This window comes from Archocentrus centrarchus, chromosome 6 (genome assembly GCF_007364275.1).
Source record: "Archocentrus centrarchus isolate MPI-CPG fArcCen1 chromosome 6, fArcCen1, whole genome shotgun sequence".
Taxonomy (NCBI): Eukaryota; Metazoa; Chordata; class Actinopteri; order Cichliformes; family Cichlidae; genus Archocentrus; species Archocentrus centrarchus.
In genome coordinates this window covers 31,451,960-31,518,849 of record NC_044351.1, presented here as the reverse complement: position 1 = coordinate 31,518,849, position 66,890 = coordinate 31,451,960, and the positions used below count along the sequence as shown (strand labels likewise).

The following is a 66,890-nucleotide window of genomic DNA, read 5'->3' as shown; positions in this document are numbered from 1 at the left end:
CCATGAGGTTCTGTCTTGGTGCTGCACACATATAACTGGCTGGGATTAAGATTAAGAGGTCGTGTTGCTTCTTTCATAGTAATCTGGACATAAGGGAGGCCACCACCACCACCACCACCACCCCCACAGTCAGCTACCATCAGGAGGGATGAAGGGTGGGAGGGGGGGTTATAGTAGTGTGAGGTGGGGGTGGGAGGGGCTGCTGCACAGGCTAGGATTACAGAGAAGGATTGGTTATATAAGTGTGTTGTCCCAGTAGGCAAGCTGCAGCAGGAGCACACAGAAGGCTGAGAGGCACTCAGACAGCAAGAAAAGTAAGAGAAAGAACAGACTTTTGTAAATATAATCCTATTGTCCTCGTGTGAACAGTGGCTGTAAACTTTTTACTGTAATCAAGCAGTGTGCAACAGCTTTTCTTTGTAAATACATAAAGTTCACCACCATATAATACAGAGCAGACCACACGCATTTAAATATCATCCCCTTACTTTGGACACATATATATTATATGCACATTTTAGTATCTCCTCTAAACAAAAAGGACAAAAGAGTATCTCTGCTTTTTTGTGCCAGTGTCAGCTGCTGCACAAACAGAATTCAAGAGAAAATACAGAGTACTGCAAAAAAAATAAAGAAGGTATGGCGTTTTGTAGGTTAAAGAGATCAAAAAGACAGTGGCATGCCAAATATTGTCTGAATTCTAGCAATGTGGACCAATTATGAGGATGTCACTGTTTTTATCATTTAGCAAAGAAAAAGAAAAACCCAATATACCCAGTTGTGAATGCACTGGAGACACTTATTGAGCCCTCTTCTTTATAATGATGAGAGGAATAGAGCAAGCAAATAAAAAGGAATGAAACCACAGAGAGCGCGCTAAGGAGAATGTGGGAGAGGGGCTGGGGAAGGAAAAGGAGAGGAAATGGGGCGATCCAAACCCATGAGAATGTTAAGCTGTGCTGGTATGCTAGAGGAATTTGAATTTCTTGGTCGGACATAGCAACACGCACAGTTTTTATTTTTTCCCTAGCAAAGTGAGAATGAAAAAAAGGGTGGAGGAAAGGCACTGAAATGAAAATGTGGAAGGAAGAGAGTGTTTGAAGAGGAGAGGGGAGGCAGAAAATAGAGTTCGAGAGAAAGGGAGGAAGGAAGTTGTGAGACAAGGATAATGGATGTACAGCAAATGGGAGAAGACTATAGAGACAGAGGATGGGATGGGGCGGGGGGTGTTAAAAGAAACGAGGGAGAGGAAATGGGTGACTGAGAGCTGGCAGAATCATCAGCACATTCCAGACATAATGCTGTTTGGCAGTAGATTGTTATGCTGAAATCAAAGCAAGCTAATAGCTGCGCATTGGCCGAGCTCCTCTCTGAGAACTTGTTTGCTGCTGAGCTTCTTGTGGAAAACCTCGACCAGGCGGTATGTCTGTGTAGGTTCTCGGTCATCCAGGTCATGCTAGTCTTTTTCAAGCTCCAGAGAACTGACCAGGCTGGATTTAAACCCCCATCTTCTAAACTCCAGCTCATGTTGACTGTGATGGGGGAGGTTGAAAGTGGAAATACTCTGCACAGACTGGACACATGGATGGTGTTTGAAGCATTGTCTTTTTGATGCCATTGCTACTGTTGTGCCACCCATGGTGCAAGAGCGCTTTTCTCTCGTGCTTGTCTGAAAATGTAATAGTTTGCAATATACTTGCTATGGCTGCTTGTGCAATGAAATCACTGAAAGGACATCTGGGGAAATACACTTATATGGATAATAAAATATGGATCGTAGCTCTGCTTTAATCTATTAATGTTGCAAATTGATCTTCAGTTTGAAGTTGGTCTATTAAACCCCCCCAAAATTGCCAAAGTTCAAAATATATCACAAGAAAAGGATGTTGCATGTGTAATGACAAGTGAACTGTGACAGAGTGAAAGTGGATACAAGCTGTCTTAAGCCAAGATGTCAAATTCAGTGTCATATCACTGAACATCATGAATTTCATCTCAACAGCTCACCAGCCGCTGCAGCCATAAATCTTGTGACCAGCAAATAGATTTGCAGTGGATTAATGTCATTATGTGATCATGAAATCTGGCTATTAAATTATTGTCTATGGGCAAAGATCAAAGCTCAGCTGGAGTACAAATAGCAGAGTCTTCATAACCATAACTACAGGGTTGCACACGACACACTGAAGAACAAGAAGAGAGGCAATTAAGGATACAGTCTGACTCAGAAAAACAAGGAAACAGTGGCACAGACAGGATTATGCATTTGAGTGACCTCATTAAGGATAGAAAAACCACAAGTCTATAATGGGAACCAGTATTTCCCCTTTTATTGTTCAAGAGTGACAGTATAAAGTGCAATCACAGTCTGCACCCACAGGCCTGGAAGTGTCCTATTTTTGTTAGTGGAGCATCTGATAATTTGCTAATTTGGTAATAAAATAAAATGTGCAAAATAAAAAAGAACAAATGGCATAAGGAAAGATTTTATTTGAGCCAAATGTAAATACCTTCTGAGTAGCTAAAAATAATAAAAAGACATAAGATTAAATGATCTTTTCTAAAAATTTTTATTGTTACTCTTTACAAAAGAAGTTTTTATAAACTTAGAGAAATAAAAAATAGGAAATGCAGTGTTAAGTTGTGGCTTTGACTCCTTCATTAAGAAGTCCAATTGGGAATCAGAGGATTATAGCTTCCAAAATTAAACAACCTTATTTACAATCGCAATAATAGATTTGTACAAAAATAGAATATTTTCTGTTGTCTTTCTACTTTCCAGTCAGTAAAGAGGGAGTTGGTGCTATGGCACTCTGCAGTTCCCTTAATTTTGCCATCAAGTTTTACAAGTGTTTGCTTCAGTTCATTGAGGTTTGTGAGCATTTGTTTATGCACAGCTCTCTTAAGCTCCTGCCACAGCGTTTCAGTCAGGTTGATGTCCGGACTTTGGCTTGGCCATTGCAGCACCTTCTGTTGTAGATTTGCTGCAGTGCTTGGGATCATTGTCCTGTTGCATGACCCAATTTCAGCCAAGCTTTAGCTGTTGGACAGATGGCCTCACATTTGACTCTCGAATACTTTGGTATACAGGGGAGTTCATGGTCGATGCAATGGCTGCAAGGTTCTCGAGTCCTGTGGCAGCTAAACAAGCCCGATCCATGTTTGACGATTGGTACAAGGTGCTTGCGCTGATATGCTGTGTTTGGTTTTCACCAAATGTGGTGCTGTACATTATGTCCAAATATCTCCACTGTAGTCGTGTCTGTCCAAAAGACATTCTTCCAGAAGTCTTCCGGTTTGTTTTTATATAAAATTTTGCAAATCAAAGCTGTGCTGCCATGTTATTTTTAGAGAGAAGAGGCTTTCTCCTGTCAACCCTTCCAAACAAGGCATACCTGTACAGCTGTTAAATTATTCTAATCTCACTGAACTTTAACATTTAACATTGTAACTGAGGCCTGTAGAGTCTGACATGTAGTGTTTTGTTTTGTTTTTGCAGTTTCTCTGAGCTTTGCAGTTTAACCTTGGGGTGAATTTGCTGGGACGCTCACCCCTGTGAAGATTGTGGCATTGCGTTAACACCTGAACTAATACTTTTATAGAGGCAGTCATACTTGGTCATGATCAGTTATTCAAGGTCATTTAATTACCAGCATCTGGTTTCTACTTACCTTCTTATTTCCTGTGGAGGTGCTAAGGGTGTTTTTTCACAGGACTGTGTGTTATAGCAGGCTACTATTGTCAGTGGGCTCCCATCAGCCATATTCAGCAACTAGCAGGCTACTTAGAAAGGAAAGAGAGGTCCAATATGAAACCACCTTCTAGAGTGTAGCATCTGTTGTGTGTCCAATTGCTAAAAATTCACTGGGGGATAAAAATATTTGTTGTTTCCTGTAATCTAGAGTTTTTCGACCTTAGGGTCAAAATCATCATGCATTACTGGGAAATTTGCAGGCCAGCAGCCAAATGGTTTACATGAAAAGACCTCTCACTGTAACAAGAGTCACCCCAAATTAGACTGGCCAGCCTGTGGGGAATTCTCCTGTTGCTTTTTTTTTTTTTTTGGCTAAAACAGGCCTTTATAATAGAAACCACCAGTGCTTTCCACTGCAGTCGAGGAATAATCTCCGGGCAGGCACACTGTCAGTGTTGGCAACTCACCTGAAAAGCAAGCCCCATGCATTTGCATAATGACAGCCATGTTACAAGAACTATGTGTGTTGCTTATGTAATGTGGCACCTGGCCTGTGCTCCATGAGTCTTACTTGTGTCTCTGGGAAGTGGGCCTGCCTAATTAATAAATAAAATAGGAGATACAGTGATAATGTGCATCTATGAGGAGCAGTGTTGGCTTTTAGTCAGTAGCCTGGACCGATCCATTCATCTTATTTTATGAATCTTATCTCAATGTGACAAAGCGTATTCATTTCTCTTTGTGTGTATATAAGCACAGGGGATTATTTTGGGTGAACAATGAAATCACATGCCTGGGGTTTTTTTACCCAAGATCACGTGTCTGCTCAGCCATGACCAGGACCAGGTTGAAACAAACCAAAAACATTTGCATGAAACCAGAGTGATGGAATGAGGTGTTCTGTACACAGTAAATATAACCTCCAACCTAATATGTGAGCGTGATCCTCAACATTTGCAGGGCCCTCCCTTTTCAGGCCCGGTTCATCAGAGCAGGGTGGAGCTGCTCCTACACGGATGTTAAAAGAAAAGGCTGAAAGTTTTCTTGCCTGAACAGGTGCAACAAACCTAACAGGAGAGTCAGGGACGTGCTACTATTAAAGAGGCACCGCCTTTTAAATATAGAAGGAAAAAGTGAATGAAAGTAGGAATGAATGAATGAAATGAAGCAGTATTTTTGTATAGTATTTTCTTCCTATAAATTCTTTACTTATTGTGTGAGAGGTCAAATTCCCTGTTAGACTTGTAATCTTGTATCGAGTTGGTAAAGAGATATAATAGGGTGTGTTTTGGTATTAATCTGAACTCTGCTTTTGATACAGTTTTAACTATACTGAGGGAACAGATCGAACAGATCGACTGAAATAGCTTGCAACCATCTTTCTTTTCCCTGGTTCAGGCTTTTTCTTTATTTCTATAATTTACCCTAATGAAGTAAACTATATTCCCAAAGTACTAGTCTGACTTCACACGCATATGAACTTGAGTGACATGACATCCCCTTCTTAATCCACAGGGTTTGATGTGAGTGTTTATGGGAATTTTTTTGATGTTCTTCCAAAAGCACATCTCAGCTCTAATTCATCCCAAAGGTCTTCTGTCAGTTTGAGGTCAGGAATCTGTGCAGGCCAGTCGAGTTTTTACTCATCAGACTGGCTCATCCATGTCTTTACGGACCTGCTTTGTGCACTGGTGTGCAGTCATGTTGGAACAGGAAGGGACCATCCCCAAACTGTCCCCACAAAGTTAGGAGCCTGAGATTGTCCAAAATCTCTTGGAAGCATTAAGAGTTCCTTTCACTGGAACTAAGGGGCTGAGCCCAACTCCTGAAAACACCCCCACACCACAACCCCCCCCCCCCCCCCCCCCCCCCCTCCTCCAAACTTTATACTTGAGACAATGCAGTCAGACAGGTACCGTTCCCCTGGCAACTGCCAAACCCAGACTTGTCCATTGGATTGCCAGACAGAGAAGTGTGATTCATCCCTCCAGTGAAGATGTCTCCACTGCTCTAGAGTCCAGTGGCGGCGTGCTTTACACCACTGCATCTGATACTTTGCATTAAACTTGGTGATGTGAGGCTTGGATGCAGCTGTTTGGCCATGGAAACCCATTAATGAAGCTCTCTACACAATGTTCTTGAGCTAATCTGAAGGCCACATGAAGTTTGGAGGTCTGAAGCAACTGACTCTGCAGAAAGTTGTTGACCTCTGTGCACTACGACCCTCAGCATCTCAGCATCGTTTCTTCAGGCATTCCTGAAGAAAATATGTTGATTGACGTGTTTTCAAAGCAAAATATGTACGTTCATACATTTGTGTCTTGCACCCAAATATATTTTTAATTAAGTGTTGGTCCTTTTTTGTAATAAATAAAACATATGCACACCAGCCACTCAATTAATGTCAATAGCAGGTGAAGCGCAGAACATTAATCATCATGTTACAGTGCAGTGCTGGAAAACCTTGGATTGTGGATCATGTGGATGAATGTTTGAGGATTAATATCTACCTGAACATTGTTGCACCTGCTATGGTAATGGCAGTAGGCCTCCCCAACAGGATCATGGACCCCCCACCACACTGCTAAGCATTCATGGGCCGCACTGGAACATGTCCCCACCCTGCAACCCGCAGGACCAAAGGATCTGGTGCCAGACACCAGAGGACATCCTGTATTCATGCCCCAGTCAGTCAGACCTGTATTGATGATTCAAGAGCGAGGCTATGCAAATGAGGCATTTGGTTTTAAAATTTGTGTGTGATTAGCATAATTACATCCAGCTTGGGCTTGGACAAACATGTTTCCATGAAAAATAATTTCACTGAAAAACAAAGCCTAAAGGAGGTGCTAAATTTGTGGCTTTTATTACAATGAACCAATATAGAGATATAAACAGATCGGTCTTCTGTGAGCTGGCTTCTCTCCCATGGCACAATGTTTCTGAAGGCACAAAAATGACAAAATGTTACACCAGTTCACAATATTGTTAAAATAAAAGAATCCAATAGTACAAATGGAGTGTTAAAAGCAATATAAAGCTTTTTAAGAATGATTTCAACAATCATTGCCTGGACACCCACGGATATGTTTGTCTCATCATCATAAAAGCACAATCATTAGAACAACAGGACATTAACAAAAGTGGAGGAAAGAAGAAACACAGTGACAAGAAGTGTTTTGGCCCCTCAGACAAAAGAGATGTTATCAGCATGATAAAGTTCAACATGTTACGCTTCCTCTGTTCAGGCACATTTATAGCTTAATGTACACTGACCTCTAGTGAGCAAGCTGCAGAAGTGAAGACGGGCACTTTTTAAACGCAGAAACACTGACTGGCCTTCACATTCCCCAGACCTGAATCCAGCTGAGAACATCTGGTTATGTATTGGAGCACCACCATCAAATAGCGCCACAAACTGTCCAATAGCTGACTGATGCTCTGATCCAGGTCTGGGAGGATAATCCCCAGGACACCATGCTGTGTCTCATCAGGAGCATGCCCAGACGTTGTCATTACATGTACATGGCGACCATAAGTTGGATCAGTCTTTTTTTAGCTTTGACCTTTGGTGTGATTTTGGATCCAACACTCAAGGGGTTGATGATTTTGGTTTCCAGTGACTGTTGTTACATCATTTTGTTGTTGTTCTATGATGATATATCAGAGGGACAGCTCAGGTTGAGTAGTTTGGAGACAAAGTTAGACAGATGCTAAGATGGTAATGCTTTGTGCAGAGAAAAAATAGTGGCTTTTTTTAAACTCCACCTGAGCACTCAAAGTGTAGACTGGAGAAACTGGGGTGCGTACCATCGACCTTCCAACTGTTAGAGAAACCACTTTACCTCCTGAGCCCCAGAGGCGACAAAGGATGGACAAAGGATGCTGAAGATGGAGCTGCCAGACAGGAGGAAAAGAGGAAGACTTCAGAGGAGATTCATGGAGTTAACGAGGACATACAGAGGGCTGGTGTGACGGAAGAGGATGCTAGGGATAAGCTGAGATGGAGGCAGATGATAGGCTGTGGCAACACCTAAAGGGAGCAGCTGAAAGAAAAACAATTACACCTCCATCATTACCCTGAACTACTGATACAAGGCAGGATGGATCTATGTCTTCATGCTGGCTGTGCCAAATTTTAACCCTATTGAACCCTAATGCTGCAGCAGAAATCAAGACTCATCAGACGAGGCGACATTTTTCCAATCTTCTAATCTCCAATTTTGGTGAGCCTGTGTGAATTGTAGCATCAGTTTCCTGTTCTTAGCTGACAGAAGCGGCACCCGGTGCGGTCTTCCACTGCTGTAGCCCGTCTGCTTCAAGGTTCTGCGTGTTGTGCATTCAGAGATGCTCTTCTGCATAACTTGGCTGTAATGAGTTGTTTTGTTATCAGTTTGAAGCAGTTTAGATAATCTCCTCTGGCCTCTGACATCAACAAGGGATTTTCACGCAGAGAACTCCCGCTCATTGGATATTTTCTCTTTCTTTTTCAGAGAAACCCGAGTGTATAAACCCTAGAGGTGGTTGTGTGGAAAAAATCCCAGCAGATCAGCAGTTTGGTACCAGGTACTTTTTTAGTACCCACTCAGCTGGGGCTCCAAGCGATCCAAAAATGTGATGTGTTGAAGAACAACGTGCCACTGATTGGCCAGGGAGTGTTGTCAATAGATTAGATTAGATAAAACTTTATTAATCCCTTTAGGAAGGTTCCATCACGGAAATCAAAGGAGTCATGAGAGCTACAGTGGTGTGAAAAAGTGTTTGCCCCCTGCCTCATTTCCTGTTTTTTTGCATGTTTGTCACACTTAAGTGTTTCGAAACATCAAACCAATTTAAACAATAGTCAAGGACAACACAAGTAAACACAAAATGCAAGTTGTAAATGAAGGTGTTTATTAGTAAAGGTGAAAAAAAATCCAAACCATCATAGCGCTGTGTGAAAAAGTGATTGCCCCCTAAACCTAATAACTGGTTGGGCCACCCTTAGCAGCAACAACTGCAACCAAGCGTTTGCGATAACTTGTAATGAGGCTTTTACAGCCTTCTGGAGGAATTTCGGCCCACTCATCTTTGCAGAATTGTCCTAATTCAGTTACATTAGAGGGTTTTCGAGCATGAACGGCCTTTTTAAGGTCATACCACAACATCTCAATAGGATTCAGGTCAGGACTTTGGCTAGGCCACTCCAAAGTCTTCATTTTGTTTTTCTTCAGCCATTCAGTGGTGGACTTGCTGGTGTGTTTAGGATCATTGTCCTGCTGCAGAACCCAAGCACGTTTAAGCTTGAGTACACGAACAGATGGTCTGACATTCTCCCTCAGGATCTCTTGGTAGACAGCAGAATTCATAGTTCCATTTATCACAGCAAGTCTTCCAGGTCCTGATGCAGCAAAACAGCCCCAGACCATCACACTACCACCACCATATTTTACTGTTGGTATAATGTTCTTTTTCTGAAATGCAGTGTTCCTTTTACGCCAGATGTAATGGGACACACACCTTCCAAAGAGTTCCACTTTTGTCTCATCGGTCCACAGAATGTTGTCCCAAAAGTCTTGGGGATCATCAAGATGCGTTTTGGAAAAATTGAGACGAGCTTTAATGTTCTTTTTGCTCAGCAGTGGTTTTCTTCTTGGAACTCTGCCATGCAGGCCATTTTTGCTCAGTCTTTTTCTGATGGTGGAGGCATGAACGCTGACCTTAACTGAGGCAAGTGAGGCCTGCAGTTCTTTGGACATTGTTGTGGGGTCTTTTGTGACCTCTTGGATGAGTCGTCGCTGCGCCCTTGGGGTAATTTTGGGCGGCCGGCCACTCCTGGGAAGGTTCACCACTGTTCCATGTCTTTGCCATTTGTGGATAATGGCTCTCACTGTGGTTCGCTGGATTCCCAAAGCTTTGGAAATGGCTTTATAACCCTTTCCAGACTGATAGATCTCAATTACTTTCTTTCTCAATTGCTCCTGAATTTCTTTGGATCTCAGCATGATGTGTAGCTTTCAAGGATCTTCTGGTGGACCTTACTGTGTCAGGCAGCTCCTATTTAAGTGATGTCTTGATTGGGAACAGGTGTGGCAATAATCAGGCCTAGGTGTGGCTAGGGAAATTGAACTCAGGTGTGAAAAACCACAGTTATAGTGTGTTTTAACAAGGGGGCAATCACTTTTTCACACAGGGCCATGATGGTTTGGATTTTTTTTCACCTTTACTAATAAACACCTTCATTTACAACTTGCATTTTGTGTTTACTTGTGTTGTCCTTGACTGTTGTTTAAATTGGTTTGATGTTCCGAAACACTTAAGTGTGACAAACATGCAAAAAAACGGGAAATGAGGCAGGGGGCAAACACTTTTTCACACCACTGTATTTTTAAAACTCAACAGCAAGAAACTGGAGGCATGCAAACCAACACCGTGGTTGAATGAGGAGGTGCAGATATTTCAGTGCTTGGTGGGAGATGAGACGAGAAATGAGAAAGTTTATCATGAGGTCTCCGAGCTAATGACTTTGCACAACACAGCAGTATAGACAAAAGCCAACACACTGAGTCGCATGCAAATTACGTCACGAGATCCGCGTTGCTACATTGACTCCACCCACACTGAGGGGGTCCTCAATTGTAATGGAAACAAAACAAAACTGTGGCGAGTCGTGCCGACCGGCGCCGAGTAGGTACTAATAGAAACACAGCACTAGTGTGTCCGAGCCTTCTGGTACTGAAGTACGGTATTTACAACATTAGCACATTTAAAGTAAGCAGTCAGTATGCTGTTAGCAAAGGGACAACAGACACAAGTGTTAATGTTTTCATTTAACCGCTGATGGGGGGGGAAAAACGGGGATAGGGTTTGTTCATTTTTACGGAGAATGCTGCATTTTATTCTTTTTCCACATACATAGAACCATATGTGCACTGTAGCCAAAAATGCGCATATTTACAAAAATGAAATATACACAAAAGAATTATAATACAAGAGAAAAGAAATCCTTCAGTAATCCTTACAATAACAACAGAGCAAGTACAAACAAAAGTTTCTGACACCTTGTAAAGTTTTTGTGCAGAGATTCTTTTCTTACAAGGAGATGAAAGTGTTTGTAAGTTACAAAAACTCAGATGCTCATTAAATATGCAAGCTGCAGCCCACATTCTCTGGGTGTGTGAGGGTGAAGTAAAAACACTGCAGGCCTTCTGAAAATCCACCAATGAAACCTTGTTTTACTCACTACACCACAACTGCCTTCACTGCCTGCTTCACATTTTTTTTCTTTTCTTCTGAGCAAACTTAGGATGGATAATTTTAAATGTAAATTAATTCTCAAAGGGTAAATCGAAACTGTTTTAGTGTTTGTTTCCATTCGAGGTCAGACAACTGACATGTGTCACCTAAAGACAGAGACTTACAGCCAGGAACAGGTCTGTCTGGGAAGAAATGTGACATTAAAGATGATCAGAGCAGCAAATTCAGGTTTGTTTCCGAGATCATTTATAAAGCACAGGTTTGAGAAAGAACACAAACCTACAAGAAAAGATGGGATTAGGGAGTTGCTGCAAGTGTAATATTCATTCATGGAAAAAAGGCAGCATTTCCAATGGGCGACACTTGAGAAAAAAACAAAAAAAACAACCTAAAACTAAATAAAAGAATTTTATATTGTTTTACCTTTGCAGGGGAAATCAGTGTATTAAAGCATCTAAAAAGTGGTAACATTTTGAGGAGGCAGAGCTGGTTTAATTAGTTAGATTACTTACAAGATCATTTTAATTGTTTGAATTCAGCTTGGATACACACACACACACAATGAACTGTATCTAAATTCAATAAAAGAAAACAGCATGTGATTGTTGCCCATTTACACAGCCTCAAAATGTTGGCCACAAGCATGCCTAAAGGCATTTCTTTAATGTACTCAGCTGCCAAAAGAGAAGCTTTGATGCAATTTCCTGCTTCTGAAATAAATTTAGGTTGAATTTCTGACCAACTACTGCTTTCTGGGATTTCTCTTCACTGTTATCGCTTTCACGCTACTGATCTCATCATGCTTCCGGAAATTCTGCCTTAAAACTGAACTCGAACAACTGCATGTTAATGTTGAATGACTCTGAACTGCACAAACTGTTCACTGATATTGGGCTCCATATCCTGGTACTGCCTGACAGTGTGTTATAAAAAAAAAAAAAGCTTTGCTGAAAGTTTAAAAACATGCAAAAACCTGCCAGTGTCACTCAAGTGTCAACAAAAAGCTGAGAAGAAGCTGAGTCTGTATTAAGAAGTCTGACAGAGAGCAAAGTTCAGGAGAGGAAACCAAGCCACTGTCCAATCAGAGTGGTTCACTGCTGTTACTCTCCCAGTGCTGGTCCCACATTCATGGAAAATCTGGACTCTTGTCAAGAAACCAAGAAATGATTTATTACCATTTCTACAGACTTCTTTTTTTTTTTTTTGCTTGACAAATATGGCAACTTGTTAACACTTTGGTTGCGTAAACACCAGTGCTGTCCACCTTAATCAACCTGAAAGTGAAGGAGGAAGGAGAGAAAAGAGATAAAACATCCCAAACAATACCTTTCAACAATAGCAGCTAGTTCGATGAACAGTCTCGATGTAAAATAACAATAATGATAAAAAAAAAAAAAAAAGTGTCCTCCAAGGTGGAAGAGATGGTAAAATAAATTATTTTTATGCTGACACATATATATCCTTGCGTGTGTATTTGCTGATTCTCATAATTGAAACAGTTTTTTTTTATCCAAGCAGCAACCCAGAAAGAGCGTTCAGGTCTCTCATGTATGGGTTGTCGCTGAGGATACGGTCAATCCGCTGCTTCTGGTCAGGGAAGATGTCGTACAGCTTTTTCTTCAGCTCCGACGTCTCTCCCGGTGACCGCTGGGGTGGGGGTGAGGGCGAGGGCGAGGGGGAACGACGAGGCGGATGCCATTCCGGGGGCCCGGAGTGGGGCCAGTGCGCAGTGGTGTGGGCCATCAGGGAGGTGGGATTCCGTGGAGCAGAGTGAAGAGCCTGGACATAAACTGGCTGCTGCTGCTGCGAAGGAGGTCGGAGGTCCGGGGGTCTCAGAGGGGGAGGCGTGCCTGGAGTCCTCCTGACAGGAAGAGAAACAGTGTGAAAAGAAGCAGCGGAGAACAGATACCCCAATAATGCCTCAACATCTGAAAGCCATCACATGTTTAGACACGTGCTCAGTTAAAAACACACCAGATGTCTTTACACAGGAAGACGTCAAGGTGAGGCCCGTTCTTTCCCAGAGGGTCATCAGGGATCATGAAGTGGTCCTCCACAAACGTAAACTGAAGCAACCTGCCAGGAAGGAGAGAAGTGGAAAAATAAATAAAACTGTACCGTCGAAGTCCCCGATAAATATTCATCATCTGTTCTAAAAGCCCAGGAGGCAGCTTTTAACACTTTGTTTTTAATATGCAAAGAAAATTCTTACTGTTAACATACTACACATGGAATTACTAATGATTTTTATACATAACTACATTTTATTGTTGGAATTTTAACATCGCTACAAAACACACCAAAAGCTGCAAACTTTCAGATAAGGTCATTAATACTGCAGGAAATCCGCATTAAGCAGAACTATGAATACAAAGGAAGTAAAACATTTAGTAATTGTTCATTTTACACATTGTGTATTTTGCGACTAATTTCCTCAAAGCTTCCTAGAAGTGACCAAATTATTTATCTGGAAATTACTAGAATTTTCCAAGGAAGGCCTACTGACTTTGGGAGAAATGGACAAAGTCTTAGTTGCTGCAGTTAAGTAACAAAATATTTTAGAGTTTGTTTTTTCAAATTAACAGGTCTGACAAAACACTAACAAAATATTTAGAAATATGTTTTGAGTCAGTGATATTTTGTAGCATATAGTATCTTTTATTTGTTTATTAAATCAGTTTTGGAAAAAAAAAAAAAAAAAAAAAAAGGAAATACCAATGCACAGTCAACATTAAAAAAATACTAAGCAGTTTGTGAGAATGTTGTCATGGAAATGTAAATGAAGAATTTCCCCCTGGTGAAGGCTGATCCAGTCCAGTTTAACAGAACAGCGAGACAAACAGCCTGAAATAAAGAGCGCTTGTGTACGGGGGAGTGCAGCTGCCCGTGTAAACAGTCACAGCCAGTAATTAACCCATGACAGCAGCGCTGGATGGCGTCAAAGCGTCTCACACAGCGGGGAAAACAGTGGTTTCCTGTACACAGGGGGTCTTTAGCTGAGACTACAACCAACAGAGGGCGACACCATCTCACAATCTCATACAGGAACACTTAAGTCTAACTTTACTCCTGTCACACTGGCTCTGGAGGTACATTGTATAACTAATGGAAATATTACCACTTTCAATCCAAACTTTTTTTGTGATTATTAATGCATATAAAGTTTAATTGGTATAATTTTATCTAAAAAGTTTGACTATTTATAAAATTTGCATTTATTTTAATTATAACCATAACTGTATATCGGCATGTATATTGCCTATGTGCACTGATAGTAATTTACCACTTTCTGTAACAATGTAGCATTATTAAATTCTAATAAGTCAGTAATAAAATGGACTTTTGTATGACTAATAATAAATTATAGATTTTACTACTGCTTTTTATTCATGTTAGGTATAAACATGCCGTACCAGTTCTGTTTCCTGGATGAACATTAATTTACTGTTTGTGCTCAGTTTCCTCTTCCTTTAAAGCATTTGGAGATTGATGGGAAATGTAAATAAACTGGCTTTAAATAGAACTTGAATCTCTAACAGTCGTCATCCGAGCCAGGGAGCTGCCTCGGCGGACTTTCCAGCGTGATGTTAGGTAATGGGATGTACGACCGAACGATTAACTCAGCCATGTGTACATAACATACACTCACCTCTCTTGAATGATCCTACGCCAGGTGTCCGAGGTGTCAACAAAATCCCTCAAATTGTCATTGGTTACAATGATCCCATCTGTTTTTTCTGCTAGGTGGAGCAGGAACCTGACGGAGAGAGAAAAAGGGAGTGGATGCTCAGGATTTTCCCTGCGTTCAAAGGTCAGAAGCTCACTGCCAGGTCTGACGATGTAGCCCACAGAGGGGAATACAATGGTGTAAAGACACCTGAAGTGCTGAGTCAGGATGAAACTAACTAAAATATTATATGTAGAGCCTGATGTGCTTTAGGGGTTTTATGTTGAGAAATCTGAGCTTCAAAGCATAATCCCCAGGTCATCATAAAGTCATTATGTATCTGCATCTATCCTCTAGTCATCAATCTTACTCATCTGTTGGGAAAATACAGTACAGATGGGGGTTAGAAGGGTGAGTCAAAGGGAGCACATGGATAGATGGAGATGAGCTCAGAATGGAAATAAAAACTGAGCTATTAGATCTTTATCCATCTACAGCTGAATTCCCCGTCTCTGTACCATTACACATTAACTATCCAACTCCTTAGAAATGATGTCTTCGGTGTGTACCTGTCGTCATGTGAGGATATCCTCTGGCCACAGACTTCTCTGGAGGGTGTGAAAGACAGCAGCCTCAGGTCTTCTAGCTGGTTTAAAAAATGTTGCTCTGTAAGAAAGCAACACCCGTTGCATTAGCAAAACCAATGATAACTAAACTGGTTTGTTTAGTTCCTGTTTGCTCAAAAAGACACGACTCTTGATGAACCGCAACGACCTGTAAGGCGAGAGCAAGTAGCGGCCGATCTAGCAGTGCTGCTGGTGATACAACCTTGATGTTGTGAAGTAACATTATGTCATTTACACAAAACTGAATGCGGGTTTGCTGCAGTATGTGGTTGCTGAGTTACAGCAGGTGTGTTTCTGCGAGTACTGATTCAGCAGAATTGTTTTTGCCTTTCAACTAAAGTAACAATCAAAATATTTGCCATCAGCTAAATGCAGCACAAAAAGTTTGATCAAAATCAGAATCCTTAAGCGTGAATTTTGGGCTGTATGCTGTTTGTGGTGATATGCATTTACTATCATCAGCAAGTGAACGAACTCTAAACAAATCCAATACTTTCAATTTAAACTGGACAGATGGGAACAAACAAAAACCTCTCTCTAAGACGCGTCTCCAAAACAGCCAAAAGCTAAAACAAAGAAAAACAGCTACTGTGTTAAAGTGCATGTGTATACAGTATGTATCTTAAGACTGGGCTGCATACACCTGAGACATACGCACCTGTTGTTAGTCGATCTCTCTTCTGACGCCACTGAGGGACAAATACGGTGATTTCCCTGTGGCCTCTCCTCCAAAACGTCTCCACTGCTAGTGCTATACCACGACAGGAGAAGAACCGATGAAGGCCATGACTGCAGAGGTGAAGACAAGAAGAAGGGCACAGTTAATTGAAGAACACAACTACTAAAACAACCATAAAAATGGATGTAACACACAGTGATAAAGCTCAGAGTGATTAAATAAAGACTGTCTGTGAGGAAGTGCCACATATTAAACCGTAAAATGCCTTTTTTTTTAGTCCCCCATCCACAAGCATTCAAACATTGATAGAACTGCAGATATTGATGGAAGTATAACATTTTAAAAAAAAAAAGGAAAAAACAAATGCCGTTTTGGCAACAGAAGTCACCAACAATCTGGCAATTATTTCATAAGTGGTCAACATGAAACAGCTTCCAAACACAAACATATGCATCATGCAAGTCGCATCATCAGCTGACCCAGATTGTTGTTGGTGACGTGCACGACCTCCGTGTGCGCACGTCACACAGCTGTAATACAACATCGGTCGCTAGGGCAGAAAACCGCAGAACTCCACTAACAGCAAACAGCAGCAGAGGCAAGAAACTCCCTGACAGCAGCAGACCTCACCAAGCAGGAAGTTGGCCTCTGTTGCTACAATCCACAGACCCAAAAATATTATCAGCAATGAAGGTAATTTTTTTTTTTTTTTTTTTTTTTAATATTTAGGCCTATATGGTACTTTGTTCAGAGCTCAGGTTTATGAGTCAAATCAAACTCTGCGTCATTTGGACACTTCAAAACCCGTCAATAACCACCACCTCAGGAGAAACAGCACAGACGTCAACTCTTCTAATAGTCGTGACCCTTCAGTGGATTTTTATGTTGGGGAAAATTTTCTTGTGCACATGATTATTTTCAGGGGAAATGTTGAATTCTGAGAGACAAATCAAAAACATACCAGCAGTACATAAGGTCTCTGTAATCACCGTTTGATATAAACAGACACATTTCCCATTTTCACTCAGAACTGAATGTCCAGCTAATATGCCTGTTAGTAAATGATTAAAAACTAGACTAGAGCTACAAATTTTTAATGGTGCTTTATGAATGAATGAAGCTTCTGTTCTCACCCCCCATCATGTGAATTCCTGTTTTGGCTGTTCTGGTTAAGTCTCTGTGTATTGAGTTACTATCTTGTTCAGAAGTCTGGCCTTCCATGAGCTACAGAAAAGCTGAGTGCTTGTTATGCTCCACAGACAGTGCACATTTATACAGCCGTTTTTAAACCTTAGAGGTTCTATAAAAAACACTTTACAATGTGACTCTCATTCACCCAATAGAAGCAACTGGAAGCTGCCTCCAAGTTGGCATCCCTACAAGTGGTAGACATCATAGTCTGCTATTTGAGCCATGGCTGCCCCAAAAACATTCACACAAGTATCAGGCAAAGTGACGCATGTCTGACTAAAACAGCAACAGAAAAAATCTAAATAATGAGCCAATTAGCTAAAGTTAATCTGTCTTTGATGTCCTTACACATAAGAATTGTGAAAGACAGTGGAAAGTTTTCATTATGAAATTTGATATTGCTGAGACTGAATTTATCTTATGATGGTGCTGACACCAAACTTTAAAAAAATACGCAGTGAAAAAGTACACGTTTCACAAAATCTCTCCAAGTACTTTCTGAACACGCAACTGATAACAAACTTGCCCTCTGTTACATCTCGCATACACAGACGTGCAAACTCAACGCAGAGAGCGGACACGGACGCTGCAGAACGAGATAAATTTCAGCTTGTGGTCCGAACTTAAAATACAAACTCAGGGGGAGTTCCACTGGCGGCTGGAAGAGAAAGTGAGGCCACAGCAGGAAGAGATTATGCAATCTTTAAAAAAAAAAAAAAAATATCACAGAGGAAACCTGACAAGGGAAAAGATCTGAAAGCTCATAGGTGTAACTTCACATAACCTTATAACCTCCTTCAGGGTCAGTGCCATCACACCCCAAAACTCCACTGTAAATTACAGCATTCATTTAAAGGCAGCTGTGGTCATTTTAACAAAAGATACAAGAAAATCCTTTTAAGTTGGATAAACTGTCAGACTTAAAACTCTGTGTCTCACATTGCTTTGCATATTAAATACAATAATGAACAATACTGAGTCAGTGCTGACTTGTGCTTTCTGTTTAGACATACTTCTGGTAAGAAGAAAGGAGGGTGGATGAAATAAAAACGTGAAAGGAAGTAGTTGCAAAAATGAGAGGGCAGCACAGGGTCATCCGGGATGAAGACCGTGACGCCAGCACAGGGCAAGGGAAAAGCTGTAATCTGTGATACACACAAACTATATCTCATCCAATAATCAGAAAGAAAAATACAGATTTTTACTAGAAAGGGCCTTTCTTCTCAAAAACACCTCCACAGTTTCGTCCCCCACATCAATATCATGCCGTTACACGTGCTTTCGCTCCACCGATCACTCTCTCACACACACACACACACACACACGCACACACGCACACACACACAAAAATATGATGACTAACAACAGTATGTGAACGCGTGGGCACGGTTTTGGTGCACCTACACAATAGTAGCAGCGACCTACGTACTCCAACAGATGGTTAGTATTGTATGAGACAGATAAGTGTGTTTGTGTGACCTTAACTGATGATGATGATGGTGATGGGAAGGTGGATAGCTTCGTTAGTAAAAAGGAAAAACGTGGTGCGAGCAATACAGGTACGGGAAGTGACACCAATCAAAACACATATTCTATTTGTCACCAAGTGAGTTATAGCATCCTGTCTTTATGCCCATTTTTAAGAAATGCTAATTTTATTTTAAAGAACTGCTGAACCTGCATTTATGACTGATACACTACATTCATCTTTAACCTCTTACTTTGTGTATTTTTAAGCCCGGTCTGCATTTAAACTGACTCGCTTCTCATGCATGGCTTTGCACCCGACGGTTGCAAGTGGACATAGCAGGCTCTTGTTGCATAAGTCATCATTTAATGTATTTACTACCCCCTCTTATGTCAGATCAACAGTATCCTTCGCTATTACTTGTAGTTGCTTTGATCACTTGACTCAAAGCTGAGCAACAAGTTGCTGAATTTGAGTGAATGGTTTCGGGTCACTACGTTGCTGCTTCTCTTCCTGTGCTGAAGCTCCTTCAAAAAGTGTCAGTGAGCCGCAGCCTACACCTGCACTGTGGCCTTTCACAGGCCCTGCTTCAAGCTCATATTTTGCATGCAACCTTACCAGCAGTAAACTTTCCACAACATTTCCAGTTGTTTTTTTGTTTTTTTTAATCTGTATTTCTGGTTTCATGGTACACTACACATCTGTGCCTTCACTGAAGGAAACTGAATCTAAAAAAAGACTAGAAGTGACAATAATATCCCCAGAGCTGAACCAGTGCGTGTCCTGCTGCAGACACTTTTCAAAAATAAATGCCAGCAAGTCCCACAAGGCTGTCACGGTACAAAAGTATACTGATGCGTTAACATTCGAGAAAGCACAAAATAAATTTGAGTTCCACTCACTCTGCAAATCAACCTTTGACACACTGACAGCTACAATTCGATTTATGTGCGATGAAGGCCAGAAGTGAAAGGATAACAGACGTATCATATAGTGGAATTGTGAAGCTAAATTTGATCGAGAGAGAGAGAAAAAAAAAAAAACACCCTCATGCGTGTAATGATCAGCACTGCTTGTACGTACTTGTGGCCAAGTGCAAACTGGGAGCCAAACCTCAACTGTTCAGTCTAAACCACAAGTGAAGGATCAACTTTGCTTCTTCTTTCAAAATGCACTCATGTGATAATGAAAGTTCTGACATAACTAAGCAGTTCTGTGAACAAATAACTACACTCTTACCCTCTTATTTCATATGAAAGCAGTAAGTAGCAGCCTCACTTGATTAAATATCATCAATAAGTGTGAACACTTCTATAAAAGCAGAGGTTTTGGGAGGTTCCTGCTCTGGAACGCTCCATCTCAGACTCTACAGGCTTCATTTACAATGTTAAATGTTAAAGTTCATGACAGCACAATTAGAAAAAGACTGAACAAGCACGGCTTGTTTGGAAGGGCTTCCAGGAGAAGGCCTCTGAATACAGCTTAGGTTTGCAAAGTTACATCTGATAAAACTACAAGACTTCAGGACCAATCTCTTTTGGACAGATGAGATCAAAGTTGAGTAGTTCAGCCATAATGCACAGCACAATGTTTGGAGAAAACCAAACACAGCATATCAGCATAAACACCTCATATGAACTGTCAACACAGCAGCTGAGGACTGATAATGTGGGTGCAACGGGACAATGATCTCAAGCACTCCAACAGAATGGCTGAAATAAGAAAAGAATCAAGGTGTTGCAATGGTCCAGTCACTGTGGCCATTTGTGGACGAACAAATGCCCACAGACCTCAGTGAGCTGAAGTAACTCTGTAAAGACGAATGGGCCAAAATTCCTCCACAAAAATGTGAGACTGACAGTCATACAGAAAACGATTACTTCAAGTTACTGGGGCTAAAGGCAGCTCTACGAGCTACTGAAACATTGTGGCAGTTTTTACAGTCCTGTGAAAAACTTATTTTACATGACTGTAAAAACTGTCAATACATTTTTTATAACCCACATGGAGATCAGGGACAGCATTTGGTGTACATATCAACATATAAACATCCAATTTGTTAAATAACCTTGACGATAAAATCTAGTTACATTTTACAGTACTCATATTTAGGCAATTATGTTACGTAGAGTATGCTGTGTGTCCCTTATAATGTTATTCTGACAGATGAGAGATCTTTTAAAAATAAATAAATAAATCAAGCCCAATCAAGTAAAGAGTTGTAATTTACATGTGTGCGTCTTTTCCTACATAGTTAATGTAATCTTCATTTGAAGGATTTTTCAGTCAAACTTAACCTCTTGACTGATTTCTGCACATTGAAATCTGTAATAAAAAGTAACTTTTTTTCTTTCCTGAGCCACAGCCACTCACTATGAGAATGTGAATATCCTTACTGGGTATGACAAGGACTTTCTATTTATAATACACTCATTTCAACATAGCTCCTGCTTATATTTGATCATCTGTGTATGCAGACTCACGCCATAGCCACGTTGCTGCCGTCTATGATTATGTGTCTGAGCCCCGAACCTCCCGGCTCATTCGGTAGCTTCAGTGTGTAGGGAGTCTTCAGTGACTGATGAAAACGAGCCAAACCAGTCACCGGTGGGGCTGGTGGGTCATTTGCAGGAGGCATCCGTGCCGCTCCCCCGTGGAACCCCATGTGGCCGATTGTCTGATAGGGAGAGGCTGACGGCCGGGTGATGGGCTGAGCTGACTGAGGAAGACAAGAAAAGGAAAGACAATGATGCGATTCATGTTAGAAATCCAACAGAGACACCTGTCTAAGCTCTTGCTGTGTATGAATGTGTTTAAAATAACTGCTCCTTCACAGCTTTGTCGTGTGTGTATGTGCACAAAGACAAATATAAAATGCTACCTCGACATTTCAAACATTCTGACAGATTAAGTGCCTTTCCGGAGGGATTTGTCTACAACTTGCAAATATAAATATTGTTTTGGCACAGGGAAACTCCTCTTTCATCAGATAAACAGGAAACGCACACACATTTTTGATTGGCGCAGGGACTCTGGAGTAATACCTACACTAGTGGTCGAAGAAAGGGAGGTAGTGGTGGCAGTCAGCCAATGAGGATTACTGCGCAGCGCTGTTACGCTCTCAACTTTCACAGATCCTCCCAAAGTCTGAGTCCCACCTCGGGACAGGTAGTCCCTCTGTAGGACGCCTCCCCCTCCCCGTGCCAAGTAGTCAGTTCTGGATCCTGACTGTGCGTCGAGGTGTGCCACCGTCATCATCCGAGACGTTCTGTCTGCTGTTTTGGTATCGGTGGGGATGATATCTTCGTCATCGTCAATGGTAATAACCTCATAGTTCCCTGCTCCCCCTTGAGCGCTAGAGCTCCTCTTGATAGTGATTGCCTGCAATGAGATTTAAATCAAGCTTTAGCATGTTTTATTATACAACGCCTTGTTATGAGTTAAAACACTGAACTGATGTATGTAAGGTAAGATAGGAGCAGTGGGTTGTGGAAGAGAAAGATACAGGAGATGTAAATGTGACATGCAAAGACAAGCAGCACATGGTATAACTAGACTGTTCTATCTCTATGGCTGCCTTGGTCACATGAAGAAGTAACGCTGAACGCTGAAGTTATTGTAAGTTGCTAAATACCTGCTGAGTGCTTGTCTCGCTGCTGCTGCACTGCCTCCGGTGCCCAAGCCCGTTGCTGCTGCTTCCATACTGGTTGGGCTTAATGTTCTCTTTAGACCTCCCTGGGTCCACTGACACTCTGCTCAGCTCATGCTCCTTTTCTCTGAAGCGGGTGACTGTAGAGATGGATGACGATGGGGCGGGAGCGTCTGGGGTACGCACAGAATTCAGTCTTCTTTCTTTTTCCGCTCCTTTCGAGCCCTCCTCACAACGCTTCGTTTCCTCCACAATTTTCTCCAGGACGAGGAAGGTATCTTCAGTCTGTCCTGTTGCCTTGACAACACGCTCCACCACTTCCTGCTGGTAACCCATGGTTCTGGGGAAAATAAGTTTTTATTTAACAAGTTTGATTTTGCAGCAAGAAAGATGTTAAATTACTGGTGGCTATAACTTATCCTCTTAACTTTCATGGCTGTGAAGCGCCCACACAATTTGTGTTAAATAGCCAAATCAACTCATGTAACATTACTGGTTTGAATCTATTAAAGTGATGGTATTCTGTCATTTGACAAAGCTCACTAATACAACCGCATACAGTTCAGACTTGTGCTAAGTTGTACTGTAATATGAAAATATTAGCAAGTCCAACCGAGCCAGCTAAGGAAAAGTGACTGGACTTCGCATTCAAATGACATCAAATTAATAGAAATGGAGGCATTTCTGAAACTGGGTTAGTAAGGTTTACTGTTTTTGTTACGATCTCACCACAAAGGGCCAGGAAACACTGCAGAGCGAAACACAAACTAAATTAAACAGGAAGTTAGCAACTCGCTTTGACTAACTTGGACCACTGAAACATCATATTAGTTTCATTTGAACAAATGATTACGGTCATGACAGCAAGACCAGCAGAATCAGTGACACAGTGTACGACTCTTACATGTACATAAGCAAATGTGAGCTTTGTTTTAAGACATCTGAAATATGTGGTCTATTTCAACTAATTATTATAATCCTTAGCACTAATTCTTCCAATTAGTGTCTTAATTTAGTCAATAAAACAAAAGTGAAATATGCTCATCACAATATCCTTAACTCCAGGGTGACTATACCAAATGTTGTGTCTGACCAACAGTCCAAAAACTGAGTAAAGTTTGATTTACTGCAATGTAAAACAAAGACAAACAGAAACTTATCACATTTTAAAAGTGGAATTGCCACATTTTGCAGCTTTAAACCACAAGGATGACCACAATAATTCAACAATTATTTCCAAACAGTTCTAATATAACTGAGGAATTCATTTGGAAGCATTTATTTGAACTAATATGACCTTTACCTGAAAAAATTGACCAGGCAGCGGAGGTTGGTTTCTGGGCTGACAGCCTCTCCGTCATCTGAGACACCCTCACCGCACTCCAGCATGTTAGGACCGGATACTGTGTTTGCTTTCGCTGTGGAGGAGAGGGATGCTGAAGCAGAGGGGGTTTTGGATCTACAGCTGCTACTGCCCCCCCGACCCTCCCTGTCCCTCTGTCGCTCCCTTTCTCTTGCTCTCTCCGGTGACTCCTCCCTCCGCTCCAGAGAGTACTGTCTCTTTGTGTCCCGAGTCTCGCTCCCAGATGAGCGCCGCTTGTGCGTGGGCCGAGTGCTGTTGAGCAGGACTGCCTCGGGCCCTAAACCGATTCCACCTCCCGCTTTACTCCCTCCACCAACAGATGACGCTGTGGTCCCTTTCTCTTCAAAACTAGTGTCCAGGATGCGGTTGGAGAGCTCCGTCACAGGGGTGCTACTCTGTGAGCGGTCCTGGTCAACCTCCGCCAGGCTTGGATGCAACATCTGAGAAGGGAAGCACAATGGTGGTTGCCTCAGCTAGGAAAGTACAAGTTCCCCCTCAAACCGGAATGCTCGCCATAGTCATGGTTCATATTGTACTTTCCTGCATGCCCTACGTGGTTCTTCTTCCCGATGCCATTAATGACTTCTCTTGTACTTACTGTATGACTTTCAAAAACATTCCACTCATTCTTCAACGTTTCTGTTGCTTCTTAAGTTAGTAAAACGTGGTTTCTAAATGCCTAAAAGCAAAACGAACCCTTTCAAAGTAAACTTGTAACACTTTTAAAATAGAATAGAATGCCTTTATTGTCATTATACAGGATGTACAATGAGATTGGAGAATGTTCAGAAAATGTTCAGAAATAAATAATTCACACTGAATTAACATTTCTGCAACTAAAACAAGCTTCATATCAAACATACATCTAAATAATCAGATCAAAGTCTTGGTGACAGACCCAAATTTGTAATTCTGTAGAATAATCACAACGGTTTAAGACCACCAGTTATATTCAGCTTTCAAAAAGTACCAGAAGGACTTATGCTTAAAGGGGGTCTATGGCACTCACTACCAGGTCCAAATTTTTGATCTTGTACTTTAGACCAACTTTCAAATTTCAAAGTGTTACTTATTTATAATGCACCGTCTTAAATCACTGTAGGTTCTATCCCTTTAAAACCACTCCACTTGAAAACACTTAAAATATAACACACCCACCCAGAATCAGGTACAGTGACTTTTTAAGCTAGCTGGCTGGCTAGCAGTATATTTAGCATCCGTGTTCGTAACTCTCCCCCTTCACACTCACAACAGAAGTGAGGAGCGAGGGGGCGTGACTGTGGGCGAATTTTAGCTCAACGCCTATTGTTTACCTACTTTCTAGGTAGAAAGAGGGGGAAATTCTTACTGCCTTGTAGAGCTGGGAGGCGGTCTTGTTACCGGGAGTTAGAATAATGCCAGGAGTGACTTCAGATAATAACAGCTCATACTTCACACCTCAAAGTTTCTAAAAACATCATAACACACTATAAAAATGTTTTTTCATGACACAGGACCTTTATAGCTTTCTTCTGATTGGCCACCCCCTTCCAATCTCTATTTTAAAATGAACCTGTACACTTTTGTTGCTGATTACACACCAACTTAATGAACCCAAAAATATATCTGTAGTCAAGCTGTGGTTAAACACACGAGCAGCACTGTTAGCTGGATTCTGAGCAATATCAGTCATCTAAGATGCATCAACATAACTGCTTAAAAATCTCACAGAACAGTTATAAATCATATAGTACATGTTACACGTGCAACTACCCTCAGCAGATGCAGTTTATTCTGTTTGAAATTTGCTGTTGTTTCCCAAAAAAAAACAACATTTACAGGTCACAGTGGTCATGTTGTAAGTCCTGCCAGAAAAATTTCACACTAACCAGAGAAGAGGCGTTTGTGTTTGAAGGACTGTGAACGAGTCCCAGTAACTCCTCCTTCAGGGCGCTGGGAAGCAGCAAGAGCTCCATAGTGTACTTATCATCCCTCTCCTCCACGAAGGACTTGAATGCTCGTTTCACTGTTGGCTCTCTGTCACTTGGTAGGCTTCGCTTCTCCTGGACAGAACACAAACATAACGACAGACTTGAGTGTGTGGCACCACATGTTGTCCTCCACGCAATCCTGGACTGCTTTGTTATCTTTTACATTTTTTGTAATGATTTCCATTATGAATTAGTCTTCCTTATGAGCTAAAACCAACAAATCTAGCTATATGTGCTTAAAGATTATGAATAAGTTGGGCATTAATTGGCTGTTGATTGATTAACGGATTTTACGACTATCAGTTTTGAAAGTTTGGACAGTACATTTATGTAAATCCCTCATCACTGGATTTACTTTAGGAAGATGTAACGACTATAGAATGAAACTATGTTTGATAACAAATCATGAGGACTCATACCTGGAATAATGCTACAAATTGCTGAACTCTGCTCTGAGCCATCACGACAGGCTCAGCCCGACCCAGCAGCCGCAGGCAGCCTGGCTTTTGCACCAGAACCTCAGCGCTTGTGTCCCGTATGAGCCTGTCCAAAAAAAGGCCCCGGGCGCCAGCAAAAATACAGTGCATGTCCACGGGGTATCGCTCTTCTTTCTGCAGTTCTGGGTCGCACAGTCCTCGAACATATTCCTGCATGACAATGAGAAGATAACATGTAACAGTATGTCAGGGAACAATAGCTGCAACTGTGAGTATTACATTATGATGGTTGCATATAGAAAAAACACAAAGTGAGAAAGAACAGGAAAGAAATGTTAAAATAAAAAAGGAATATATATAGCTATATATATCACATTTTAAATGTGTGTTTTTTGTTTTTTTTTTACACATGGTTAGTGTTCTCTCGTGCTTCAGATGCCCACACACCTCGCTGTAGGGTCATACACGTGATGAAACCAAACTCGACTCATTGATTTAGGGAATCTCCTGGCTGTGGCAAATGTTTGGATGAATCAGCTACAGGTGGGTGCGGTAACTTTCTTACAGATACTCTTTCACATGTCTTTAGTGTTACTTTGCCGATAAAAATGACTCAGCACGAGCAAAATGCGATGACTCGGCGATGATGTGGTGGGAGAGAAAGCAAGAATGTCAGACTTCAAAGCGCACAGGGCTGTAAATACAGCACCAGTCAAAAGTCTGGACACACTCACTGGTGCTGTATGTGGGCGTGGCTTCTTGAAATGAAACAACCAATAAAACGAGTTTCCTCTGGCCCTATGTACAAACCAAACAGGCTGTGATATCACTGCTGCTTATACTTTGGATTTTTTAATAACTAGAAATATTGATAAAGGAGGGTGTCACGGTACATGAGTATGCCTGTGCTGCATAAGCAAGCATGCATGTTTTCTTAAATGAACCATTAATTCAATCTTTCTCTGTTTCTGCAAATATTTTAGCACTCTGTGCCTAACATTGAACTAAGCAATAAAAGCTGCCTCTTCGGTGAGTCTCCAACTCCACCATCTTGGACTGCAGCTGGGGACAGAAGTCCTTGTTCTGCTGTGGCGTAGCCCTCCAGCAGTCCAAGACAGAGTTGGAGTATGTCAGACTATGGGACAAGGACTATCACAATAACAATCTGGCCAACAAGCGAGACGGTAGGGAATACACATGACAGGAAGGACCACGGCAAGCTCGTTAACAACTGAACTTTCAAAATAAACAAGGCTGTCCACTGGTAATTAAATCACAGATGGATTAAAAAAAAATTATTGTTCCTTATCAGAGACTTTATGGCTTCATTTATGAGCACCACTCATAAATGCAACCTGAAACTAACCTAATGTCCAATAAATGAATTTAATGCAACATTTATCAAATTGTACATCCAAGCCTAATACATCTCTTTTTGTTATTTATTCAATACTCTGTTGGTCTTGGAGGATATACACAAAGCCAATACTAACACAACAGTTTCACAGGGCAGGAAAATGTGACTATTACTACTAAAACTGCTTTCTACCAAGGAAAAAGTCCCAAACAAACACTGGGATAAACATTCCCATCTGCTCAACACAAAGATACAGAGATAATGTAACATCCACGCTTGTAAAAAACATTACATTATTCAAACAAGACATGTATGGCTCTAGTATGCCTAGTCAGAATCACATGTTAGGGCTATGGAAGGGAAACAAGAAATGCTGTCATGGGAAAAACAGCAGTGATTTCCCAAACCAGACGAAGGACCAGCATAACCTGATATAGTTATGCAGGAAGCCATTGTGACTTGCGTGTCATCTTTATCATGAGTTCAACAGACTGACAGTGAAATTACCATTTCCATGTTACATTTCTCGGTTGACTGGCAGAGCTTGGAGCAGCTGGTTATAGTGTGGCAAAGAGAAAGAGACCCATGACACAAGATACAGAAGTGTGAGTGATGCTCCTGTACGGGAAATCACACCCAAATGATCTGATTGAGATCAAGATTCAGATATTTACAGATCCTTTGGATGACTAATCATACCGTAAAACCTCTAGAAACACATCACATGACTTTTAAATTGATGGCTGTGTGACAAGATGACTTCAGTTTCAGGTAAAGTAAATCAGTCACAATGAGCACTGTCTCTCCAATGGTGCTGCCACACTGTCCTCCAACTTCAGATGTCATATGGCAATCTGGTGCGCCATAAAGGTTTTTGGCTCAGATGTATAGAGTATGCTAATATGTTGATGTTATTTCTTCAAAATGAACCAGTTATTTACTAAAATGGATCATGAACAGGATCATTACATGTGCATTACAGCTTACAGATCACAATGGCTCCACAAAGGCCAAAACATGTCACTGTACAACATGTACAGTATTTAAAAACTAGTTTTACTCTGTTATAAACAATAATTTTAACCAATTTTTTTTTGCATTTTATTTTGCTACTTTAGTGGTCTGCCTGATTGAAAATATCTTGACAAATAGCACACTTGTAAAGCTCAATCACTTAATAAAGGCATAGGGTGGTGCCTTCTTTCTTTCTTGAGGGCAGGAATATAGAAGCACTTGTCTGTTGGTGGCTGGATGGAAAACCCTACTTTCCATAAATTTCCACTCCCATGTAATTTTTTTTAATAATGATTTTTTTCTGATTTTTTTAATGATTTCTCTCCAATTTTCAAACTTTGCAAAGCTGGATAGACTTTTTCAAGGAGGATGTTTAACATCCCTGTAATAATCCATTGATGAAGTCAGACAATACAATGTAATACAATAAAAAACGAACAAACTGTAATGACACTTCCTATATGGAGATCCCCAGGTTCAAAAGTCCCATAAAACTGCGACGTCTAGCCAAAAACGGTGTATATGGAAGCAAGACTTTCATAATAATCAATATGAGGACAGTCAGTAACAGCAGTTGTTATTTAAAAAAGAAATAAAGGCAATCTGAAATGTGAGCAATTTGAAAATAAAGATTTAAAGTGCCCGAATTAGATTTACAAAAACAGGAACTAAAAAACAAAACAAAATCTATGCAAAGACATGTATCTTTACAGCCCCAGGCATCTAAACAACAGCTTAACTACTGACATTCTGGTGCAGGTGTGCCTGTTCACGTTTTACTTGTAAATGACACACCTTCTTACATAAAGTTTCAGCATTTGTCCATAAACATAAAAAGTATTCTACCAACTTAAACTCACATTTTCCACATCCTGATGTCCTTCAGGTTGTGTAATTAGGTAGCCTCCCACAGACTTGCCTGTACAGTAACACTATTGTGCTCAGCAACATGTTTGGTAATACAGTAGTAATTGTGTTTGTTTCTCATGACTGTACAGACATATGAAAGACAGAAACTTAAAAAACAAACAAACAAAAAAAACCAAGCAGCAACAGGTTAACAGCCATTGTATCTAAACCCACCTAAAAATCATTGTGAAACCACGATGGTCTGTTTAACATATGTGACAGACAGTGTGGATAACTGCTTAAGACTGTCTACGCCACAGTCCAACAATAAACTACTGAAATAAAATGTCATGACATTTGACAAGATACCACAACTTAAATATTGCGATATCATCTTGTGAGCAATATGACTGATGTTACTTTCATTGACTATCCGGCCAAAATTCATAGGTCATATTTCATAATTCATATAGTCTGTATTGCAGATGTAATGACAGAAATGTTATCCTTTACCTCTCGTACTATAACGACTTTAACCGAGCTATAAATCTGCACACTTACTATATTTCAGATCATATCTAATCCTTACACGTTATCTGCTAAATATAAGATTACATAAGTTCAGTATTTCTGAGTGGTGGAGCTGTAGACACCGATGCACTGAGGAGTACAGGGAGCATGGTGGTTGATTAAATAAAGCCTTCTTGTCAGAGTGGACTGCTGGTTTCTCCACAGAAGTGCATGTGAAAGCGTATTTAAGATCCTCACCTTTGCCTTTGATACGTCTTCTCTGTTTCCTCTAAGCTGCAGCCATATCTGCCGTAATGTTTTGTTGCCGTGCGGCTGTCCTGTGTGGTCCAGCAGCCCAATAATGGTGAACGCTACTTTAAAAACCTGCTCTACTCTATGCTTGGCGCATTTCAGCTCATCTTCTTTATCTTCCAGGACTGTAAACTCGTCCACTGTGGGGGCTTCTTGCTGCTGCCTGCTGGCGGGCGCAGGCAGCCTGCTGCTCGGCTGCTCCGGGCACGTTAGCTCGGTGACTCGTCTCATTCCGAGGAGGGGCCGCGTTGTTGACATTCTGGCTCTCTCTCTAACCGTCGCTCCTGACGACGACGTCTCAATAGTCAAACTTTTTGTCGCTCTTAGGAGTCTTCGGGGTATTCATGTTCTCTTTTGGCGTGTACTCCAGACCAACGCAGCGACGTTAACAGGGTTCAACGACATGAACACAGCGGTAGAGCTAGCTAAATAACTCGGAAGCCCCGAGTGACGTATCCGGAAAGTCCCAGTGATGGCGTCATCAAAACACGACAGTGAAGTGTGCTGGTTGAGGAGAGTCTAAAGATGATTACTGATTGCAAAGAAGATATCAAAACTAGACGCAGATTAACCTGCATCCTTACGACATTCACACCGTAGACGGAGATCCTGTGAGATGAGTTTTGAAGTACCACCCATAATTATTTAGGTAGCGTGTATGTGTGTGTGTGAGCGCCTGATGCATACGTATGTAATGTCTATGGCCTGACGTCTGCTTAGCTGGAAGGACCTCTGCGATCCCACACAGGCCAACAAAAACCACTACAGCAGAACAGATGTCCCACTTTGCCCCCTTGTGGTTGTGAGACCTAATTGCTAGGTCTACAGGAGCTTTAAAAAGTTAGTGTGTAAAATGTTCACAGCTAGATGTCAGTAGATTGCAGTTAACTGAATTCTGTTTTTTTAGCCTTCAATTTCAAGTGCATAATCCTAGCTACGGTGGCTGCTATAGAACAAACATGTTTTAGTCTGCCAAGGGACATCAAGAACATTAAATTTAGACCGACATAGTCATAGACATATGTCTATGGTCATAGTGGCCGTGGCCAGCCAGCGTGTTTCTGCTTCTGTTTGTGTAAAAAAAACCAAACAAACAAAAAACATTTTTGTACACACTATATTTTGCTGTACTGCTGTTAGCCAGCATTAATGAAACTTCCTATAAAATGGATGTAACATGGTTGGACTCTGATGCTTTGCAAATAAACTCTCATATGATGTGAGAATGTAATCAAACTTTATTAGAGGGAAAGTGTAAATTTTAGGACACTGGAGTATAACATTAGCTGGCGTACTGTTATGACCAGCTGTTGTTGTTTAGCCGGCTCTTGTTAACTGTCCAGAGACTGGAGGGTCACATGTGTAATGTGCTGACAGTATGTAATGGCGACAATATCGAGAATAAATAAGGATGCATATGCATGTTTTCGTGTGTTAGAGCTCTGACTTCAGGACATGAGGCTTGAGGTGAGGAGGAAGAGGATGCCATTTCATTAAGATGCCGGTTCTCTTTCCTTCCGATTTTTGCTTCTTTGGGGAAGGGGACCCCTTTTTCCCACAATAAAACATAGGTGTGATTCTTCATATCTCGAGTCTGAATGTGCAGGAATGAATTTAAACGTCGCAAGCCTAGAAGTTCTGTTCTCCTCCGCCTTTGGCGTACTATGTATATGTCTCCAGCCACATGTAAAACGAGATTAGTTGTAAGGGAGATGTTCTTCCCGGCCACTGTGTTCAAGTATGATGGGGGAACAAACGGCTCCTCTCTATTTTTAATGGATTTATTATAATTGATGGAAGACTTGAATTATAAGATGTTAAACTCTTTTTCGGTAAGATGAAGACTCCTATAGAGTTAGCCTTCTAATGTACTCGTACACAGTATGCAGTACTATAAATTCATTAGTAATAAGTGCCATCCAGTATAAGTTAGACCAGGCCTCGAGGGCCGGTGTCCTGCATGTTTTAGATGTGTTCCTGAGCCAACACACCTGAATCACATATAGAAGTCATTAGCAGGACTCTGGAGAACTTGACTGCAGACTGAGGAGGTAATTCAGCCATTTGATTCAGGTGTGTTGGATCAGGGACACATCTAAAACCTGCAGGACACCGGCCCTCGAGGCCTGGAATTGGAGTTAGACCCAAAACATCTGTGTGTCCTTGCAGGTGAGAAATGATCTCGTAGAAAAATTAAAAGAGAAGCAGCTAAACTTTACTTAATGCAATTTCTGATTGAAAATGAGAACAAAGATATTATATTATATTATATTATATTATATTATATTATATTATATTATATTATATTATATATTATCGATAATTAAGTGGAAGACCTGGAGAAAAGAGATCAAAATTACATTAGCTGGAACGGCTGTCTAAGTGAAAACTTAAGGATGTCACAGTAAAAATAAGAGCGGGAATGAGAAGTTTATTACATCACTTGAATAAAACAAGTGTTACCCTTTCAGGGAAAAAAGTGTTCAGTATCATTACACTTTAACAAAAACTTTGGGAGGAAAACTTTTACATTGAAAAATGAATAAGAACCTTTCAAACTAGAAAATATCTTTGGTATTAAGAAAACATGTCATGAAACTTTTTTTTTAATGTACTGTGAATGTTTTAAATGTATGAAAAACATTCTACATGTGAACCTGTTAATCAGATGACACCTGGACACCATTTCCCGCTCTTATCACCTTTTGTCATTCTTTAGCACCTACATCTAAATCACCTACTGGCCGCTTCCTCCACCCTTCCTCTTCCTCTTCGTGCTTTGGCAATTGCCATGAGTCACCTTCCCCTCCCAGACTCACTGTGGGTTGGTGAACAGCTTTGGAAAACTGGACTTTGAGTGAACTGTGTGCATAATGTTCATACAGAGTTGTGTGGAGTTGAGAAAGAAAGTTGAGGCAAATGGCCAAAGAGCCACTCTGCAAACTGAAGTTAAGTTGCCCTTAACTGGTCACAGTTGATAACAAGCTACTAAACATTCTCCTCTGACCCTCAGATTGTGAACCAGTGTGCCACCTCTGAAGTGCAATAAAGATTTAAAATACAAGTCCACTTTAAGTGAACCAGTGTAAAAGTGGCACATAAACCCAGTACACACATGCCTGTGAACAGCTCCTCACTGTTCACAAGATTGACAGAGAAGAGAAATCACTGACAGAGAAAAAGAGAACATGAAGAGACAGCTGTTGTTACCATGCGTGGCCCTTCGCTGGAGGAGAAGATGAAGCAGATGCACCCACCCCTGTGCAGAAACCTTGTGTGTACCATTTTTTTTTTCTGCTGTGGCAAATGTACAGTCACTTCAGCATATACTTAGAATACAAAGGAATTTATTTTGTATGTTATAGTCAAACAATAGAGGAAGGAACACCTTTGCTCTTACCATTGTGCTTAAATAGCTCTAAATTTGAGCTTTTGGGGAATGTGTAAGTCAAATACAATATATTGATTTATTTATTTCCAGAGCATCAATTCCCTGCACCCATTTTAAAGATCACATTGAGTTGTTTCACTTTCCCTAGAAAACAAGTCAAAGTTTCTTTATGGTCAATGCCACGTGTGTGCAGGATTGAAACTGCATTACTCTCAGATCTGAGGTGGAACAGTGTAAACAAAAATTACATCTGAATTTAGAGCAATGGTAAAATATTGGTTAGTTTTTATTTACTGATATACAGAACCTGATTAAAAACCACTGAATGTCAATTTGTCAATTAAAAGTAATCAAAGATGCAGAGTAATGATGGTGTGGAATATTTAGGTGACAAGACTGGGAGACGGCTAAGTTAGGCTGACGTGGCTGTCACCTTAGCTGCTATTGACGTTTCAATAGAAGATCTCCCAAAAAAAAAGTTCTCTGGTGATGCCTCAAAAACAGCTGATTTTTTATTTAAACCATGCAAAATTTTGCCTTTTACAAAATGAAAGTGAGTGAGGTGTTGTTCACAAGGTTAACTTCAGCTTTTTTGCTGATTTTATTAGCAATGCACCCAGTAATGATAACCATGAAGCCATGAAAATAGGCTTTTGCCAACAGCTAAGACTCCCATAGTGTAATTAGCTGTTGCGAAGACCCATCCATCCATCCATCCACATAGGTTGTTATTTTTGCATTAAATAATATGTCATAATTCTTCCACAAAACCAGACAACTTGATTTTTGTTTCCTGCATTAGTGCTGCAGAAGTTGATGCAAACATCACCAAACAGAAGTGTCTGTGACCATAGTTGGGACAATGGTGAATGCTGAGGTTAAAAGAGAAGATGACATCATGAAACTCGGTAGACTCAGCAGTTTCGGTTACAGTAGTATCTATCAAATGTTTCCTAACACTGTAAAACATTAGCCAACGTAGGCCTTTAATATAAAGCTTTTCCGCTAAATGTACAGATTTGAGGAAGTGTGTATTATTTCTTACAACTTCCAATTCCTAAGAGGAATCTTGTGTAATTTCTTCTTTCATAAAAGTTGTTGTCTCACTTGAAACCCAGGGATTGGAGAGGGGGTGAAACCGTGAAGCCGTCCAGCTGAATAAATAATTCAGTTTTGTAAGAGCAGTGGGATTCTTTGACCACTGCAGTTCTGTCCTTATTAATTCTTCCTCGACCTTAAAAATGAGTGATGCTTTTAGTCCTGAGAAGTGAAAGACTGTGTATTATTATTATAAGAGAACAGCTGATTTTAGCTCAGTGATACACAGCAAACTGACACACACACACACACACACACACACACACACACACACACACACACACACACGCCATTTTGAAATCTTCCTTCACTGACAGCCACTAGATGGTGATATAAGCTTCATAATAGCAGCTCTACGCTAAGCTCTCATCTGCCCGTGCTCCCTGGTGACAGAGAGTAATATCGACTTAAGGGTGTTTCAAATCAATATTTTTCATTATTTGAGGTCCACACGCACACAAGCAAAGAATATTGTCTTTATTAAAGTTCATTTTGTTGTATTATGTAGGGAGATGTAGAGAAAGAGACAGAAGTGCCAACAATATCCAGTGGCAGTGTTGTGCTGTTGGTGGACAGAGTTGGGGGAAGTCTGTGAAAGGGTTTGTACACAGTACATTGCACTCTAATCAGCCATTATCTTTGGATATGTAGACAAAAGAACAAGAGAAAAATGTAGTAATTCATCATGAAACAGAAAACTAGAATAAAGAAAACCCTGCAAACATTTTACATCCTCAGAATCTATTCAGCTTTATAATAAAACAGTGCAAATAACAAAACCTCTCAATAGAAAAATGGTATTGCCATTGAAACCTTGCGACACGCATCATTGCTTCACCAGGGGGCTCCATACTCCAGTCCTAGATGTGCGGGCGTGTGTAAATGTATGTGTGAACAGCTGTGCCCGCCACCTGTGAGGCGAAAGGGAGTCTGACCTGCGACACATGCCCCTCTTTAGTTCCGCCTGACTTTATGTGTGTGCGATAAAGATGGAGAGAAAGAGAGACAGACAGACCACAGTTTAATGGGGAACCTTTATTTAATATGGCCTCCCCACATGCACTGTAAAACCCATCAGAACTGGTGCAAGCTGAATTTTGCAGGGATAGTTTGAGTATCCAAAGGAAGATGCAAGCAAATGGCTCTAAGGCAGAATTAGGTCTTAGATCTTTATTAATAATTACTTGAATTCTAGTTGCACTTGAAAACGAATCAAAAAGCAAGAAATAACCCAGGAGAGGAGCATTAATGAGTGCCCAGAGGCCTGTGTATGAATCAAGTTATGAGAAAAATACAGCAGCCTCGCCACTTGTGTCCACTAGGTGTGGCTGTGAAGCGGTCAAGCTCGGCATCTCCGTCATGTTTCCCTTTTCCAATATTCTCAGCAAACGTATTTGTAGATCATTAATGATCACTGTGGTTCTAAGGGTCTGCTGGATGCACTTGGTTTAATTAATATATACAGTGTGCTAGCTTTTTCTCATTGTGTGTCTGGGCTTCTTAAAAAGCGCACAGTATGCCAGCTGGAGGAAAATTATAGCACACCTCCCTATGCTTCACTGACATTAATGATTACACTTGAAGATCTTTATGTTTTTACTTATGCTTCGCAAATTTTATGTCTATTTCTCTGTTTGCTACTAACATATGAGGCTTTTATTTTGCAGTAGATGCCTTTCAAACCGATAGTTTTGTAGCAATTTTTTCATAGTTCTAATAGCTTTTGAGGAAAGTCCTCCTGTTTTTTGTGTGCATCTGCACTGCAGGAACTATCAAAGTCTGTAGAAGCCTTGGTTGCGGGGGCTTTTTTAGCTTCTACTTCAAGGCAGGAACTGAAACACAAGAGCCTTTGAGCACTTAAGCGTATGGTGATTGGTCTAAATGTAAGCATATAGTTTTTCTGCACAGGCAACTTGGAATAAAGCAAAAGAAAAAGCTGACAAGCGATACAAAATGCATAAAAACAAACCAACAGAAAAGTTAATTTTTTATTAAGCAAATGTGACCAAGGACAAACAACAGAACTCGTGACTTCTCAAAGCAAAATGTAAAAATCTTTAGTAACATTTCCTCTCAAGCTGCTGCCTCAGGCCTCCCTATACAGAGAAACATCAGGAGCTGGAGAAAGCCTCAGCTGAAAGTAAGTTGCATCTCATGTTTGGCTATACATCATACTTGCTGGCTAATACATCATGTTAGTTTTGGTTGTTGGAATGGAAAAAAGAAAATGGGAAAAGAAAGCCTTTAAAGGTATTTTTTTAATTTTTAGATTTGGGTTTTTTTTTGTATTTATCTTAATTCAATTCAATTTTATTTATATAGCACCAAATCACAACAAACGGTCGCCTCAAGGTGCTTTATATTGTAAGGTAAAGACCCTACAGTAATTACAGAGAAAACCCAGCAGTCAAAACGACCCCCTATGAGCAAGAACTTGGTGACAGTGGGAAGGAAAAACTCTCTTTTAACAGGAAGAAACCTCTGACAGAACCAGGCTCAGGGAGGGGCAGTCATCTGCTGAGGGGGGGCTGAGGGGAGAGAGACAGGACAAAAGACACACTGTGGAAGAGAGCCAGAGATTAATAATAGCTAATGATTAAATGGAGAGTGGAGTATAAACAGAGTAAAAAGAGGTGAATAAAAAGAAACAGTGCATCATTGGAACCCCCCCAGCAGCCTAGGCCTATTGCAGCGTAATTAAGGGATGATTCAGGGTCACCTGACCTGATCCAGTTTTTCTGCCATCTGAAAGTTTTTGGATGTGGTTTATTGTACCTATGACCACACTGTCGCAGTGAGGCGACAATGCACTGAGAGTTTGTCAAGTACAATTTTCCATCTTTGCAGCAAGGTCAGAAGTTAAATTAGATTATCATGAGGTGTTAGGTTGCTCTTTGTGGGGGGATTATTTCCCCTCGTCTGCGCTCAGAGCTTTCACAAAGACTTGAGTTATTTAAGCATCTCTGACTGAAGGAGTTTAACTCTGAGTCTGTAAAGACAAAAACTGGCAAGAACTCCAGCCATTAGCAAACATTCACAAGTGATATGCACGCTTCAGAGACGCAAGCTGCTCTGACAAAAATAGACCCAGTGAGTAAAGATGGCAGAACAGAGAAAAGAGCTATGAGTGAAAAAGCTTGGCTCACACATCCGCTGGACATTGGCACACTGGCCAGAATGGCAGTGGACTGGCTTCTCCAGAAGCAAAAGAGGAAGAATATGGCTCAGCCCAGAATCCCCAGAAATTCTGTCCATATTGGAAAAAAAAAAAAACAGTCCTCAGCATCAGTGTGCCCTATATTTAGGGGAAAGGCAGTGTATGAAAATCAGGATGGAGGATGCTCCTTTAAAGATTTTACCACCTGCACCTAAAAGTACTTTTTGTAATTACCCTCTACAGAATCTGACTAAAACCTTCACCACAAGATGGCAGCATTTTACCCATGGTTGAATTAAGATGTTCTCTTGAGACGTATTGCTTTAAACTTTTTAGGTTTCTTTTTTTCATTTAGTCAAGGGGCTTTGCCTTTTGCCAGGCCATCAGTGTAAATAGGAATGTGTTCTTCATGAATGGCCTGGTTAAATAAAAGTTACACTGACTGATGTGGTACAAATGAGTAACACCTCAAAATACAACCATAAATACGTCTCATAACTTCAGCTGAAAGTTATGAGACGTCGTACTGAACATTTACCTTTTCCCTAACTGTAGCATGAAACTGCCAAAAGTAAGACTTTAGAAAACTTTGACATCACACAAAAAACTAAAACACAGACATTTTTCATAACCTAGGGTATGCAGTCACTGAAAATACAGATGTCGCATCATTATGCAAATAGGAATGTCATGAAAAATATAAGAGCCTACTAAGAGAAATGAGTTTATCAGAGAAAAGCCAAAAAAATCAATAATCAGCATTCATGAAAAGAATAAAAAGAATAAAGAAGGAATCACAGTACAAGTAGGTGTGATGATCGTTTACTTCATTTAAATGACTCCAAAAAAACATGCTTACAGTAATAAAAAGAACAACAGAGTGATGAAAAGGAATGAGAAGGCAAAGACAGGAAAAAGGGAAAAACGTGCTATGTAGGACTGTGGTGTGAGGTTTCTGGGCCTCATGGTGGGAGAATCGAAGGTAACACACATGCACACACGAATACTCAACCACACCCGCCCACCTAACAAATTTATTTATGTACGGCTCCGCTAAGGCCACCCACCCCCTCCAAACACACTGACTTTTTCCCTCCCTCCCTCCTTCCTTCTCTTCCTCTTTTTCTCCTCTTCTCTTCATCATCCCTCTTTCTCTTGCAGGTCATGGGAGATTGCGAAGAGATAAATATCGCTGGCAATAAAAGGCCTGCATCATGAATAATAAAACAGCCGTAATCTCGACCAATGATTTATACATCTACAGGCTCTGATGGCGGCACACACACACACATACATGCATGCATACACACGCACGCACAAACAGGCAGGGAGTCACACATTGGACACTGTTAAATTGAGATGAATGGTGATGCAGAATGTGGGACTGGCATTGGACACACACCCAAACAGTCACTTACCCCCACACACACTCACAGAGACAGAGACACCCACCCACACACGCTAAAGAAGAACACGGCAGATCCATGCTGAAAATATGGAGATGTGGAAAAACACGCTCACTCCGGTTCAATGGTGGGTGAGAAGGCAGAGGAAATTTTTCTTTTAAGAGTCAAAAGCAGTGTAGCTGATGGAGACCACAAAAGAGCATAAATAACACTTAGCAGTGTAAAATTCTCGTGCCGGGTGCGGGGTGAGAGGTTTACCAAAACAGACCAATGAAAGAGTGAACAAGGCAACATAACCTGTGAATTGATCTGAAGTCTAAAAACATTTCTTTGATTGAGACATTTCCTTTGAGTTTAGAAGTGATTAATCCAGAGGAAAGCCACAATTCCCTAAAAGTTTTTTATTTTTTCACTGAAGTGAGTGATGGGCTGCAATTTGAAGAGACCCAGTGACTTATACCAGGACTCTGTTAGTCTTTAGCACCAACTGAAATGTTTTGCACTCACTGACTTTATTTCAGATTAAACAAGCTGTAAAAATAATGCTGGACTTTTTCAGTTTGATGTCACTGCCAGGCTTCATGAGCAAGACAAAGAGGGAGCCCACACAGCTTTTAAACTAATTGAAACAATAGCTTACTTAAAGCTAAAACATGATGGTGAGTGTGTGTGTTAGATAAAGTGATGTATATGGGGAATGACAAAAATGAAAACCAAACCAAAACCACAGATTGTGCTCGTAAGAGAAAGCAAAAAAGATGGGAAGCCAGCCTTGCTAACTTGACTATTCAGTTAAAAGACAGCTAACCGGAACAGCTAGTCTAATCTCTGAACAGCTCTACCTGTGGAGAGTCTGCTATTGGACAGCAGATGGAGCTTTAAAGCTGATAAGCACTAGGGTTAATTTTGACTTTTTTAAAAAAAAAAAAAAAGCAGACTAACCACTACTAAATGCTATGCTAAAAGCTAATTGGTGTGTCTGTGGTGTTTGGTGAAGGACAGGAAGTATAGAGTGACATTTAGCATTTTTTCTCTATACTTTGTCTAGACCAGTGGGCCTTAAACTTTTTCCATCATGCCCGACTTCGCCGGATGAAATCTTTTCACGCCCCATGCAAAGGGAAGCTGTGACGGTGGAGAGTTTCGCTAGTTGCTGTGCTAACATACCTGCTAACGTTTCCTTGTTCGGCCGTGAGAATTCATTTGATGTTCAACATTTGTTCTGAATCTCCAAGGTTGTTGGCGCCCCCACCTGTCATGACCCTGTGCCCCACCACTGGGGCGCACCCCACAGTTTGAGAAACACTGCTCTAGTCCATTAAAAACATTTTAGCTGGGTCCATAAACACAGCTGTAACACACTTAAAGGTTTTCTATCATTATGTTATATTTATGTTTGCTCTGTTATTATTCACTTAAATTTGCTTATATATTTTTTGCAGGTTATATTTCCCAGTGTGATCATCTAGATGCTATTTCAAGCCCTCCAAAACTATAGGAAAAAATTCTGGTGGAGAAATAATTTACTTACTGGTCTACTTATTTCCCCAAAAGTGATCCAAACAATTCTAAATTATTCAGAGTGTAGAAACTAGTGGATTGAACCTTTAAAAATGCATCTGTGTACAACAAACCTAAACTTTAAAGAAAATGTATCAGGAACAAAACCTCAGCGTCCAGATTTGCCTTTCACAGCATAACATTAATGTTTTCTGTGTCAACTCATGCTCATATTTAATCTTGACTTTATTAATAGTTATTTATAATGTCTGGAGAATTCATGCTGCACTCAGTAGGAAGAGTACAAACAGTGCTGTATAAATATGTATATCTGAGGCAAATTAAGATGAGCAAGCACTCTAAAAGATAAATTTTAACAGGTGGAAGAAAAAATAAAGGGGACAGGAAATGACAGGACAGAAAAAGAGAAATGCAATTTTTCAGGCAAGGTGACCAAAGCAAATTGTCTTTGCTCTGTATAAAAACTCAGTGAGTGCTCACTTTAATGAGGATTTACATTTTGTGGTAGTTCACTTGTATCTTTTTCATGCTGTATTTAATATTTACCAAATTAGAACATAAATTATGATGCTTGATATACAGTAAAAGTACATAATATTTCACAGCACTGTTAAAATTGGCTGAAATTATGACCAGAAGCATCAATAAAATACTGCAAACCTGTCATGGCCGGGGAGGAAACGGACGAGGAAGGACTCACATGAAGGACTCCAGAAGCAAACATAACTAAAAAGGGGATTTATTTCAACGGGGAAACAAATACAAAAAACCTTGGAAGGGAGGCACAGGGAGACGAAGGGCAGGCACAGGGAACACAGGAACATGCGGGCACAAAACATCAACGACGCGACAGAGAACAAATGAAAACTGAGGGCTTAAATACACAATGGGTAATCAGGGCAAGAGGAAACAGCAGGGAACAACAGGTGAGGCAAATGAAACTAATTACACAGGGGAAGCAAAGCTAAACACAAAGCACAAGGAAATCACATTGGCAAAATAAAACAGGAAGTGATAAACCAAGGAACACGCAGACAAGTCACAACACTGGGAACATGACAAACATACAGGGAGGACAAACTCAGGAAATAAATTAACACAAAACGCTGGGCCAACGGCCCAGGACATGACAGTACCCCCCCCCTCAAAGGCCGGCTCCCGACGGCCAAAACCAGAAACAAAACCAGACAAGGGCGGGAGGCGGGGGACCAGGAGGGAGGGCCCGAAACAAAAACAAAGACAGGGAGCAAAACAGAAATCACAGGGCGGGAACAAAACAAATCAAACCCGGACAGGAAGAAAACAAAAACACAGGACCAGAACAAAAGGCGACGGCACAAGGCCGGAGACAGTCCAACAGGGGGCATCAAAATGAGGCAGAGCAGAGGCAACACAGTCCAAACAAGAACAAAACACGGGGACGAGAAGCAAAAAAAAAAAAAAAAAACAACCGGATGAAACAAAAAGCGACGGCACAAGGCCAGAGAGCTCCAATGTCCAAAACAGGGGGCCGAAACAAGGAACAGTCCAGGAGCTATGACAAAACAAAAAACAGCAGGGGAAAAAACAGTCCACAGTTCAGGGGAGTCAGTGGGAAATCCAAAAACAAAAAACACACAGTTCAGGAGGCCGCAGAGGCCAAGGGGCCACAAAGCAAAATCCCAACGAGGGAGGCCGACCGCGCTCCCAGCGGCGGCGGCGACGAGGACGAGAAGGAATCACTGGAGGCCGACCGCGCTCCCAGCGGCGGCGGCGACGAGGACGAGAAGGAATCACTGGAGGCCGACCGCGCTCCCAGCGGCGGCGGCGACGAGGACGAGAAGGAATCACTGGAGGCCGACCGCGCTCCCAGCGGCGGCGGCGACGAGGACGAGAGGGAATCACTGGAGGCCGACCGCGCTCCCAGCGGCGGCGGCGACGAGGACGAGAGGGAATCACTGGAGGCCGACCGCGCTCCCAGCGGCGGCGGCGACGAGGACGAGGGGGAGTCACTGGAGGCCGACCGCGCTCCCAGCGGCGGCGGCGACGACGAGGGGGAGTCACTGGAGGCCGACCGCGCTCCCAGCGGCGGCGGCGACGACGAGGGGGAGTCACTGGAGGCCGACCGCGCTCCCAGCGGCGGCGGCGACGAGGAGGGGTCACCGGAGGCCGACCGCGGGGCGTGCGGCGGCGGCGACGGGGAGCAGACACTGGAGGCCGACCGCGGGGCATGCGGCGGCGGAGAAGGGCGACCCCGGGCTCTGGTGGGGAACCCTCGGGTGACGTGGAGCGCTCGGACTGAGCAGAGACCCCCACCGGCTCGGACTGAGCGGGACCCCCTGGCTCGGAGCGCTCGGACTGAGCGGAGACCCCCATCGGCTCGGACTGAGCGGGACCCTCGTGCGCGGAGCGCTCGGACTGAGCGGAGACCCCCATCGGCTCGGACTGAGCGGGACCCTCTGGCGCGGAGCGCTCGGACTGAGCGGGACCCCCTGGCTCGGACTGAGCGGAGACCCCCATCGGCTCGGACTGAGCGGGACCCTCTGGCGCGGAGCGCTCGGACTGAGCGGAGACCCCCATCGGCTCGGACTGAGCGGAGACCCCCATCGGCTCGGACTGAGCGGGGCCCTCTGGCGCGGAGTGCTCGGACTGAGCGGAGACCCCCATCGGCTCGGAATGAGCGGAGACCCCCATCGGCTTGGAGTGAGCTGAGCCCATGGGCTGAACGGGGCCTACATAGTGAGGCACCGGATGCGTAGGCTGGGACCGCGGAACAGGGCACACTGCTGCTTTATTGAGCAGCAGGGGCTGCTCGAGGAATAGCAGAGGTGCAGGGGACTGCGTGGAAGCAGGCCGGGAGACGACTGGCTGCGTGGAAGCAGGCCGGGAGACGACTGGCTGCGTGGAAGCAGGCCGGGAGACGACTGGCTGCGTGGAAGCAGGCCGGGAGACGACTGGCTGCGTGGAAGCAGGCCGGGAGACGACTGGCTGCGTGGAAGCAGGCCGGGAGACGACTGGCTGCGTGGAAGCAGGCCGGGAGACGACTGGCTGCGTGGAAGCAGGCCGGGAGACGACTGGCTGCGTGGAAGCAGGCCGGGAGACGACTGGCTGCGTGGAAGCAGGCCGGGAGACGACTGGCTGCGTGGAAGCAGGCCGGGAGACGACTGGCTGCGTGGAAGCAGGCTGGGAGCCAGAGAGAGCGGGCTGTGAGCTAGGGAGATCTGGCTGCGTGGAAACAGACCGAGAGCTAGGGAGCTCTGGCTGCGTGGAAACAGACCGAGAGCTAGGGAGATCTGGCTGCGTGGAAACAGACCGAGAGCTAGGGAGATCTGGCTGCGTGGAAACAGACCGAGAGCTAGGGAGATCTGGCTGCGTGGAAACAGACCGAGAGCTAGGGAGATCTGGCTGCGTGGAAACAGACCGAGAGCTAGGGAGATCTGGCTGCGTGGAGACAGACCGAGAGCTAGGGAGATCTGGCTGCGTGGAGACAGACCGAGAGCTAGGGAGATCTGGCTGCGTGGAGACAGACCGAGAGCTCGCTGACACTGGGGCCTGAGAGGGAGCTGACACTACTGGAGCTACAGAAGGAGCAGGAGCTGAGGGAACTGGGACCAAAACCGAAGGAACTAAGACAGGGGCTGAGGGAACTGACTGAGAGGGCACTGAAACAGCTGACACTGGGGACCGAGGAAGAGTTACTGGAGCTGACTGAAGGCGAGGGAGAGCGACTGGAGCTAGAGCTGACTGAGACCCTGCTGCGGCAGCTAACACAGAAAACCGATCAGAAGGCTTGGACCTGGTTGCCCCCACCCGCGGAACAGGAACGGGTGCAGAGGTCAGCCCGTCCGTGGCTGCCCCCACCCGCGGAACAGGTACGGGTGCAGAGGTCAGCCCGTCCGTGGCTGCCCCCACCCGCGGAACAGGTACGGGTGCAGAGGTCAGCCCGTCCGTGGCTGCCCCCACCCGCGGAACAGGTACGGGTGCAGGGGGAGCTGGAGCCAAGGGAGCGGGAGCAGGGTGAGCAGAGGGAGCTGGAGCTAACTGAGGGGTCTGAGACTGCGACTGAGGAGGAGCTGGAGCTACAGCTGACTGGGAACACTGCGACTGAGGAGGAGCTGGAGCTACAGCTGACTGGGAACACTGCGACTGAGGAGGAGCTGGAGCTACAGCTGACTGGGAACACTGCGACTGAGGAGGAGCTGGAGCTACAGCTGACTGGGAACACTGCGACTGAGGAGGAGCTGACACTGGAGGAACTGACACTGGAGGAACTGACAGAGTGCTAGGGTGAACAGACATTAGGGAAACCGACTGAAGGCTAGAGGGGCCTGAGTACGTCAAAACTGGCCGCGTGGAAGCAGGCCGGGAGACAGAAAGAGCAGACTGCGAGCTAGAGAGAGCAGGAGCTAAGGGCGTTAGAGCTGACTGCGAGGAGACTGACTGCGAGGAGACTGACTGTGAGCTAGGGAGAGGAGCTGACTGCGTGGAAGCAGCCTGAGGCACAGCTGACTGGGGAGACTGAGACACAGCTGACACCGGGCACTGAGAATGCGCTGACACTGGGGACTGAGAATGAGCTGACACTGGGGACTGCTGTAGGTGAAGGGTGGAGGTTAAGAAATCCTGCACTAACCCATGCAGAGAGCCAAATAACCAAGGGTAATCATCGACTAGCCCTTGCAGCTGGGCCGTGAGCTGTTGCTGTTCCTGCTCACATGGGTCAGCCAGAAGGTCCATAACCAGTGAATCCACCCAACAGATAATGGTCTGCTTTGCCACCTCAGGGAGGGGAAAGGCAGGGGGGGTGACGGGAATAATTGTCCGCAGGCATAGTAGCGTTGAAGCCAGTGTTACTCACGGAAACGGAGGATTGGGTGTGAAGTGGTGAAGCGGTCCGCGGCGTTATACCGCTCGGGTCTCGGGGTGCCTTCCGCCGTTGCTGCCGGGAACTCCCTCTCCTCCGCGGCTGCCGAGGAAGGGAGGGATCAGCGAAAGGGGAGGCAGGTGAGTGACGATGACGGGGACTGTTCAAAGACGCCGGGCCCCCCAGCGCTAGACGAGTGCCGTCGAAAAAATTGGAGCCGGAGGGGGTTTTGTAATGGTCGCGTCGTTCTGTCATGGCCGGGGAGGAAACGGACGAGGAAGGACTCACATGAAGGACTCCAGAAGCAAACATAACTAAAAAGGGGATTTATTTCAACGGGGAAACACAAATACAAAAAACCTTGGAAGGGCAGGCACAGGGAGACGAAGGGCAGGCACAGGGAACACAGGAACATGCGGGCACAAAACATCAACGACGCGACAGAGAACAAATGAAAACTGAGGGCTTAAATACACAATGGGTAATCAGGGCAAGAGGAAACAGCAGGGAACAACAGGTGAGGCAAATGAAACTAATTACACAGGGGAAGCAAAGCTAAACACAAAGCACAAGGAAATCACATTGGCAAAATAAAACAGGAAGTGATAAACCAAGGAACACGCAGACAAGTCACAACACTGGGAACATGACAAACATACAGGGAGGACAAACTCAGGAAATAAATTAACACAAAACGCTGGGCCAACGGCCCAGGACATGACAAAACCTTTTAATGCATCAATATTGACACAGCAAACAACAAATAGCCCCTGTGCTAACAAATAATTTTAGTAATGTAATACATCTTTTTAGTATTTACTTATTAATTTATTTTTAACTTTGATTGGAAGGAAATATTTTTAACTAACATTTTTATTTTATGTATTTTGTTAAATGCTTTAGTGGAGTGGTGGTCTAACTTTTACTGAGGTATAAGAGTTCCAGGAAATTGATACAAATCTAATATCATTTGAACAGCATTGTGTAAACAGTTGCATAATGTAAATGTCATTTAATTAGGGTTTATATTAAAAATTATAATCCCTAGTTTTATATAATGTTTATTATTGGACATTTCATATTAAAATATTGCTGGTGCAGTCAAACCTGCTACAGTCATGTGAAAAAGAAAGTTTTCAGAGGACTCTGTGCGTTCATCTTCGGGTGTATTGTGCGTGGTTTGGTGCATCCTGCTGGTAATCTGTTTAAGCGATGTGTCGGTATAATAGAGGCGTGCTTGTGTTCCACAAAGGTGTTCCTGACTCTCCTTCACTGTTAAGTCTGCTCATCTACAAAATGTGCTGAATACTGTAATTTTGTGACTCATGGTATTGAATGGTGTAATTATTGTGAATCATCGTATCCTCTTTTATATAATCTATTTGACATTATAGTGCCTTATGTGTTTTCTTGTTCAAGGAAAAAAAAAAACATCAGTGGGAGTATAAACACAAATTATTTCTTTCACACCCTGATGCTAAACAACTCCACCTCCAATTCTTAAATGTCATCATAGGGCTAATATTACTCTTACTATTGTAATGAGGTAAAAATTCCTACACACAAATCAATATTTTCTCAGACTGAACGTGTCAAAACAACATTAATCCCAGAAAGCAGAAACATCTGACGGCGACGTGGCTCTAGTTTTTGCTGAGGACAGGAGGTAAATTTAGCACTTTATTATTCAGCCAAAACGTTTTCAGTGTGGCAGGATATACAATAAAAATCACAACATAAGAACACATTATATAAATAAATACAATTTAAAAACGTGACAACCCACCACAAAGAGCATCTCTCTGTCAGACCTGACAGGGAATAAGTAGTAAGTGTTGACTGCTGAATACAAAGTACTCACAAAGGCGCATGAAGAAGCTACATCAATTCACGAGTAATGACATAGTAAAGGGTCTTTGAACCTTTGTGAGTATTAGTGTGCTGTGACTGTGACGACTAAATTTTAACTGACTACGGGACCTACAGGAACAGACCTTTAACTGAAGAGCATGCTTGGACAGGGGGAGTTAATGACAGAATTTCTAGGCATAGCCAAGATGCAGAGGGTGGTGGATTTGGTGCTCCTAGCATCAACACAGAGTAAAGCAGACGCTCCTATCTATCTAAAAGAACCAGCTAAGGTGAATTGGGCATCTGATAAGAATGCCTTCTGAATGGTCTGGATCTGTGGGCTTCACTGAACAATGAGCTCCAGCTCGCCTTGCAGCTGAAACTGTAGTAGCAGGAGAACCATGGTTTTTACCAGAAAACAAACATTGGGAATGAGTTGCTGCCTCAAGTGGAAGAATTCAAGTATCTTGGGTTTTCATTCAGTGGTGGGGCAATATTGGAACGAAAGACTGACAGATGGATTGGCATGGTCTCTGCAGTCTGCTGTGGTAAAAAAGAGGTGAGTGTCAAATCTGTTGATTTACTGGTTGATATACATTCTTGCCCTCATTCCTGGATTGTGGGTACAAGAATAAATTGTAGATACACTTGGAGGAAAACAGCTTCCTTCTTAAGCCTCAATTATACTTCCTGCAAGTCTGCTAGGGCCCCCTCAGGTCCGCTCCGATTTGAGTGGCATAAATCTTGTCATCAGACGTTGAGCGCGAGGGTCCACATGGATGTCCGAATGCCAGTCTGTTTTTTTGTGACTGCAGGGACTTTTCCACGAAGAAACAATGCACCTACAATACATCTGCCCCCGGCGGCGTACTTCATATAACAGGAATGACTACTCAGCCGTCAGGTCTCCAGCTGTCCATGTCCATCATAGTATAATCAACGCATTTGGGTGTCTGGGCTCACGGTTAGAGAAAGAGTGGGGAGTCAGTCATTCAGGAGGAGATCAGAGTAAAGCAGATGTTCCATCTAAAAGAACCAACTAAGGTGAATTGGGTATCTGACAAGAATGCCTTCTGGGTGCCTCCAAGGGATGTGTTTTGGGCACATTCAATAAAGTCGTTATGTCTCTTGGCTAGCTAAGGAAATCCTTGGTGTCCCTAAACAGCTGGAGGAGGTGGCTTGGGAAAGGATGCCTCAGCACCTTTGTGTAGACTGCTACTCTCCCGAGTGCTAGAAAATGGATGGATTTGACATTTATATGGCATGGCAGATTAACTGATTATCATAATGTTTATTTATAAGTTTACTTATTAGTCAACTATATATAATTATATATTCGTTAAAGATATAATTTTCATGGAGGAGGTGGCTGGAGAAACTCTGGCTCTGAGCAGGAAGTCTCTCAGTGGGATGGTTGGTAGTTCGATTCCTGGCCTTTCCAGTTCCCATGTCGAACTGTCCTCAGACAAGATACTGAACCCCAAATTGAACACCAGAGTGTGAGTGTGTGCAAGTGGTAGAAAGCACATAAAGGTGCACGATAAAGTGCTGTATGAATGTGTGTGTGAATGGGTGACAGTGGTTTGCAGTTAAAACCACTACATAATAACAATCCCAAGTGTGTGATTCACTGGTGTCTATATATAAATATGTGTAACAATATATACTTTTAAATATAACTACGTCATGTTAAAGTGAGTTCTAAATCATAATTAACTTATCTACCTATAAATGTTAAATATGTGGAGTTAAAGTAAAGTATTTCTGCATTAATGTAATGATAAACTATATGAAGCTGATTTTGCTTAGTGGGGCAGATTACGGTTCAAATAATTTTATTTTAATAATTAATAATTTTCTATTGTTATGTGATCCCTAATCTAAATGAAACCAACATAAACAGACAGGACAGCTCTACTTCTAATTGTAGTAACATTACCAATTAATTTTTGAACACATTACTAAAGCTAGAGAATTATTAATTTATTTATCTATTTAAATAAAAAGCTTTCTCTGCAGTTTTATTAAGACTGTTGTATGTATCCAGTATGTTTTCATGATGCTTTTGCTTTAATATGGCAGTTTTATTTTTGGATACAAAAATAGACCAATAATGCAAATGTACTTTTATTTCCATGTAGTATAAATCACACAAATTGTATCGTGCATTAGGCTCAGTAAGATCATTTCTTAAGCTCTGTAGGAAATGACAGCTTCCTTTCATTCTCACCCACTCGTGGCCCTTATTCTGCCTGCTTTCCCTTCCCTCCGTCTCCTCCTCCTCATTCTCTCCTCTTATCCTTCTCCTCCTCACAAACTGAAAAAGAGACAAGAGGGAAGAGACCAGAAAAGAGGTATTACAGTAAAAAGACAGGAGAGCAAAATAGAGAGTGGGAAAGATGTGACAGAAAGTGCAGAGAGATTAATCATGTGAAACTGGAATAATACAGAGCTATCGGACACCTGAGAGAGAGAGAGAGAGAGAGAGAGAGAGAGAGATACTCACAAATCAACTATCATCATATGTAACATACACCTGCAAATTATGACTTTAAATTTGTGGGAGATGTCAAGTGCATTTAGCAAAGTGGAGATAAATTCATCTTGTTTCTCTTAAGCTTCAGTTTGAGGAGCATTTCCTCCTTGTTCAGTCTGAATGTTTTACAGGACCTCTTTTTCTTCTCTCTCTCCTTGTTTGCAGCCTAACTTTCCTGTTTTCTATCCCCTTGCTTTTTCACCCTCCGCCCTCTTTCTAGCTCAGCAATCTCTTCTTCCTCCTCCTCTGCCTCTCTCCGCTCCTCCTCCCCCCACCTCTTCCTCCTTGTCTCCCACTGAGCGATCCTTTGCAGACATGCCTGTTCGGTGCTACAATCCATTTAGGGGCCTACTGCTGCAGCCACCAGGTAATTGGAGCTGTAGCCAGGACCAGCACAAGGGACACGGGGGGTCGTAAGTGTGTCTGTGTGTTTTTGTCTGTTGGTGCATGCAGAGCCAAAGGAAGACAGAGAAAACAGAGGGCAGCTGCAAAAACAACAAAAAAAAAAAAAGAGAGAGAGAGAAAGAGAAAAAGAGAGGGACAGAGGTAATGACACACACTAACCATGTGAACATTTAAGCATGTCAAAGCTGCCACAGGGTGTGCCAACGTGCTTTTCACAGAAAATGCAGCATCGAGCAGAAGGAAATTAAGTGGAAAGAGGCTGAATATGCTACACAATAGTCAGCAGCTAGAGGCGTTTCTGGAAGAGGAAACTCACAAACGGAAACGCCTTCAACAAACATCGACTAATGTTCTTTTCACTTTTGACTAAGCATCAGTAGAGGTAGTATGTAAAGTGTTTTCACGTTACAATAAATAGTCTTGATTATCAAACTACACAAAAGCACTGGGCCACCTACACATTACACTTACAAAAGCTGTTCAGCTACGGGAACTGTACAATTTTTGCCACAGGAGGTTTGCAGTTGTGCAGTTATTGAGTCAGCAGAGCGCTGACTTTAACACACTCTGCAAAGCCTTTCTGTGATTTTACGTGGTCTGAACTGCTGTGGTTCCTAAACCACTTTGCAATAATACCCCTCACTTACAGGTGATCACGGGATATCTAAGAGGGAAGAACTTCCACAAACTGACTTGTTGCATCTTATCACAGTACCCAGATTGAATTCAGTGGGCTCTTTAGAATTATTCTTTCACAAATGTTTATGAAGGCAGACTGAATGACTAAGTGCTTCATTTTATACACCTGTGGCGAATGTTATTTACATCTCAAAAATTTATTTACATCTGAAAAATTGCATTGCATGGGAATTGGGGAAAACTAAATGCCTGTCAATTATTTTATTTTATTTTTGGTCACATGATTTTAAGTAATTGATAAGTCAAGTCAAGTCAAGTCAAGTCAAGTTTATTTATAAAGCACATTTAAAACAACGACGTTGACCAAAGTGCTGTACAAGATCTGTAACCCCAAGGACTATACTAAATAAAAATAAAAATATATAAATAAATAAATAAAATAATAAAATAAAAATAAATAAATAAAAACATTAAGAACAATAAATAACATAAGAAAATTAAAAATTAAAACGTTTAAAACAAGTACCATAAAAATACCATAAAACAATCATCTAAAAGGAGGTAGCACTGCAGCCAAATGCCAAGGAAAAGAAATGTGTTTTTAATAGAGATTTAAATGTGTGTATCGTCTGAGCTGTGCGGATATGGAGAGGTAGATCGTTCCATAGCTGTGATAAGTACTGTATCTGCATGTACGGGTCATTAATATGTGTAGTTTAGGTTTTGCCAAACTTTGAAAAATTCACATTCTCAAGTTAACTTTAACTTATACATTAAAGTCACATAAACAAATATCTGGAACATTCTTACTGCTATAGAATATATACTTTTGGTTAATCATCTTCACCATAAAAATGTTCCTATGAACATCAAAATGATTTTTAATGGTAAAACCAGCATGTTGCAGCATGTTAATCAGCAGTGGGAGGGTAATTTTAGGGCACTTTGTATTAAAGTGTTGCACACAGGAAATGCATTCATGCGTGTCATACTCTAACACTGATGAGACAGTAACTTTTATATTCCTTAGAGCGTTAGTTCCAATGGGTTTGTGCTTGAGGGGCGTGAGTATTGTTTCCCCAACACGTTCTGCACTTTTAATATATGTTGCATTGAAAAATAATGTATAGCTCCAGTGACACAATAGGATTGTTGTACATAAATATTCACACTACAAATAAAATCACACTTGCCTTTGAATTGCTCTTGAATTAGAAGTGAATTGGGATTTTGGGTTGACTACGATGCATTTACACCTGGTTTTCACTCATTAAAGGTGTGTGAAGCCAGATGGGAAATCACTTTTTTTTCAACACAGCATATATTTTTTAATAAAAGCAACATGAGTACAGTACATGTTGAACTTCCCTTTCAGATCCAGATTCGTGTGAGAAGTTCAAATTCCAGTGAATAGAAAGAATCATTTTAACAGCACACAATAGCACAGCACAAAGACCAACAAATATAAATAAGGTGATAACTCATCCAGACACATCCCTTTCTCTCTGAGTCACCTACTTCTATTTTCCTCATCTACACCTCTTTTCTGTCTCCAACTCACTCTTCTTCCCCGTTTTGCTCGCCGCCTCCTCCCTCATCTCCTCTCTAATGCGTCCATCTTTCTCTCCCTGTTCAGCGCAGTAGGGGAGAGCAGCATTTGAAACTCATTAAGTAAAGACCTACAGAGCTCTGTGGTGTACATGTGTGTTGTGGCTGTCTGCTTTTCCCTACACATTAAGAATTTATGACTTATTACCCCTAATATGTGTCTACTTCTGGACATATAAACAAATGGCAGAAAGAATGTATGAAATTTGCATCTGTGTGGATTTTGTTTTAACCATCTGGTTTGAGTCCAAAAACTTTGGGATGCTGCGTAAAATGTAAATAAAAAAAAAAAAAGAATGCAATAATTTGCAAAACTCATACGCTTATTTTGAATTTGATGGCAGCAACACATCTTAAAAAAGTCGGGACAGGGCCATGTGTCGCATGGTTAAACAACAGTCCATAAATGTCTGGGAACTGAGTTGCTGCAATTTTGGGAGAGGAATGTTGTCCCAGTCCCGGCTCTTCTTTGTTGTATTTTACATTTCATGTTTTCAGTTGGTGAAAGGTCTGGACTGCAGGCAGACCAGTTCAGCACCTGGTCTCTTGTGCTCTGAAGCAATATTGCTGTAACAGAGACAGTGTGTGGTTTAGCCTCCCCGAAAAAGACGTTGCCTGGGTGGGATCATATGTTGCTCTAAAACCTGTGTATACCTTTCAGTGTTGATGGTGGCTTTACAGATGTGTGAGCTGCCAGTTCTATAGGTTCTAATGCATCCCCATACCATCAGAGATGCAGGTTTTTGAAGTGAACTCTGATAACGAGCCACATGGTCTATGTCTTTTGATGATATTAAGTCTTCACCATTTTACATTGAGGAGCATTATTCTGAAATTGTTCCACAATTTGTATTTGATGCAGTTTGTTACAGATCGGTGAACCTCTGCCCCTCTTTACTTCTGAGAAACTCTGCTTTTCTAAGATGCTCTTTTATTCTCAGTCATGTTATTGACCTGTTTCCAAATGTTCCTCGAGCTCTGTCTTCTTAGTACCACTTTTCCTTTTTATTGCCCTGTCCCAATGTTTTTGAGATGTGTCGCTGCCATCAAATTCCGAAGGAGCTTATATATTTTGTGAAATAGCAAAATGTTTTCATTTGAATATTTGAAATGTGTTCTATGTTTTATTGTGAATACATATGAGTTTATAAGCTTTTCAAATCACTGCATTCTGTTTTTTTATTTTTTTTACATTTTACACAACAACTTTATTTGGAATTGGGGTTGCAAAACAGACCATTTTATCAGATCTGTGAGATCTGCTCTCAGACCACAAATAGCACTAAGTTAAAATGGATCCATCCCCTGCTGGCCATGAGAAGGAATGCATGTTTAGGGCATTTCTTGGCTTCATGTTTGCAACCTGGAAGCCACACATCTTTTTTATTTTCCTGGATTCTGAATATGGACATATTCAGAATTTGGACAACTATGTGACTTAACAGCACAGCATCTGTTGAGTCACATAGTTTCATTTCATTTATCCTTGCTCTCTCATTTTCTTATCTTGCTCTACATTTATGAGCATGGCTGTGCTGTTTGAGTCCATATTTGATTCAAGTCTTTTGCCTAGTCTCGGATTAAGCTCATTAGACCCCCGTAGACTTTGTTTCTGCTGTACATTATTCTTCACTTAACAACTAGTAAGAAAGAAATTACAAACCTGAGTATAGTTTTTACAGTGAAGATTATGTGCATCACACAAAGCCTGAGCATAACTGAAAAACCTCCCCTGAAATGCAAAAAGATGGAAACAGCCATGGCACAAGAAGTCATGTGTGCTGATGTAATCAGAGACATCTGTGAATGTTAAATTCATGTTTGCAACCACTTTATTTCTGTTTTGTAATTTGCAAGTTATATGGATATAAACCCAACAATGACTACTTAATGTTTAACAGATGCATGTAGAAATATAGTAAAAGCATTTTGAAGCACTCTACTATCGGCCAGATCAGCTGCTGAAGAGCAGCTAAATGCCTCCAGCTAAACTGGACGTGAAACTAAAGACAGATTCAGAGCACAGCATCTGTCGAGTCACATAGTTTCATTTCAAATATCCTTGCTCTCCCATTTTCTTATCCTGCTCTACATTTATGAGCATGGCCGTGCTGCCCTGCATGTGCGTGCCCGTCGCGTTGCGCCTGTGTGTCTAGCACCGGCAGCTGGGGGTGGGTGGAGGGAGCAGGTGAGAAGCTAAGCTGACAGAGATGGACCACTTCACTTTACTGAGATGACGCTTCCATTGTTAATGATGTTATGTACATCCGGGGGGCCGGTCACACACACACACACACACACACACACACACACACACACACACACACACACACACACACACACACACACACACACACACCCCCACACACAGGCGCACTGATACATCACACACGCCTACAGTACATGCTCACCAACACTGCAGATGGCAGACAAATAAAGACAAATAAATATGTGCATGCACATATGGCACCAAGATTAAGGTCTGTTATTAATAACTTAAAGCGACAAGAATCGCTCCACTTCAGGAGGCTGATCCACACTGTAATCACACCTACACAGACAACTATGCCTGCACTATCAACTGGTCATATATGAAGGGAGAGAGAGAGAGAAAGGGGAAGTGCAGCTTAGTGTTTTGTATGCTAATGTGCTAGCAGGAAGTAATGGAACAATCTGCTGGGACAGAGATGAATTCACTCGGTGCCACATCCAAGAGTCAGCATGCAGGGTGCAAAATGCAGTTGTGGAGGGTGTGGATGTGCACTTTGGTAACGTCTTTGTGGTAGAAGGCGTGCAGTTAACTGAGGTAGCAGGAAGTAACAGGTACTTCCTGTGGGGTGATGGAGAATGATAGAGAATGGAAACTTCTCCAAAGAGAGGCTTATTGGATACATCACCTACAAACTGTATCCCAGTGGATTAAATGAGGAGTTGTCATTGTCTTGTTTTTAATGCTTAACAAATGGGGTGTATGGACTTGTGACTGTTGCCACCTGTGCCTATTGGGGATTCGGTTCTGGTGGTATTTTATGGACGGCTATGTCCAAAAGTGTATCAGAAACACTGAAGAAAGCCTATGTGCTGAAACAAGTCCATTTTTTTCTGACTGCCTTGTAATATTAAATACCTAATACATGTAATTATGAATGCTGAAGTTCTCATTTATACTCTGCGGGGTGGACCACACAGTACCTGTTATTTCCCTCTCCCCAAGAGAAGAAGGAAATAATATAAAGCCAGAAAAAGCTGGAGTTGATTATTTTTTCCCAAACTGAACTTCAGGGAAAGTCCAAAGAAAGATATTAAATCAACCAATCCAGTGCATCAAAGAAATTAATGCCGCAGTACTAACCCACCTCATCACTAAACAAAAAACAGTGGCAAGGAAACAAAACGACAGCTCTGTACTGCAAAGATTCCTGAGAATTATTTAAAATACATGACAAGAATTTAAAATAGCTGATTGTAAAATACTGAACAAAGCCACTTCCTTTCTGGCAGTTAGTTAGCCAAAGCTTTGGAGCAATGAATACACTGTGTGCATGTTGACAACATAAAATGGGCAAATGGCTTAAAATGTGACTCCCAAGATTTTATATACCTCCATATGGTTTGTGATTGGCTGCAGGTAAATATAAAAATATTAAGATGGGGGAGAGGGACTTAAATTAAGGCCCCTAGACCCCCACACACTGCAAAACAGCACACATGAGCATCTTTAACACTTACAAGGCCTCCTATTGGAGATGAAACAGTAACACACTGACAGTTTAGGAAATGATTGTAGTCCAGATCAGCTTCTCCTCAAAGGGGAAATTATTGTCTAGTATGTTCAATTTCACTCAACAGGGAAAGATGATTTGCTCCTTGGTGTGCTTTGTGACAATCCAAAGAGCTAAAACAAAAATTATATTTTGCTTTCTTTTTTTTTTCTTGCTTTCCTGAGGAAATGTATCTTGGCTTTAAAACAAAGATGAGACAGGAACACGTAGCAAAGGATTTAATAAGATCACGATGATGAGTCAGTTTTTGAGTGGCTGTTTTGACGGCATGCTTAATTATGAGGGGGTGGAGGGAGACTGTAGATTACACCTGCTTTTTAACCAGAAAAACCTCCAGAGGCAGTTACAGTAATCAGACCTCCACCTCTTTATAATGCCTCCTGAATGCATTTATATTTTAGACTTTTTCAATATCATATATCTTTCCTTTCTGTAACAGAAGAGTAAAGTGACTACTAGCAGTAAGATTTGGGAGAAGCAAAGCTTACAAATAGGCCTTGGAGAGGCTGATGCATCTGCACCTTTGGAACAACTTGTTAAACCAATAATAACTTGGATCTGGTGGGTTTGTTATGCTGTAAGTGGCAATTTTTTTACTTGGTCTCTTAGAGAGAAGAGTCACTGCAAATCAGTACAAGGTTGTTCTGAATTATCACCTTTCTATCATGATGGGTCTGACTTCTTTCAGGATGACAATGCTCTGACTCACAGAGGATGAGGATTCGCTGTAGCTTTTGATTAGGATGGAAATGATGTAAATCACAGGCTATGATCCTTGTGGTAAACATTTTCCAGACCATTTGAACACCTGCTGGAGATTTCAGACTCTCCAACACCACCATCATCCAAACAGCGAATGAGGGAAGAACGATGTTTCATCCTTTCAGCAGAGCAGGAGAGACCTGAAGAATCAATGCCGGGCACGTTAAAATTGTTCTGGCAACACATAGTGGCCCAACGCCTTACTTACTATACTTATTATACTTGGGTTTTGGTTTAATTTGTTACCAATCTGACATGTCTAAGACACACAACATGTAAATGCAGCCTAAGGACCTGAGGGTTTGTGTTCAGGAAGGACAAATCAGGGTGGTGGAGGGAAGGTGGGGGGGGACTATGTACAAAAATGGCCATAAATCCTTAACAGTTAATGCAATACTTATGATAAACCTCTTGAATTAAAACTGAAAGTCTGCACTTCAGTCACACTGTGACTGATTTACGATCCACTGTGGCAAAAACGGTCACTGTCCACATACTTATGGACTTGCAGATCAGCTTCTCGGTTAACAGAGATTTATATTTCTGCATCTTCACAGAGTGCTGGTGCTGACTGAGCTTCGTGTGTAGTTTTTTTTTTCTCCCGACAGACATATAAAAACTGGCCTCATGCTTTTAGAAAACAACAAAAAAAAAAAGTCAAACATTTTACTGGAGGTCAGGAAGCGCTCCCAAAGGCTCAGGCCCCTCTAGGCTGTGAGTCCGGCCGCCGAGTGAGGAGCATGTTTTACATTCCTACAGGAAGTATGTGTGCAATCTTAACCTCTCACCTCATGGCTTGAAAATGGCTTCTAGCTCCTCTGGCGCCTGCATTTTTGCCTTCGTTGTTGCTCTGTGTCTCAGTCTTTTCCCGGTTTTCTGTTTTCTTCTCGCCATTTGACTCCTCGCCCTTCTGTGCTTTGATCTGCTCCCATCCCCAGACTTCTTTTCATCACCCACAAAGTTCCTACATTCGGCTCCTGTTATTACTTTCCCTGTTTGCTTAACAATACCCCCCCCCCCCCCCCCCACTCACCTTCACCTCTCACTGTCTTCCCTCTTACACATTTGTTCCATCACCTGTCCTTGCTCTCCTCCTCAGACAAACACATCAGTCTATTCACATCCCCCTTCTCAATCTTGTCTTTTCTTCCTCCTTTCCCTCTTCTGTCGCCGCATCCCCCTGTTATACATGGATTTCATATTTTCAAAGTCAAATAGCAGTCGCTGAGATGCCAAATAGGACCAGAGACACATGCGGGTCGGCTCTCACAGGTTGCCATCTCACTTCAAATGAAAAAAAGAAGAAACAAAGACAGGCTGAGACGCAGATAACAGGAGATAGAATACAAACAGGATATCAAATACAGTATATCGTTCTATTCCTCTTCCTGCACCCCTCTAGTCTCTACAGTTGGAGACCAGGTGCTGGAGCAGGGAGGTGCTTTAATTGTGTAGTGGGGGAGATGAAAAGGGAATTTGAGGTGGGAGGGGGAGGGTATGTTTTTGTGTGAGCTTGCATGTGTGTGTAGTTAGGAGAGACAGCAGCAGCAGATAATTGGAGAGGCACACCTGGACGCTGGTCACCTCTCAACCCTGACCCTCTGCCCTTCAAACCAGCACAATTCACTCTGGGTGCATACTGTGTGTGCGTGTGGGTTTTGTTTGTTTGTGTGTGTGGTGAATTCTTACTGCCCAGCAGTCAGTGTGTGGGCAAGTGTGTGTGTGTGTGTGTGTCCATCTTCAGTATGTGTGAGAGAGACGGTACTGGTGAGAGCAGTAGGTCATGCAAGTCTGCTATAAAAGATTCAGGACTGACTGACGACCTCGACCCACTGAAAAAGCTCTCACTTTCTCAAACCGTCTTCTATGGGAGGCAGATTCTTTTTTTTTCCCCTTTTTAATGTAACCTTTGCTTTGGCAAAGAAAACATAAAAAATTCCCTTTCAATGCTGCACCCTGTGCAGAGGCAGTCCACCGGTTCAGTGAAAAAAGCTCGGTCGCATTGTTGACGGCCCCGCATTTAGACTCACAAAGATGCAAAATTGTTTTGTAACAAACCAAACCTGGGAGGTGAAGTAACGTTACACATCCAGTCATCGAGGAATTCAAAACAATGGTACTAGTCGTACTGTTTGAGTACTTTCATTAAAGCCAAGAAGATTCTTAGCTTCCGATTAACTTTGTAAAGTATTTATGTGAAATCACTACATTTCAGAGTAGAATCAGAGTGATACTTTTGTAATATCAACTTCATTTTTTACAGTAGTAGCTGATCATTTTCATATTTATGCGTATTGTTGCTGAGATTGACATGAGAAGTTTAATCTTGCTGGTAAATAAATGAACACGTGTCTAAAATCATGAGGTGGTTATCAGGAACATTGCCATCGCCGTGAGGCTGGTGTTCAGCACCCGGCCAAATATGATTTAATCAGCTGAATTAATACTCATTAGAGTTGCTGGTATATTTCTGTCTTCCCAACTGTGATATTTTCACATCACCCACTTAATTATGAAGTCCAATAGTCTGTGAGGTTATTTACACTTGTTAAGTGATGAATATCAACCCTGATGCTGGGTCCAGGCCTCTGCTGAGGCTGAGGCTCTCATCTTAAGAATGCAACAGCACTGTGTTTCTTGGGTTTTCTGAATAGTCCTAATATGAAGAGTCCTAATATACTACTTAATCATCATTCACCTCCTGTATCACTTTGTTACTACCATTATTAATGCGTATCATTCCTTTAAGCTGAGCATCAAAATCTCACAGTCCTGTATACTCTGAAGCCTGCACTGCTGTCAGTGCTTGTGAGCTGTAATGAACCCTGTTCCATTTACTGAGACCAACATTAGATATTTGAAGTTTAAGAGTCAGTATGTATTTGAAAATGACCCCACTCTGTGACATACCTACAGCATCATGGGCCATAGGTTCTAACTTGTGAATAATGCAGTGATTAATGATCAGGTTAGGATTGATCTTTCCAATCGGGAGTGTGGCTGTTCTTCTCCATCAGCACATCACAGCAGCTGCACTATCAGTTGCAAAGCCAGCAAACTGTACATCCATAACTGCAGGGTGTTGTAGACGGCAGGCCTGGTGCATAACTGCAATTCAACAAGTTGAAAAAAGCCACTGCCCAACTCACCTTTTTAGGGAATTCTGATGTAGGTGATCAGAAAGTAGGAATATTTCTGGGATTTTTGTGAGGTGCCTGTAAAATCTGATGCTCTGAGTCCTTTTCATTTTTTCTCTTATATTTAGTTAGTGATAGTTCTTAGGTTGAAACAGCAGTGGGATATTGGTGGCTAGTGAAAAGCAGAAACAGAATGGAATCTGGATCATCCCCCACATCCAGTGTCATCTCCACTGTCACAGGATTTGGAGCAATGAAAGTGAATAAAGTGAGGCAAATCATACCGTGGATGAAGTCACTCCACAACCAACAGGTTGTGGATTCTGCAGTTTGAAACCGCAATCGTTGTGTTTTTGCCCAGAAGTGAAAAGGAGCGCTAAGTTCTCAGCTATCACTCCCAACCTTGGTTAGCAAGCTGCATCCGTAAATGTACATGTGCCACACACAGACACACACAACTGATAGTAGTAGTGTTAATAAATGGAGGAGCTACTGGAAATAGATGAGTGATCAAGATTAAACGGGCCACAAAGCAAGAGTTCTGAGCATGAAGGAGCCAAGTACCACCATTGAGATGACAACGATCTGGTAACAGAGGGCCAAGCCGGTCTTTAAGTGCTGCTTACTGAGGAGGAGATGAGAAACAGGTGTGAAGTCTGAAGCCCAGGAAAAACAGCGGCCTTGACAGCAGGCGGGCCCGGTGAGAACAGCCAGCCCACAACTCTGCCTGAGAGGAGAGAGAAAGCAAGAAGCCAGAGAGGGAGAGCGAGAGAAAACAGTCTGAACCATGACAGGTAGCCATATTATTTGTCAGATAATTCCGTTAACAATGCTTCAAAAGGAGTCCACAGCACAAACATAGCTGACCGGTCCAACTTCACGACTTTGATTAACAGAAGTGAAGCCCAGCAGACAGCAGCTGGCTACAGCTGCCTGTGTTGGGACACCTCAAAGTGCTCGTACCCCTAACTCCACTGTAAATTCCAACACTACTACAGAAAAATCAGAGAATGGGGAAAATAAATTATGAGTGAGTTCAGTCTTGATGCATGTCTGTTTGTTGCTGTGGATTAAGACATAATTAATGAATAGTAAATCAAGTAAGTTAATTGTAAATATGGAATAATGTTCCACAACATGGATATTTAACACATTTCAAAAACATGTTGACAGCATGGCAGTGAGGACTTCCCTCTGCGCCCTCTACGCTGAAAAAATTACAATATTTCTACATGAGTCCAGGGAAGAGACTTGCTGATAGCATAAATTATGCTACAGTCTAACCTGTGCTGAAGGAGTCTCTTCTACAACATATAATCTAATTTTCTGCCATTCTTGTGAGCTAGATTCAAAGTAGAAGCAATGCGGCATCTGTTTAGGGGTGTTTTACAACACAGTCACTGCAGCGCTAGAGTGGCTTCATCTCCATCCTGCCTCTGTGTCTTTTAATCCTGCAGTGTGTGCCCCTAGCTTTAACCTTATTACCCTGCACACCCAGGGGACATGTAATGAAACAGTTCCCTCATTCAGGAGGTCAATTTGCTCGCTTTTCTTTATGAAGTCTAAAGTCTTCTTCATCCCATCGGCATACCTGCCTGTCTGATTTTCTTCCACTCTAGCTCTCCCTTAATTAGCTCATACACTTGTGTGTAAGCGTTAGAGTAATCAAGAGAGAGAATTCCTGTCTCATGCTGACTTCACTGAGTCTAGGTTTGATGTATCAGTTGCAATATTCCCCCTTCGTACTCCTTACATCTTAAAAAAATCATCTTGATGGTTTGACTGTTTGCCTGTGCACAGACAGATTGCTGCTCTGGTTTTCTGCCTCTGAAACAGGAAAATCAAGCGTTACCAATTACAGATGACACACACAGAGCATCGCGGGCCCCGAGCTGTCATCACATTCAATCCAGCTGTCAAGGAATCAAAACAGATCAAATGCAGAAACACAAAGAAAAACGTGTGCTCATTTGGCAAACGAACAACTATTTGTTCTTCAGCAGCCCTCTATGAAATCTCTGTTGCAATCAGTTACATCACGATCAACATTTTGTCCTTGGGTAATTCATCAGTCAATCAGAGATTAAGTAAATGATATACAGTGTATTCACTCTCAAAAAGTTGCTATTTGGTATGATGTTTACCATGTTCACCCTCTTATGCTAGTATGTTGGTATGTTAACATTTGCATGTTAGCATTTCAAGCAAACTGCTGCTAAGGCTAACGGTAATGTAGCTTTGCAGGTATTTTGCATAAACCAAAATCCTGCAAAGTGAAAACAGCATTTTGTCTTGATGATGGTGGTATGGGAAAATGCATGGAATACCCAAAATTACAGCAATACATCCTGAGAATATCATGATTATAGCTACCAAATTTCCACTGACCACGTATTTTATGTGATGTTTAAATCTGACATACTTAATGTTTATCAGTATAGCTGCATTAGCTATAATGGAACAGATGTACTAAACTGCAAGTACAGACAGTTGTCTATATATCACTCATGTATTACACACTTTCATTACCTATAAGTCTTTGCAAAGGAACACGGCCATATGCATTCTCGACATTCACAAAATGCATGGTACTCTGGTTTGGCATAGATTCACGATCACATTCACAGCTACGGTCAATTTGGAATCACCAATTAACCTAACCTAAAGACAACCCACACAGACACAGGGAGAACAGGCACACTCCACACAGAAAGGCCCCAGTCTGGATTCAAACCCAGGACCATCTTGCTGTGAAGTGAAAGTGCTAACCACTGCACCACTGTGCCACCTTGCAAACTCCCATGTGCACTAAAATCTTCATGAGAAGGTAGAGAGCTGATTCACCATTCAACAGCCACGTGTGAACCAGCAGTATCCCTCTAGAACCTAAATGGCAAATTCTGCTGGTCAACGCTCCGGGACCCAACCACCTTCGCCTCTGAGATGGGTGAGTAGCCCTGTTACCAAAAAAACCTCCATCCTTTTTATCTCTACTGTAAGTGTGTCATATCTTTAAAATAATCTTTCTATCTCTGTATCCTGAGTTGGGGTTAGCAGCACTCCATTCCTGCTGTACAGAGTGGATAAAGCACTGCTTCCCTCTCCTGACTTATCTGAAGTTTTGAAGTATATCTTCATGGCTGACTGGAAGTTTTATTCTATGGCTCAAAAAAACTCCTCCCACACCTGAGTTTCTGCATCACCAACCACAAAAGCCACATTCTGCTTTCATAAGCTGCCTCCGATGTCCCACAAGCTCGATTCTTTTAGCTTGATGGCTCACTGCCCCCAGTGTCCAACATCTTGTTCACTGTTTGCACCAACAGCCTTACAGCTGCACCCCCCATCTTGTTCTGAACACCGTGGACCTGGAACAAGATGCAGACACATCAACTGGAGACTACAAGCAATATAACAACACAAACTACTCTCAGAATTACTTCATGGTATAACAAAGTGAATGTACATCACCTTTACTAACTTGTTTCCTTTGTTGTAATACTTTGGAACACTTTTGCATAAATGAGAAGTGTCATTTAAAACCAATTAATTGCACATTATCTTTATCGAATATCATCTTCTTTTGATGGACACAAGAGGGACCGTTTTGTTCATATATCCTAAATGATATTTCTGCAGGAACATGCATGCATTATGTTGCATCACAAAGGTCATACAGCATGGGGACCAAAAAAAAAGTGAACTTCACTGATCATGACAAATAAATTGATTAGTAGGTCAATAGATCCAAAAATAACAATCCTCATCATAATCACCAGAACACATACGAGGCATCTAATCAATGGTGAGGGGGGAGGAGTTTGGGAAAAAATACAAATGAGCTTTTAATGATAGCGATGCTCTGGATCCTTCAGAGGAACAATAATAAAACAACTAATCTACCAATGTGCCGCCTTCCTCGCTCCACCATTCCTGTCTTCACATGTACCCCCATCACTCTATTCTCTTAAAAAAAAAAAAAAAAAAAAAGAGAGACAAAAACCTTTAGCTCTTCCTTTCATTTAGTTCTTGTCTTTTCTCCTATACCTGTGCCTGGTCCTCTGTGTGTGAAGAACAAAGAGGATGTTGTCCAGCAGGTGATGACAGAGCTGCTGAGGGTCAGTGTGATATTTGGATGTGATATTTTCATTGCCAGCTTAAATGTCTTTTGTGAACACAATTATCACCCAGCAACCAGAGAGAAAAAGATTGGGTGATGCACACAAAGTACAAAGAGGACCCACTATCCAGCAATAGACCTTTTCCTTTTAGTAAGGTTGTTATCATCTTTTCAGTAAACACTACCTTGGAGGTATTGGTGCACCAGCATTTAACTTTCTACCTTCGCAGTCACATTTCTACAGCGGCTGTCAGAAACTTTACCACGCCAGTGCCGTTTGATTGGTCTAGCTTGAACAGTATCTATGATGTGAATTTGAACATCCTAGGTCACATCATATTCACTCATGATTTTCAGAAAACTTGACCTCTGACCTTTACCTTCAGGTCAAGATTGCCAAAATTTTAACTCAGCAGTAAAAAAAAATTCCCCCCAAAATGTGTCATTGTCCAAATACTTATGGACCTGACTGTATGCAGGCGTGCACGCTTACATACAGTCAACTTTTTGTACCAGTGTATACATACAACGATCAAGCATAACATTACAACCACCTGCCTAATAATATGTTGGACTCACTTTTTCTACCAAAACAGTCCTGACCCATCGAGGCATGGACTTCACTAGACCCCTGAAGGTGTGCTGTGGTATTTGCACCAAAATGTTAGCAACAGATCTTTTAAGTGCTGGAAGTTGTGAGGTGGGGCCTCCATGGATCAGACTTAATGCTCAATTGGATTGAGATCTGGGGGATTTGGAGGCCAAGTCAACACCTCGATTGCCTTGTTGTGCTCCTCAAACTATTCAGGAACCATTTCTGCTTTGTGGCAGAGCGCATTATCCTGCTGAGGCCACAACCTTCAGAGAATAACGTTTTCATGAAAGGGTGTGCATGGTCTGCAACAAGGCTTAGGTAGGTGTTACGTGTCAAAGTAACATCCACATGGATGGCAGGACCCAAGGTTTCCCAGCAGAACATTCCCCAAAACAACACACTGCCTCCACCAACTTGCCTTCTTCCCCATAGGGCATCCTGGTGCCAGATGTTCCCCAGGTAAGCAACGCACATGCACCTTGCCATCCACATGATGCGACAATATGATTCATCAGACCAACCCACCTTCTTCCATTGCTCCATGGTCAGGGGTCAGCATGGGCACCCTGACTGGCCTGCAGCTATGCAGCCCCATATGCACCAAACTGCAATGCGCTGTGTATTCTGACAGCTTTCTATCAGAACCAGCATACATTTTTTTTCTGCAATTTTAGCTACAGTAGCTCGTCTGTTGGATCAGACCACACGGGCCAGCCTTCGGTCCCCATGTGCATCAGTGAGCCATCTATTCACCACTGTTCCTTCCTTGGACCACTTTTGATCGATACTGACCACTGCAGACCAGGAACACCCCACAACAGCTGCAGTTTTTAATTTCACCTTGTTAATGCTGAGAATGCTCCTGTAATAAATAAAGTTTTAATACAGCATTAAATAAAAATTCTAAATATGAAAAATTTATTTCCATAAATTATTTTCATTCAGTTAGACCTTCAGACAAGAGGATAGGTGGTCTGGAATGTTTTTTAAAAACATATCTTTAAAAGAAAAAAGTTACCTTTCTGTTTGAAATGATACCCTTTATTCATGTTCAGATGAGTTTTTTGATGGGAAGAAAGAGGCAGTGGGAATGTTGGGACAACATGCTATCACATCCCCACCAGTCCTGAGCAGCATGTAATAAAAGGCTGCTCAGAAACAAAAAGCTCTCAGTGATGACGGGGAAATCTGCTGCATCACTGCTGATAGATGGACAGACTGGCAGACAAAGTCCAAGGCAATTAAGTTATAATTTCTGAAAGCTCTTTTCCATCTTTTTGACCTCATCTGTGAATAATTTGCATCCATTTATTTTTTTTTATGCCTGCATTAGTTCACACAGACAAAACAGATAAATCAGATTAGATAAATGACTCAGCTCACTTCAGTATTCACTTTTTTTGAAACATTTTTCAGTGAATGACCTAGACAACATTAAATACTGAATGTGCTATTATCTTGGAAGGAAACTGCATCATTCATGAGGAATGATATGTTTACCATTACTTTCTTGAATTCCAGTAAACCTCCGTCTATAGATGCCTCGTTAAAACACCAGAATGAATGAACAAAGACAAGAAACACAAGAGGAAATTTTTAAATACGTGCACCACACAGTCTAATAGACGTGAGTAGTTATGATAATCCAGGAATGTGAATGAATGATAATAACAGCCCTCTTCCTCACTACACATAACCTGTCGCCACAGGCATCCTGAGACAAATCTTCATGTATCTACAATGCAAATCAGCATATTCACCAACATATTGGCTTATTCATAATGGCTGTTTTTTGAAAATGTAGCTCTGATGTTGCAGTGGCTTTCTTGTGGAACAAAACTTTGAGTGCATTTGTGTTTGCGTCCTACCACGCACAAATAACAACAAAGTTTAGTGGCAAATTAAAAAGAAGTAGAGGAGCAAGTGCTCTTCTCCAGGACTTTTCTTTTAGAGAATTGGTTTAATGTGCCACTACCACAATGTGAAAATACTCCAATATTAGCATAAAAAGTATTAG

At 42.0% G+C, this 66,890-nt stretch overlaps 1 protein-coding gene across 1 annotated transcript; it reads right to left on the bottom strand.

Annotated features, from left to right (window-relative positions):
- Nucleotides 1-10,335: 10,335 nt before the first annotated feature.
- Nucleotides 10,336-30,512, bottom strand: n4bp1 (nedd4 binding protein 1). Its single transcript, XM_030732122.1, has 12 exons — nt 29,969-30,512; nt 25,963-26,190; nt 25,442-25,615; nt 23,514-24,013; nt 22,196-22,550; nt 21,610-21,942; nt 21,045-21,280; nt 15,882-16,012; nt 15,167-15,263; nt 14,580-14,687; nt 12,905-13,006; nt 10,336-12,791 (listed from the first exon to the last, which is right to left on the bottom strand). The coding sequence occupies exons 1-12, from the start codon at nt 30,278-30,280 to the stop codon at nt 12,437-12,439; spliced, it is 2,931 nt and encodes a 976-aa protein (XP_030587982.1). The 5' UTR covers nt 30,281-30,512; the 3' UTR covers nt 10,336-12,436.
- Between the last annotated feature and the right edge of the window lie 36,378 nt (nt 30,513-66,890).

Coding starts and splice junctions, on each gene's coding strand:
- n4bp1 (XM_030732122.1), bottom strand. CDS start 30,280: ATGTCAACAACGCGGCCCCTCCTCGGAATGAGACGAGTCACCGAGCTA. Junction 25,616..25,962: donor AATTTGTAGCATTATTCCAG/GTATGAGTCCTC, acceptor TGTTCTGTCCAG/GAGAAGCGAAGCCTACCAAG. Junction 14,688..15,166: donor ATATCCTCACATGACGACAG/GTACACACCGAA, acceptor TCTCTCCGTCAG/GTTCCTGCTCCACCTAGCAG.